General features: G+C 40.0%; 1 protein-coding gene and 1 pseudogene across 3 annotated transcripts; one reads left to right on the top strand and one right to left on the bottom strand.

Annotated features, from left to right (window-relative positions):
- Positions 1–14,879: 14,879 nt before the first annotated feature.
- On the bottom strand, positions 14,880–48,614 carry LOC309818934 (cytochrome c oxidase assembly protein COX16 homolog, mitochondrial). 2 transcript variants are annotated; one of them, XM_082648950.1, is made up of 4 exons: positions 48,405–48,614; positions 41,304–41,375; positions 18,477–18,539; positions 14,880–15,245 (listed from the first exon to the last, which is right to left on the bottom strand). In XM_082648950.1, exons 1-4 carry the CDS (start codon positions 48,471–48,473, stop codon positions 15,129–15,131), a joined length of 321 nt encoding a protein of 106 aa, XP_082505076.1. In that variant the 5' UTR covers positions 48,474–48,614; the 3' UTR covers positions 14,880–15,128. The 2 variants fall into 2 exon arrangements, with proteins under 2 accessions (XP_082505076.1, XP_082505077.1); XM_082648951.1 differs by lacking the exon at positions 41,304–41,375.
- Positions 48,472–67,433, top strand: LOC309819216 (UV radiation resistance-associated gene protein-like; annotated as a pseudogene). Its single transcript has 3 exons — positions 48,472–48,561; positions 48,600–48,789; positions 66,381–67,433. The product of its transcript is annotated as a UV radiation resistance-associated gene protein-like (transcript).
- Positions 67,434–70,420: the final 2,987 nt, after the last annotated feature.

The raw sequence follows: 70,420 nt of genomic DNA, 5'->3' as shown, positions 1-70,420 counted from the left end.
TCTGTAATAACCTATATGGGAAAAGAATCTGAAAAAGAATGGATATATGTATATGTATAACTGAATCACCGTGCTGTACACCTGAAACTAACACAACATTGTAAATCAACTATACTCTAATATAAAACAAAAATTAAATTAAAAAAAAAAAGAATCATCTGAAGGTCTTGTTAAAATACTGGTTCCTGGCCCCTTTCCCCAGAGATTCGGATTCAGAAGATATGAGGCGGGACCTAAAATTTGCACTTTTAACAAGTTTGCAAGAGATGCCGTTGATGCAGGTCCAAGGACCACCCTTTGAGACGTACTGCTCTACTTCAGTGCTTCTCAAACTTTCCTGTGGGAATGCCACTGAGAGCAGTGAAGGGGGAACTAGACCCCTGAGAGAAGTGGGGCATGGGATAAATAGACTCATTAAAAACTCAGAATTCCTTTGGGAAAAAAAAAGAAACACAAACAACACAGCTACCACTTTGGGAGTCCCTACCCTTTGGCAGACAGGGTGCTAAACACTGTGTATGTCCTTACAACAACTACGTGAAATACGAACTAGGCCCATTTCACAAGCTAGGAAACTCACTCATGGAGATGCCGAAAATTGTACAATTATTAAGTAACTAGATTTAATCCCAGAGGTCCTGAGAAGAGTCGTGGTGTAGTAAGTAGAAGAATCCAGGCTTTGTAATCACTCAGACTTAGGTTAAAATCTGCCTCTGATACGTTAATTTTGTTGCCTCCGGCAAGCCTCTCACCCTAGAAAAGACTAAAAACTCCCAATCCACGGACTGCCGCGTCCCAGTCTTCTGGCGTCTCGCATTGCAGATTCCCTGCAGTCTCCATCCGGCCAAGCCGGAGGCCCCACCCCTTCCGGAATCCCGCTGGACACTTCTTCCTCCAGACTCTTACTCTCACCTCTTCAATTCCATCACCACCATGGGGACTCTGAAGCGAAGGGGTCTCGTTCTTGAGTAAGGCGCCCATCACCACATGGGCGAACATGATGCCCTGCCAGACAAGCCCTTCGAGGCCTCCCGAATCCCAGAAGTTCAGAGTCCCTCCCAACAAGGACGTCACAGAATCCTGGCCTTAAGGCAGCCTCGTTGTTCGTGGCCCTCATCTGATACGCCTCCATCAGGGAAAAGCAATCAGTCGGTCATCACGTACTCATACATCTGCCCTGAAACTGCAGCGTCCACAGTTCAGTTCCAGCATGTGGGCTTGCAGTTGGGATTTAGAGGCTCATATTAGGTTCGCCCTCAGCATCAAACTCATAGGGAAACTGGTAACTCCCACGTTCCAAGTCTTGACCAACCTCTTCTCAAAACACTCCCTAGCACATAGCTGCTAGATAAAATCAGCCAAGAGAAAAAGCTAGTATGTTAGCCTCTATGACTATGCGTGGGATGGATAGTTTATCAGATTAATTAAAAAAAAAGTGCTATGAGAGTTTAGGTTGCATGGTAATTGGTGTAATGTCTTGGTATCGGTGAACCTTTAATGCTGGTGCTTTTACTGCCAGATAGCCTGTAATCTTCAGTCATTTATAAATGTCTAGTTTCCTCTCATTCAACAACCACCCAGCACACTTTTCTGTGGGTCATTAGAAGGCTCGAGGAACACAGAGATGAAAAGCTGATCCCTGCCTTACAGAGGCAATCTAATGGGCAATGCAAAGGAACGTGTGCCTGGGGTACATCCGTAGCTTGGGAAACAGCCCCACGAGTGCGATTTGCCAGGGTGAGTCAGAGAAAACCTCACCTATCAAGGGCTGTTTGAGATGACATAACAGTAGAGTGCAGGTGACAGGCTCACATTTCCCATGCTATCACTGAAATCCTTCCATCTGTTCCTGCCTCTCTATTGCCACCGAAACATTCCTGGCTTAATCCCTCATCATCTTTCCACCAATTAAAGTCTCCCCTAAGTGGTCTCCAGAGAAGAAACTCCGGATCTCCCTCCTGCCTTTACACTGATCTAATAATAGCCATGTCAACAGAACTACAGTGTCAAATATGGAGGAAAAAAACAAAAGAAACTTATGATTTTCAAGTCTATCTTTGACACTGCCAAAAGTTACCTAAAAGATATAAATGATGATAGGATACTCCTGCTTTTGCCTTCAGTGTTCATTCTGATTTTCTTAGCAGGGGATATCAGGCTTCTTGTAATATGACTTTGACCCGACTTCCTGCCACTACCCACTATTCACTCCATAACTCCATCCTGGAGGAGACACCATTCCTCGAGTATTCCATGAACTTCCGCTACTCCAAAATGCAGTTCCAAGGGAACCAGGATCATGAAGCCTCCCCTTCTTTGCAGGTGGTGTAAGTTAATCCTTCCTCAGAAACCTGGACTCATATATATCACAAGGCACATATCATAGTCTGCTTATTTTTAATGTATAAAGTCGGTGACTTCACGATGCATTGATATAAGCAACATGAAAAGAGGAAAGAGCCTTACTGTTCAATCCCCAGCATCTAGAAAAGTCCCTAGGATACGGCAGGTGCTTAATAAATGTTCACTGAATGAATAATGATGTAGTTGATTTCATTAAGTCTTCTACGTCAGTGCCTTGATCAAGTGGGTGCTGTGAAGGAGCTGTGAGGCACACTTTGTTTGAAGGCAACTTCTTCCCTGTTTTGGAAAAAACACAGCTGGAATGAGCCAGAGTAGGTGAGTTGAGGTTTTAAGGCCTCTGATTCTATACTGCCCATTAGAAGGGCCTGAACTATACCAAGTGGGGCCTGTTTGACATCCTTGGAGTTGCACACTTGGACTAAGCACACTCTCTAGGACACAAAAATGGACGGCCACTGCAAAAAGGCTTAATACATGTTGGGAAATGTTTCTGAAATTTTAGCACAGGATTGTTCAAAACAATCCTCTTCATAGCTGACTCCCTAGCTGCCTTTAATTTTACTTCTTTTGCTGCCCATGTGCCTGTTTCTTTATTTAGATGTGAAATGTAAGAATATCTGCAGGAAGGCTTTGGCTCCAATCAGATGCATGCCTCAGCCCAGCAGGCAGAGAGATACTTGTATGTAAGTCAGATCATGTCATTCTTCTGCTCAGAACCCTCCAACAGCTCACCATTACCTTTAGAGAAAAGCCACAGACTTTAAAATAGCCAGAAAGCCTATGATCTGTCCCTTCTTCCCCCCTTTACCTCTCACTTCATCTCTCCTGGTCCTCTCCCTCTGAATCACTTGGCTTCAGTACTACTTACCTCCTGTGTTTCTCCAATCACACTCCCAATTCAGGACCTTTGCATGGCTGTTTCCTCTGCTTGGAATCCACTTAACCCAGATATGCACATGACCAATTTCCTTACTTACTTCAGATGTTTATTCAAATGTCACGTTCTCAATGAGGCCTACCCTGAGCAGCCTATTTAAAATTTTAACCTGCTGTCCCTCCCCTTACAGATTCCCAAATTCTGTCATCTTTCTTTACTTTTTTCCCTATAACACTCATCAGTTTCTAACATACCACAGAATTTAGTTATTTACATGTTTATTATGTCTACATCTTATCAGGTCCATGAGAGCAGGGATCTTTTTCTGTTGTTAACATTGTTGTATTCGAAATGGGAGATTTTCGAAATGTGGCCTGGCTCATAGTAGTCACTCAGTGAATAGTTGTCACATTAAGTAATCTTTGTCATCTCTTCTCTGCTGGCATTTGTCCGTAGTAGAAGCCCCCGATCTGCCTGACTGGTGACTTCCTAACATTTTATTCAGTCAAGGATCTCTAATGTTTTTGCTGCCAATAAAGCGTTTTGTGCCTTCCCTTAACCTCATACGGTGACACAAAGAAAAACTGATCAGCAATTGCTTTGCAAAATTCCCACAGTTGGGGACCATATTTAAGTCAGCCTCATCCTGACCAGCCTCAGATGAAATATTTCCATTCCTAGCATATTTTTTCTTCATAGAACTTATTTTCACACTGTAACCATTGTGCCTATCAGGAATGTAATCCCTAGTACCCAGGTGTACTTCTGTGCACTGCAATGTACCATAAAACTGATTTGAGCAAAGAGGCTGGAACCTGAATTTAAATCTGATATCCATTAGTGGATGAGATCAAAGTGAACTTAAATGAGCCCATTCCCCGGCAAAAATTCAATGAAAATCATGGTGAGTCAGGGTGTATAACCTTTTAATTCATCTGATTTTTATGTTGCAGAGATTGGAATTAAGCTCAGGCTAATCCTCATTTCTAGAGAAACAAATTATACTTTGGCTCAGCACCAGGGATGCCCTCCAGTCATGGTATTACAGTTCCCTGTGCTAGGGATCACAGACCCAGCTGAAGCAGCTAAGCCTGCTCACAGATGTTGGAGGCAGGCAGCAGAGTTCGCCCAGCAAGCCTTCCGAGACTTCCTCTCCTCTAACTGACTTGTCAAGTGCCAGGAGCTAGTCTCCAAAAGAGAACTGTTCTACGCTGGTACTCTTTTTCCAGCCCCCTCCCCTATGCCTCGCTGTCTACCTGATGCGGCATCACTGGAGCTTTGGGGCAGATATAGCCATGAGTGACGGTGGGTGGTCTGGGAATGGCAGTGTGAGATGTAATTTAAGAAACCAGCTCCATTGGGGCGGGGGTACATTTTCCATAACAGGTAAAAGAATAAATAGTCACAGGACTTTGATTTCACTGGATATGGACTGGAATATGAAATGAAGTAAATGGGGCTTGGGATTTGGAAGTGGAACCAGATGGGTTGGAGGTTGAGAGGTAGAAATGCTCATTTTCTACCCATTACAAGTTCCAGCAAGACACCCACCTACCCACGCACACACACACAAACACACAAAACCGCACAGTGTCACAAGACCACGAGACATGTCAGTGAAATGAAATCCATTCCCTCCTTGAGGTCTGTGATCTGACACAGATCTGGGACAGTCCCTAGAGATCTAATCTAGTCACTTAATGTTCAGGAAGATAATGAAATGGAGCCCAAGGAGGTTAAGGCTAATCCTGGGTCACACACTGGACTCTCTGCACACCTGGTGCTTACAGACATCACTTATACACAGATACGCTCTCCCTCACCCAGGCTTTGTGCCCAGGGGACAAACACACTCCCTAACATTTATGTGTCCCTGACTTGTCTGTTTTTGTGGAGTCATAGATAATATTGTACGTATGGCCACGGCCTGTCTCCTTGTTCACACACATCCATCCATTCATTCGATAAACATTCTTAGCACATGTTCACCTAGCATTGTTACAAATGCCGAAAGCACTGTACCAGCTCTCAGAGGCCTGTTTCCTCACCTACATTCACAAATAGAACATGCAGACTTTATCACCTTTGGGAAAAACATAATGCTTCCCACTCAACCCTTTAAACTGAGGGTGAACAGAAGGACTGTCTTCTACTGGTAGTCAGGGTAACTGAATTTCAGTCCAGAATCTTCCACTAACCAGCTGTGTGACCTTGGGCACGTCGCCTTTCTTCTGTGGCCTCATCTCTCTCTTTTGTAAAGTGAGGATCTGTGTCAAAGATGGGTGATCTTAAGCTTCTTTCTCAATTTCACCTTCTCTAGCTCTCTGACACTTTAATAAATGTAAATGACACTTTAATAAATAAATGTAACAACTGTACCAGTTGTCAGAAAAGCTGAAGTTATTAGCTGGGGGAGATTGATGAAGAACCTGCAATTTTTTTTTTTTCTTTAGTGGACTGTAGGAGGCTGCATCAGAAACAGTGGCCTGAGCCTGTGGGATGGTATAGCTTGGCTATCTGTAAGGCCTCTCTGGTCTTCACATACTGCAACTTCAGAGAAAGTTCACGGTAAAAGCAATTAACAGAGCATAGCAAAGGGAAGAAGGGGAAAAGGGTGACAACTGTGGCGGCTTCTTGTCCTTCTTTGATGGGGAAGGATGAGGGAGGCAGCAGGTAGGGGAGCGAAGGGTGCCCTTGAGGCCTTCACAGTCTTGTAAAATCCAAGGAACTGGTTAAGAGTAGACACCTTTACAAGGGTTTTGTCAAGATTTTTTCCTGTGTGTTTGAAAAGTCTCATACTCCAGTATAAGTAGTCTGCTCACTCAGCCCCCTCCCATAAAAAAATCACCAAATAAGCCTTACAGAACCTCACTGCTGAACCTTTGCTAGTGAAGTGCTGGAATTTCTGCAAGTTGGGCATCTTCTCCCAGACAGTGTCCAATGTAGGGTTTGCAGTTTCTTATCTTATTCTCCCAGTGCCTGAGGAAAACTTTGATTTGCCCAAAAGAGATTCCCCAGGTCAAGGGAAATGCTATATGCAAGGACACTGTCTCTCCAGTGCACAGGAGTGAACACACCACTGGGTCTATGAAACAGACTGGTAACATATACTGAGGGCAGGCCTCAGAGCTAACTCCCAGGGCTGCTGCCCCAGATGGCCTCTTCCCACTCAGGCACCCACTGGGGGGGATTGGCTGGTGTGCTTGTGTGTGCATGTGCCTATATGTGTGTCAGTATGTTTGCGGAGCAGCAGGTTCAAGGACCAGCAGGAAGATTTGATTATGACCTCCTAGAGGCATCTGAGGTAAAGGAGCCCCGGTTTCTTGTGGTTAATTCACCTTGGCAAGGGGAGGGGAGCCAAGAAGGAATAGGAGAAAGGTGAGCACGAAGTGTGAAGGCAGAAGGATATAGATGAAGACAGAGAGTAGAGCCCAACTCAGGCAGAGGTGGTTGGCGCCTCCTAGAAGCACCAGATGTGGAAGACGTTCTCATCTGTAGTTTCGTTGTGGAACCCAGGGTATATGTGGCTCTCCTGGGCTGCAGGCATCAGCCACTCTTTGGAGAGGCAGCTCTACACAGGAGGATGCAGTAGCTGAGGTAGCCAAGGCAATTCACCCAGTCTGGAGTCTCCTAGTCTCACAGTAGGTAAAGGGACAATGCAGAGAGAGAGAACAAGGCAGAACTGATGACTATGGGACCCCTGTGGAGAGTGCACCCTGCACCAGAGCTGGACTTTACTTAAGAGGTGGACCCCCAAATTCAGTGCTGTGCTTAGCACACCCTCCAGTGGTGATGGCAGTGACTCCAAAGCTTTCCCACACCAGGATGATTTCTGTTGGGAACACCACAGACTACTTATGCCTCTCAACACTTTCGCCCTCAAATTCTAGTCTCCACTTTCCCGGTCTAGAGGAAATCGAAAATCCCATTTCAGAAACCTTTTGTCCACCTTCCTTCTATCCTTTGGTGATGCTTCCAGCCGGTTAAATATTGTTTAAGAGTCAAAAGGCAGAAAACAAACCAGAGAACTATTTTAGAAACAATTACCGGAAGCAGTGATTTAGGACAGAATATCTATCATCTGTAAACAGGCTATTTTTCATCCACTGGTCAATAATAATAGCCACTCTTTTATCACCTATGTTCCCTTTCCCGAGTCCCTTACATATCTCACTTAGGTTAACTGACATCGACAACTACAAAACTCCAATTCACAGACAAGGTAACTGAGACTCAAGTGGGTTATGTAATCTGTATAAGATTTGTACACAGTTTGTAATCTGACAAACTGACAAAGCCAAGATTCCAGTTCAGGTCTATCAGTTTGCATGCTTTCCCACTGAACTGCGCTGTCTACAGAAGGGACAAGATTATTAAGGTAGATCTTTCCTTTTTTTCTTTTAAATTTTCCTTCTAAACCTTTATTTCAACAATCAATTTTAATATAAAAAGCATTTATCATATAAAACAAGTTTTGAGAAAAAACACAGAAACATAAGTTTGTTATTAATTTAATAGACTACTGAGCAATGCCGTTAAAATACTATCCTTGATGTGACATTTTGATGAGAATTTTTGTTGTTACTATAATTCCTTCCTAACATCTGTAGAGAGCTTTCTCTATGCATAATTATTGGCATCATTAGCTTGACATCAGTTAGCTCCCATCAACTCTATGATGTCTCTACTGTGATTATTATTCCCATTTTCCACATGAGGAAACTGAGGCACCAAGTAGATCTTCTTTCCAAGATAATACTTGTGTATTTAATTTATAGAATATAACATTCTTCACTATGATTCCTCACTGGTCCCCTGTGGCAGAATTCTGGGGATGGGTGTTCTGGTTTGCAGGAGCTGGGGAAAAGCAAACTTGCTGTGCACGTGAGAGTAATGAGTTTGAAGTGGGATGGGGAGAAGGGAATGAGCTGGGAGGCAGAGCAAAAGAAGATCCAGAAAGAGAAAAGATAGGCTCCATCAAGGCTGGGCCCTACAGAGGGAAATGACTAAGTGAGAAGAGGATATGGTACCCATGACGGACTCTGTGGGAACCAGAAATTTAGTAAGTGTATTTTTTGTTACTCTTTTATTACTCTTTTGTTACTCTTTATTTTATGGTATGCAGTGTAAACATTCTCTTCTTTATGAAATCTTCAGTAAATTTTACATTGGTTACTAATACTTTGTGTCAGAAAGCTGAGTTTTCTTTAGGGTGGAGAACTCAAAGACGATGATAGAACATAACCAATCAACTATAAATTGAAATGCTCCCATGGATTCTCAAAGGCGTACTGTCTTCAATTGGTATATTCATTCCTTACCAGGAGCTTGGCAAGACCTTACAAGGAAAAAGAACTTGCACATCAGGTCAGCTCTGAAAGCACTGTCTTTGGTATTGTGGTGGAGAGAGGAGAGAGAAGAGGAGGTCGGGCAGGACACTTAAATATTCTCTGCTCTTGAGGTTTACAGTCTTACCAAATCCTAATGCCACCCTAGAAGTGTCCTATACTCATATGAGTGCTGAACTCATTTATTAGTTACAATAATTTTTAGTGAATGCCTTAAAATGCTCTATATACAAGATCATGTCATCTGCAAACAGAGATAGCTTTACTTCTTCCTTTCCAATCTGGATGCTTTTTCCTTATTTTTTCCCCTCCTAATTGTCCTGGCTAAAACCTACAGCTCAGTGTTGAATAGCAGTGGTGACAGCATACATTCTTGTCTTCTTTCTGATCTTTGGGGGAAAGCACTCATTCTTTGCTCTTAAACATGTTAGCTGTGAGGGGTTTTTCTGCTTTGTTTTGTTTTTATTTGTTTGGTTTTTTTGTAGATGCCTTTTGTGAGTCTGAAGATGTTTCTTTCTATTCCTAGTTTGCTGAGTATTTTTTTATCATAAAGAGGTGTTGAATTCTGTCAAGGGTTTTTCTGCATCTTGATATGATAATGTGGTTTTTGTCAATTCTATTGATAGTCTCTTACATAATTTAAAAATATTAAATCAATATTGCATTCCTGAGATAAACCTCACTTGATCATGATGTATAATCCTTTCTATACATTACTGGATTCAGTTTGCTAGTATTTTTTTGAGGATTTTTACATCTACAATTCATAAAAGATATTGGAGTGTAACTTTCTTATGATGTCTTTGCCTGCTTTTTGTATCAGGATGATACCAGTTTCATAGAATGAGTTGGGAAGTGTTCTGTCCTCTTCTTTTTTGGAGGTAAAGTTTGTGAATAATTGGTATTAATTCTTCTCTTGAATATTTGGTATTATGTGCCAATGAAGCTATTTGGGTCTGGGCTTCTCTTTGTGGGTATTTTTTAAATACTGATTCAGTTTCTTTATTTGGTATAGGTATATTCAGATTTATATTTCTTCTTGAGTCAGTTTTGATAATTTGCCTCTTTCTAAAATTCATTTATTTAATCTAAATTATTTAACCTATTGGCATAGAATTGTTCATAGCACATTCCCTTATAGTTCTTTTTTAAAAATTTCTGTAAGGTTGCTAGTAATGTCCCCTTTTTCGTTTTTGATGTGAACAATTTGAGTCTTTTTTTAATCTAAAGACTAAAAAATCAAAACTTTTGGTTTCATTGGTTTCTGTTGTTTTTCTATTCTCTTTCATTTACTTCTGTTATAATCTTTATTATTTACTTTCTTCTGCTTTTAGTTTTTTGTTTTGTTGCTCTTCTTTTTCAAATATGTTAAGGTAGAAAGTTAGGTTACTAAATTTGAGATCTCTCTTTTTTTTTTCTTTTGTAATATGGGTGTTTACAGCTATGCATTTCCTTCTAAGTACTGTTTAGATGCATCCCACAGTTTTGGTATGTTGTGTCTTTATTGTAATTCATCTCAAAGTATTTCTCATTTCCCTTGTGACTTCTTCTCAAATGGCCAGTTGGACATTTAATTACATTTAAGTTTCAGATACTTGCAAATTTCCAACATTTCCTTTATGGTTGATTTCTAATTTAGTTCCCAGGATGTTGTATGATTGAAATCCTTTTAAATTTACTGAGGCTTGTTTTACGTCCAGGCATAAGGTCTATCCTGGAGAATGTTCCAGGTACACTTGAGAATATGGATTCTGCTGTTGTCAGGTAGAGCGAGCCATAGATGTCTGTCAAGTTTAGCTGGCTTACAGTGTTCTTCAAGTCTTCTATTTACTTGACCTTCTGCTTAGCTGTTCTATCCATTATTGAAAGTAGGGTATTGAAGTCTCCAACTATTATTGTAGAGTTGCCTTTTCCTAAGTTGCCTTTTCGGCTTCCTGTATTACTGGGCTATGTTATTAGTTGTATATATGTTTTATAATTGTTATATCTTATCTAGATTATCTTTTTTCTTTCTGTGTTTCAGATTTCATAATCAATTTGTCTTCATGTTACTCAAATCTTTCTTCTATACTCAAAACTACTGTTTTGCCTCTCTAGTGAATTTTTCATCTTGGTCATTGAGTTTTTCAACTCTGTAATTTCCATTTGTTTCTATTTTGTAATTTCTAATTCTTTATCAATGTTCTCTATTTGATGAATCATTCTCATCATGTATGATTCTTTCCATGAAACTTTAGAATAAGTTTGTTTATATCCGCAAAATAACTCACTAGAATTTTGAATGGGATTACACTGACCCTATATATCAGATTGTGAAGAACTGGGGTTTTTTTGTTTGTTTTTTGGCTGCATTGGGTCTTCATTGCTGCATGCAGGCTTTCTCTAGTTGCAGTGAGTGGGGGCTGCTCTTCGTTGTGGTGTGCGTGCTTCTCATTGCAGTGGCTTCTCTTGTTCGTTCCCAAGTACAGGCTCTAGGCACATGGGCTTCAGTAGTTGTGGCATGAGGGCTCAGTAGTTGTGGCTCATGGGCTCTAGAGTGCAGGCTCAGTAGTTGTGGAGCATAAGCTTAGTTGCTCCACAGCATGGGGTATCTTCCCGGACCAGGGATCGAACCCATGTCCCCTGCATTGGCAGGAGGATTCTTAACCACTGCACCACCAGGAAGGTCCCAAGAACTGGCATCTTAATATTGAGTCCTCCTAACCATGAACATGGCATATCACTCCATTTATTTAAATCTTCCTGGATCTCTTTCATCAGAGGGTTTGTAGTTTTCTTCATTTAGATCTCATACATGTTTTGTTAGTTATACCAAAGGGGTTTTTTATGCTAATAAATGAAACTGTGCTTTTAATTTCAAATTCCAGTTGTTCATTGCTGGCATATAGGAAAGTGATTGACTTTTGTATATTAACCATGTATTCTGCATCCTTGTTTTAATTTCTTATTTGTTCCAGGTTGTTTTTGTTGATTCTCCAAGATATTCTCCATGTCACCTGTTAACAAAGACATTTACTTCTTCCTTTCTAATCTACATACCTTTTATTTTATTTTCTTGTCTTATTGTATTAGCTAGAACTTTCCATATGATGTTAAATAGGAGTGATGAGAGGGGACATTGTGTATTGTTCCTGATCTTACTGAGAAAGCATCTAGTTTTTCACCATTAAATATAATGTCAGCTGTAGATTTTTTGTAGATGTTCTTTATCAGTTTGAAGAAGCTCCCCTTCATTCTTAGTTTGCTGAGAGTTTTTATCATGAATTGGTGTTGGAGTTTGTCAAATGCTTTTTCTGCATGTATTTATATGATCATATGATTTTTCTTCTTTAGCCCATTGATGTGATGGATTACAGTAATTGATTTTTGAATGTTAAACCAGCCTTCTGTACCACCCCAGGAATACGTGGGATAAATCCCACTTGGTCGTGGTGTATAATTGTTTTTATACATTGTTGGATTTGACTTGCTAATAATTTCTTGAGGCTTTTTGCATCTATCTTCATGAGTGATATTGGTCTATGGTTTTACTTTCTTGCAATGTCTTTCTTTGCTTTTGGTATTATGATAATGCGGACCTCAGAGAATGAGTCAGGAAGTATTTCCTCTGCTTGTATTTCCTGGAAGAGGTTGAAGAGAACTGATATAAGTTCTTTCTTAAATATTTGGTAGAATTCACCACTGAACTCATCTGTGTTTGGTGCCTTCTGTTTTGGGAGGTTAATTATTGATTCAATTTCTTTAAAAGATATGGGCTTATTCAGATTACCTATTTCTTCTTGTGTGAGTTTTGGCAGATTGTGTCTTTCAAGGAATGAAATTTCAAGTAATTGAAAGGTAATGGAATTGATCCATTTTATCTAGGTTATCAAATTTGTGGGCATAAATTTGTTCATAATATTCCTTTATTATCCTTTAATGTTGTTACAGAGTCAATAGTGATGGCCCCTCTTTTATTTCTGGTATTAGTAATTTGTGTCTTCTCTCTTTTTTTTCTTACTCTGGCTAGAGGTTTATCAATTGTATTGATCTTTTTAAAGAACCAGGTTTTGGTTTTGTTGATTTTCTCTAAAGATTTCGGCTCTAATTTATTATTTATTTTCTTCTCCTTGCTTTGAATTTAAGTGGTGCTTTTTTCTTGTTTCCTAAATTAGAAGCTTAGATTAATAATGTTAGAGTTTTTTCCTAATACATGTATTCAATGCTTCTAATTTCCCTCAAAGCACTGCTTTTGCTGCACCCAACAAACTTTGATAAGTTGTATTTTCAACTTCATTTAGCTCAAAATATTTTAAGTTTCTCTATAGACTTCTTGGACATGTGTTATTTAGAAGTGTACTGATTCATCTCCAAGTATTTGGGAATTTCCAAGTAGCTTTCTGTTACTGATTTCTAACTTAATTTCATTGTGGTTTGAGAGTATACTTTGTATAATTTCTGTTCTTTTAAATTTGTTAAGGTGTGTTTTATGACCAAGAATATTGTCTTGAAAAATGTTATGAGTTTGAGAAGAGTGTATTCTGTTGTTGTTGGATGAGGTATTCTAGAGATTTCAATTAGACCAGTTGATTGATGCTACTGTTGAGTTCAACTATGTTCTTACTGATTTTCTGACTGCTGGATATATCCATTTCTGACAGAGGGCAGTTGAAATCTCCAACAGTAATAGTGGATTCATCTATTAGTCTTTGCCTTTTTGTCAGTTTTTGCTTCATGTATTTTGCTGCTCTGTCATTAGGTACAAACACATTAAAGATTGTTGTCTTCTTAGAGAATTGACTCATTTATCACTATGTAATTCTCCCTCTTTATCCCTGATAATTTTCCTTGCTTTAAATTTTAATTTTCCTACTTTGCCTGAATTAAATAGCTACTTCAGCTTTCTTTTGATTAGTGTTAACATGGTATATGTATCCTTCTCCCTCCTTTTTCTCCCTCCCTCAACCATATCTACTCTACTGATGACTACATCATTCTTCATTTCTGTTATATTGATATCCTTATGATTCCTTAGAACTTCCTTCTCTCTGCTGACATTACCCAACTGTCCATGCATGTTGTGTACTTTTTTTCATGAGAGCTCTAAGCATACTGACCATACTTAATTTAAATTCTCAGTATGATGATTCCAATCCCTGCCATTTATGAATCTGATTCTCTTGCTTAGTTTGTCTTTTCAAACTGTGCTTTTTGCCTTTTAGTATGCCTTATAGTTTCTGTTGTTGTGGAAAGTTGGACATGATAACCATTTGGACTGCGTAAAAGAAACTCCAGTGAGTGGGCCTTTGGCGATGTGGCAGTAATGTGGAAAGTGAGGGGAACCTTCTATACTCTTTTGATTAGATCTTAGTCTTTTAGTGATCTATGGGATCCTGGTATGTGACCTGCACAACTGCTTCTCAGTCTTACTCCCCACCCCTCTTCCTCCATTTAGGTGAGACAGAAAGGCTAGAGGGAGGCAGAGTTGGGTATTTCCCTTACGCCAGTTGGTTAGGCTCTGGTAAAACCCAGTATAATTAAGCTCTAACAAAATAGTTTCCTTTGAGACCAGGCTTTTGTTAAGTACAGAATTCGGAGGGCACATTTCAAAATGGTTACCTTCCCCTCCCCTTGTTAGAAGAACAAGATTTTTCTCTGACATTCACTGTGAGAACTTGGTGGGGTTCCAGGAAGTAAAAGTGTGTCCCTGGCCTGGTCTCCAGGAGTTTTTATCTCTCAGGTTAGTCCATGCTCAGTCTCTAATAATTAGTGAATTACCCTTTAGGTATTCCTATCTGATGCTGGGCCCAGAAGTGGTTTCCGGGTGTTTTCTCCTCCAGGTAAACTGTGATTCTTTATATTTCTCTGTGTCTCAAGTTTTCAGGGTGATGGTTTTGTCCTGTACCTCAGTTCTCTCATGGATCAAAGCATACTGTTTTCAGTTTTTCAGCATTTTTCTTTTTTTTTTTTTTTTTTGTATATTAGGATGGAAGTTATGACCTCATGATTTTTGCTTTAACTTGGAGCAATAAAACTATCTTAACGCATTTTAATGGTATCAACACCATCATCAGGTGATGCTTTGGAGACTGATTAGCCTGACATGTGAGGTATTACAAATAAAACCAAGGCTCTTACCAGACTGATCAACATTATTTTCCACATAGGTCTGACATAAAATCCTGCTTGATGTTACTGTGAAAATTTGGATCCAGACCTATTATTCTCATTAGGAATCAGATTGCCCTACTGGCTAGGGGAAAAGAAATATGGGTGGGTACCTGGGAGTAGAATAAATGACACTGTTTAAGTGGCAGTATTCACATTTTTATTGAGCAGTAAAAAATATATGTGGTCAACATTGTTACTTTCATTTGCAAATAAAAGAGTTGGGAAGTATAGAAACCTGTACTTAACTTTTTATCAAGAGTACTTATCATCAAATTACTCCCATCCAGGCTTCTGCAGGTCTGTAATTTTCTTTCCAATGTACAGGAGTATGTGGTGGGAATTCCAGTTGATAACATTTTTATTTAAAAAAAAAAAAAGAATCAGCATAGTCAAGTTGTCTTAGTGTTACGGATTTCTGGATTTTGTCCTTGGAGGAGGTCAGGATCTTCCCAAGGCCTGGGTCCTCGAATATTCTTCCAGTCATCAAAAGTGGAGTCTTTTATTTTCTATAGAGCCACAAATATTAGAGGATAAATATTAGTATAGGAGCCCTGTGGGTTCGATTAGGACCTCAGTGAATGAATGAATAAATGAGTAGAAAGAATTCAATAGGCCCTCACTTATAATTCTAATAAATAACTGCATATCAAGCTTAATAATTAAAGAAATGTCATATTTCTTAGGACTTAAAATTTTTCTTACTTCCTATTGATGTTACTGCCTATCTTTCCCCTCATCAGAATTAAACTATTAAAACAGAAAAACTCTATATTTTTAAAAAATTTATTTTATTAAATTATAGCTTATTTACAATGTTGTGTTAATTTCTGCTATACAGCAAAGTGATTCGGTTATACATATATATGTATATACACACACATACATTCTTTTTCATATTCTTTTCCATTATGATTTATCACAAAATACTATAGCTCCCTGTGCTATACAGTAGGACCTGGTTGTTTATCCATTCTATATATAATAGTTTGCATCTGCTAATCAAAAACTCCCAATCCATCCCTCCCCCATGCTCCCCCTTGGCAGCCACAAGTCTGTTCTCTATGTCTGTGAGTCTGTTTCTGTTTTGTAGATGTGTTCATTTGCATCATATTTTAGATACCATAATAAGTGATATCATATGGTATTTGTCTTCCTCTTTCTGATTTACTTCACTTAGTATGATAATCTCTAGGTCCATCCATGTTGCTGCAAATGGCATTATTTCATTCTTTTTCATGACTGAGTAGTATTCCATTGTATATATTAATATGCACCACATCTTCTTTATCTATTCATCTGTTGATGGACATTTAGGTTGTTTCCATGTCTTGGCTATTGTGAATACTGCTGCTATGACATAGGGGTGCATGTATCTTTTAGAATTATAGTTTTCTCCAGATATATGCTCAGGATTGCTGGATCATATGGCAACTCTATTTTTAGTTTTTTGTGGAACCTCCATACTGTCTTCCATAGTGGCTACACCAATTTACATTCCCACCAACAGTGTACAAGGGTTATCTTTTCCCTAAACCCTCTTCAGCATTTGTTATTTGTAGATTTTTTTAATGATGGCCATTCTGACCTCTGTGAGGTGGTACCTCATTGTAGTTTTAACTTGCGTTTCTTGAATAATGTACATGTTTTATTTTTGAGAGCACAAAGAAAGGGAAGAAGCTGGGAGAACAAAACTCCAGGTCCGAACGCTAATCCAGCATAATAATGACTAGCATGGGTTAACATGGGTGATGGCAGTAAATGAAGAGAACAAAAGTGGAGAATCTAGAGTCTGCTAGAAGGAATAGAGACCAAGATGATTTGTTCTGCACCTAAGAAATGAGCCTGGGCTTAAGAATGAAAAGATATTCCCCATAGCTGCCATAAGCAAAGCTCTTTTGGGGCAATAAAAACTAGCTTCAACCACAGTTTGGATCACCATATCTTTAGTTAGTGTGAAGTGTCTCTCAAGCACAGGAATGAAAATAGGAAAAAAGGGAAGAACATAAACCTTTCTTTACCCTTCTGACACCACTCTGACAGTAACTTTCATATATCTGCTTTGGTTATTCTGGAATAATTAAGTGCACAAGATAGAAAAAGAAACACAGAGAACACAGGACAGCTTTTATTCAGAGACAGGGAAAATGATATCAATTTACCTTGACACTTGGGTACTAAGCACTACTGTTTTACTAACAAGCTATATAACCCTGGGCTAGTGATTTGAGCTATCTGGGCACTAATTCTCTCAAAAGTAATAATGAAAAGGCTAGACCAAATGGTCTATATAATTTCTTCAGCTCTCAAACTCTACGGCTTCTAAAAGAACTTTAAGGAACGTCCACTCCCAGACAAACCCTCCATAGCTATATACTGAGAAGTAGCAAATTAGAGGTTTTGACAAGATAATGGGGAAATAGTAAATGAACCATTCTCTAAATTTCACTTACAGTTTTACCAGGAGTTTACTAAATCTACATAGATGAACAAAATTCTACTAATTTAGTGTCAAGAACAGAGTAAATTATTTTCACGTATAGTTATGAAATGATACAAAGTTATAAAAAGGTTTTAGGAAAGAATAATGGCCTTCACTCAGATAACATAAGACCTATATGCTCAAGAGAATTTGAGAATAATTCTTAAATGGGATGCAAGGTTGGCAGAACAACTTCATGCAAAAGTGGTCCAGTCCCAAACTAAACTAAAAAACAACAACAATAAAACAAAAACAAACAACAACAACAAAAAAGTGGTCTAGTCTTAAGCTCTGACAAGATCCTCTGGGTGAACAATTTGGAGACTGAATGCCACAGTTTGAGGGGTTTAGGAAACATCAAAACCTTTCTACAGATCCTCCCTTATGAAGCATAAAATCAAGCTCAAAATGATCAGCCAATGATTGAAATGCTAAAATGAGAATCAACACTCTACACACGTCTCTTCAATGTATATTGTTCACAATGTCCACCTTTCAATCAAAAATGACCAAACATGAAAAGAAATGGGAAAATATGATCAGAGATGGAGAACACCCTCTCTCTCCACATCCTATAATAAAACATGCTATTAAGCTCTTTGATTTCGTTAATAAGATAGGTGGAAAATGATACCTCGCTATAATTTTAATTAACATTCCTATTATAAGTTGAGCATCTCTTTATCTGTTTAAAAATGATATTTATTTCCTTGTCTCTGAACTCATTACATGCTCTGCCCATGTTCCTACTGATCAAGTGAGTTGTTGAAATTTTCCATACTGATTTGCTCTTCATATTTAAATAAATTAATTCATCGTGTTAAGATAAAAAATATTTTTAGAATTTCACATTTAACTAGTAACTTTATATACACTATTTTTTTTAGGTTGAACTTTTGAACTTTTGAATTTTTATGTATGAATTCTGCAATCTTTACTTTTAAAGCTTCTGGGTTTTCTATATTTAAATAGGGTTTTCTGACTCAAGACCACTAAAAAGAATCTTCATTGTTTACTCCTAGTACTTTTACTTTTTGTTTCTTATTTTTAAATTCTTGATCCATCTAGAATATGGATATGAAACAGTATATGAAATATAGATCCATCTTTATTTTCTTTCCAAACGACTACATAGTTGTTCCAATAACATATATTTAAGGTAAATATTTTTTTCCTGTACTGATAATAATTTGAATTTACCTTAAAGCAGATAGAACCAGTCACTGACTAGGAAGATTGCTACATTAGCATACTGTACCTCATACTCGGACTCCAATGACACTTTATTCATTTTCAGTTTTTTTTCTAACTCAGGATCAATCTGTAGAAAAGAAAGAGCAGCCATAAGTTATTTAAGTCTGTTAGATCCCATTTTCAATTTTAAAAAGTAATATAAGGCATGGCTGGGATGGCATGGCAGATTACAAAAGCATGGGAAAATCTCCACAAAACATACATTTGCATAATGATAACTAATATAGTACTACCACCACTACTACAACTAATAGCAGCTAATATTTACTGAGGGCTTGGTATATGCCACGTATTTTGACATTTATTACCTCCTTTAATCCTCAAAAAATCCTATGACATAAGTATTAGTATTATGATCAAAGTAAGGATAATGGAATACAGGGAGTTTGAATAGCTTGTCAAAGAGGCAGAACTTGGCTTTGAGCCTCAGCCCTCTGCCTCCAGAGTCTATGCTATTAACCACCACAATAAATTATGTTATTACATAGAATCATTACAAAAATACTAATAAATGTAACACTGCTCTTGAAAACAAAAAAGAACATTTTATATACACCAGAAATTAAAAAGTTAGCTATGAAAAAATTAGACAGGATTCCATAGTGGTAAACAGAAACTGATGCCACGTTACCTGTGTGTAGCAAAGTCTTTAGGAAAGAAGAATGTGATTGCTGAAATTAATTAACAACCATCACCATCAACAAAACCCAAATTAAATTCAGTGGAATAGCTGAATAATGACTAACACAGCTTAAGACCAAAGTAGTACACAAGAAACACAGCATGAGGATTCCACTAGAATGATGCACAAACAGATGGGATAAATGAAAGAAAAGGCATATTATGAAAGCTAGATCCAAAACAGGTCTATTAGGGGTTTCAGAATTACAGGATAAAGAGAATGGAGGAAGGGCAATAACTAATCAATAATTAATGAATAATATATAAAAATACATGATTCCTCAGACTGAAAGAGCACAATAAAAAATAACCACAACAGGAATTCCCTGGTGATCCAGTGCTTAAGATTCATTGATTTCACTGTTGTGGGCTGAAGTTCGATCCCTGGTCAGGGACCTAAGACCCTATAAGCCATGAGGCGCAGCCAAAATAAGTAAATAAATAAAATTTAAAAATAACCACAACAAAACAAAGCCAGCCCACTCTTCATCAACTAATAGTAAAGCCTTAGGATATTAAGGATAAAAAGAAAATCTCAAAAGCAAAAAGAGTGAAAAGACAAAGGGATGAGGATTAGAAAAAAGACTTCATCAGCAACTTAAAACGCTAAAATAAAATGAAATTATATCTACAATGTTGATATTAAAAGGATTACTTTGAACCTCAGTTTTTTTGGGGGAGGGTTTGGGTTTTTTTTGCGGTACGCGGGCCTCTCACTGCTGTGGCCTCTCCTGCTGTGGAGCACAGGCTCCAGACGTGCAGGCTCAGCGGCCATGGCTCATGGGCCCAGCCGCTCCGCAGCATGTGGGATCCTCCTGGACTGGGGCATGAACCCATATCCCCTGCATCAGCAGGTGGACTCTCAACCACTGCACCACCAGGGAAGCCCTGAACCTCAGTTTTATTTTGACTATTTTCTCTCTTCTTTCTCAGCTTCTACTCGATTGGGTTTTTCTCAATCAGTGTTTTGAGTGGTGGAAATACATACAAACATATCAACAATCTCAGTAACTGCTGAACTCATCTATTAACTAATAAAGATTTTCTGACTGACATTTTTAGAAATCCAGTTATATATTACTTACAAAAAATGCACTTAAAAAAAAAGAATGAAAACACAAGATTGAAGGCAGAGGTTACAAAAAATGATACACTACACACACACACACACACACAAAACTGGTGGGGGCAGGAGGATCAATACATAACAATATTTTTAATGGACAAAACAGAATTCAAGGCAAACAGCATCAAAAAGGAACATTTAGGACTTCCCTGGCGGTCCAGTGGTTAGGACTCCGCGCAATGCGCGGGTTCAATCCCTGACTGGGGAGCTAGGATCCTGCATGCATGAGGCACGGCCAAAAAAAAAAAAAAAAAAAAAAAATTCAATACTGGAAAATGGAACAATTTTTAAAGAAAATGTTAGAATTATTAAATATTATGTGACTATATTGCTTTGAACTGTATGCAGCAAAATGGATAAAAATTTAAGAAATAAATACACAAAACATCCTAAAGGAGCTTAACATACCTCTCCCAGAAACTAACTGATCAAGCAGATTATAAATAAAATTATTGAAGATGAGTAAAATGATTAAGTTCTTTCTAATAGATATATATAGAATTTTGAGCCCAGCAAATTTGGATTGCTATTTTCTCCTCAAACACACACAAAATATTAATAAAAATTAAACTTATTATAGGGCATAATGGAAAACTAGGCAAATTCACATATAAAAAATCGTCATATATAACATATTCAATGACTACAATCGATAATATTTAAAATCAATAGCAAAGAGATAACTGCAGAAAGAATCCATATATATGGAAGCTGAAAACGTTTTAAAATACATTAACATGTTAGAGAAGAAATCAAAATGAAAATTACAAAGTATTTACAAGTGAAGAGCTATCTGTTGCATGATCTTTTTCATTCTAATAGGTTTAATCTTCTTGTGTATAAAATTTCTTGGTAGAGGACATTTCATCTGCACATAATGACATTTTCACTCCTTTCTATCTAAACCCACTTAGTTCAGATTAGCTCAAGATGGCAGAGTGGAAGGATGTGAGTTCGCCCCCTTCTTACAAAAATACCAAAATCACTACTGTAGAATAACCATCAACAAAAAAACACAGGAATCTACTAAAAATGATACCCTACATCCAAAGACAAAGAAGCCACAATAAGATGGGAGGAGGGGGCGCAATCGTGATAAAATCAAACCCCATACCCACCAGATGGGTGACCCACAAACTGGAAAATAATTATACCACAGAAGTTATCCCACAGGAGTGAAAATTCTGAGCCCCAAGTCAGGCTTTCCAGCCTGGGCGTCCAGCAATGGGAGGAGTCCCCAGAGAATCTGGCTTTGAAGGCCAATGGGGTTGATCACAGGACTTCCACAGGTCTGGGGAAAACAGAACTCCACTCTTGGAGGGCATGCATAAAGTCTTGAGGGTACCAGGACCCAGAGGAAAAAAGCAGTGACCCCAGAATAGACTGGGTCAGACCTACCTGCTAGCATTGGAGGGTCTCCTGGGGAGGCAGGGGGTGTCTGTGGCTCAGTGTGGGGACAAAGACACTAGCAGCAGCAGTTCTTGGAACTACTCATTGGCATGAGCCCTCCCAAAGGCCACCATTACCACCAAACAGCCTGTAGGCTCCAGTGCTGGATCACCTCAGGCCAAATAACCAATGGCACGGGAACACAGCCCTTCCCATCAGCACACAAGTGGCTTAAAGTCTCCCTGAGCACAGCCCTGCCCACCAGAGGGACAAGATCCAGCTCCCCACCACTGGGAACCAGTCCCTCCCATCAGGAACCCTGCACAGGCCTCTTAGACAGCCTCATCCACCAGAGGGCAGGCAACGGAAGCAAGAACTACAATCCTGCAGCCTGTGGATGGAAACTGCATTCACAGAAATTTAGTCAAAACGAGATGGCAGAGGAATATGTCCCAGATGAAGGAACAAAATGAAACCCCAGAAGAAAAATTAAGTGGAGTGGAGATAGCCAAGCTACTAGAAAAAGAATTCAGAATAACGACAGTGAAGATGATCCAAGATCTTGGAAAAAGAATAGAGGCAAGGATTAAGAAGATGCAAGAAATGTTTCACAAAGACCTAGAAGAATTAAGAACAAACAGAGATGAACAATACGATAACTGAAATGAAAAATACATTTGAAGGAATCAATAGTACAATAAGTGAGTCAGAAGAACAGATAAGTGACCTGAAAGACAGAATGGTGGAAATCATTGCCACAGAACAGAATAAAGAAAATAGAATGAAAAGAAATGTAGACAGTCTAAGAGATCTTTTAAATGCACCAACATTCCCATTATAGGGGTCCCAAAAGGAGAAGAGAGAAAGGACCTGAGAAAATATTTGAGGAGATAATAGCTGAAAACTTCACACAGTCATCCAAGTCCAGGAAGCACAAAGAGTCCCAGGCACATAAACCCAAGGAGGAACACGCCAAGACTCCTAGTAATGAAACTGACAAATACTAAAGACAAAGAAAAAATATTAAAAGTAACAAGTGAAAAACAACAAATAACATACAAGGGAACTCCCATAAGGTTATCAGCTGATTTCTCAGCAGAAACTCTGCAGGCCAGAAGGAAGTAGCACAATATACTGTATTTAGAGTGATGAAAGGGAAGAACCTACGACCAAGAATACTCTACCCAGCAAGCCTCTCATTCAGATTTGATGGAGAAATCAAAGGCTTTACACACCCCAATATGTTCACTGCAGCACTATTTACAACAGCCAGGTCATGGAAGCAACCTAAATATTCATTGACAGATGAATGGATAAAGAAGATGTGGTACATATATACAATGGAATATTACTCAGCCATAAAAATGAATGAAATTGGGTCATCTGTAGAGACGTGGACGGACCTAGACACTGTCATACAGAGTGAAGTAAGTCAGAAGGAGAAAAACACACATTGTAAATTAATGTATATTTGTGGAATCTACAAAAATGTCACAGATGAACCAGTTTGTAAGGCAGAAACAGAAACACAGAGGTAGAGAACAAACATATGGACATCAAGAGGGGAAAGGGCAGGTGGGATGAATTGGGAGATTGGGACTAACATATATACACTAATGTATAAAATAGATAACTAATGAGAACCTGTTGTATAGCACAGGAAACTCCACTTCACTGTAGAGAAGAAACAAACAACCCTGTAAAACAACTATATCCCAATTTAAAAAAAAAAAAAGAAACTTTACAGACAAGCAAAAGCTAAGAGAACTCAGCACCACCAGACCAGCTCTGCAACAAATGCTAAAGGAACTTCTCTAGATGGGAAAGAAACTAGAAAGTTAAAACAACCTTGTACCTATACAGACTGCTATATCAAAACCTCACAGGAGGGATTTCGCTGGTGGCAGAGTGATTAAAAATCCACCTGCCAATGCAGACGACATGGGTTCAAACCCTGGTCTGGGAAGATCCCACATGCCACAGAGCAACTAAGCCCATGTGCCACAATTACTGAGCCTGTGCTCTAGAGCCCATGAGCCACAGCTACTGAAGCCTGTGCACCTAGAGCCTGTGCTCCGCAACAAGAGAAGCCATCGCAATGAAAAGCCTGCACACCACAACAAAGAGTAGCCTCCGCTGGCCACAACTAGACAAAGCCCGTGCACAGCAACAAAGAACCAATGCAGCCAAAAATAAATAAATAAATAAATTAATTAATTAAAAACAAAAAAACCTCATGGGAACAGCAAACCCCAAAACTATAAATATACACACACAAAAAAGAAAAAGCAACACAAACAGAACAATAAAGATGGCCATCAAACCACAGAGAACAAAAGAGAAAGGGAAGAAAAAAGACCTACAAAAACAAACCCCAAACAATTAAGAAAATGGCAATAGCAATTTACATACCAATAATTACCTTAGTACAGTGGAGAAAGGACAGCCTCTTCAATAAGTGGTGCTGGGAAAACTGGACAGGTACATGTAAAAGTATGAGATTAGATCACTCCCTAACACCATACACAAAAATAAGTTCAAAATGGATTAAAGACCTAAATGTAAGGCCAGAAACTATCAAACTCTTAGAGGTAAACATAGGCAGAACACTCTATGACATAAATCACAGCAAGATCTTTTTTGACCCACTTCCTAGAGAAATGGAAATAAAAATAAACAAATGGGACCTAATGAAACTTCAAATCTTTTGCACAGCAAAGGAAACCATAAACAAGACCAAAAGACAACCCTCAGAATGGGAGAAAATATTTGCAAACGAAGCAACTGACAAAGGATTAATCTCCAAAATTTATAAGCAGCTCATGCAGCTCAAACAACCCAATCCAAAACTGGGCAGAAGACTTAAACAGACATTTCTCCAAAGAAGATATACAGACTGCCAACAAACACATGAAAGAATGCTCAACATCATTAATCATTAGAGAAATGCAAATCGAAACTACAATGAGATATCATCTCACACCAGTCAGAATGGCCATCATCAAAAAATCTAGAAACAATAAATGCTGGAGAGGGTGTGGAGAAAAGGGAACACTCTTGCACTGCTGGTGGGAATGTGAATTGGTACAGCCACTATGCAGAACAGTACGGAGGTTCCTTAAAAAACTACAAATAGAACTACCATATGACCCAGCAATCCCACTACTGGGCATATACCCTGAGAAAACCAAAATTCAAAAAGAGTCATGTACCAAAATGTTCATTGCAGCTCTATTTACAATAGCCCGGAGATGGAAACAACCTAAGTGCCCATCATCAGATGAACGGATAAAGAAGATGTGACACATATATACAATGGAATATTACTCAGCCATAAAAAGAAACGAAATTGAGCTATTTGTAATGAGGTGGATAGACCTAGAGTCTGTCATACAGAGGGAAGTAAGTCAGAAAGAAAAAGACAAATACCGTATGCTAACACGTATATATGGAATTTAAGAAAAAAAATGTCATGAAGAACCTAGAGGTAAGGCAGGAATAAAGATGCAGACCTACTAGAGAATGGACGTGAGGATATGGGGAGGGGGAAGGGTGAGCTGTGACAGGGCGAGAGAGAGTCATGGACATATACACGCTAACAAACGTAGTAAGGTAGATAGCTAGTGGGAAGCAGCCGCATGGCACAGGGATATTGGCTCGGTGCTTTGTGACAGCCTGGAGGGGTGAGATAGGGAGGGTGGGAGGGAGGGAGACGCAAGAGGGAAGACATATGGGAACATATGTATATGTATAACTGATTCACTTTGTTATAAAGCAGAAACTAACACACCATTGTAAAGCAATTATACCCCAATAAAGATGTTAAAAAAAAAGCAGCAGACTACACATTCTTTTCATGTGCACATGGAACATTCTCCAGGATTGACCACATGCTGGGCCACAAAGCGAGCCTCGGTAAATTTAAGAAAACTGAAATCATATCAAGCATCTTTTCCAACCACGCTATGAGATTAGAAATCAACTACAAGAAAAAAAAACTGTAAAAAACACAAATGTGGAGGCTAAACAATATGCTACTAAACCACCAATGGATCACTGAAGAAATGAAAGAGGAAATCAAATAATACCTAGCGACAGATGGAAACAAAAGCACAATGAATCAAAACCTATGGGATGCAGCAAAAGCAGTCTAATAACCAATGGGGTGGGAACACAGCCCCACCCATCAGCACACAAGTGGCTTAAAGTCTCCCTGAGCACAGTCCTGCCCACCAGAAGGACAAGACCCAGCTCCACCCACCACTGGACGGGAACAGGCTCCTCCCATCAGGAAGCCTGCACAAGCCTCCTAGACAGTTTAGAGCAATACAATCTTACCTCAGGAAACAAGAAAAATTTCAAACAACTTAACCTTACAGCTAGAGCAACTAGAGAAAGAAGAACATAAAGATCAGAGAAGGAAAGAAATCATAAAGATCAGAGCAGAAATAAATGAAATAGAGATGAAAAAAACAACAGCAAAGATCAATGAAACTAAAAGCTGGTTCTTTGACAAGATAACAAAATTGATAAACCTTTAGCCAGACTCATCAAGAAAAAAATGGAGAGGACTCCAATCAGTAAAATTAGAAATGAAAAAGAAGTTAAGATGGACACCACAGAAATGTAAGGATCATAAGAGACTACTACAAGCGACTATATGCCAATAAAATGGACAACCTGGAAGAAACAGATAAATTCTTAGAAAGGTACAAGCTCCCAAGACTGAACCAGAAAAAAACAGAAAACATGAACAGCCCAATCACAAGTATGGTAAGTACCCTACATACGAGCCTTCAAGTTGCCATCTTTCAAAGATGCGAACTTATGTTCACATGTCTAATCACATAAGTTACTTCACGTGCCTGGTGTACATTGTCACATGAATGCATCCTCTACAAGTGGTTGTGCTTTTGTGTACCTTACTATACAGTACTGTATAGAGTACAGTAGTACAGTATCTTTATTTCAAGCCCAGGATGTCTGGAAGCAAGTGTAAAAGGAGCGGGTGATGTAGCTGGCACTGCTAAGAAGTGCCAAGAGATAACAATGGAAGCAAAAGTGAAAAAAATTGAGAGTGAAGCGAGGAGAAAAGATGGTAGACGTCACTTGTTCTTATAACATGAATCATTCAACCATCAGCACAATTCTAATGAACAAAGACAAGATCGTGGAATATGAGCAGTGTGCTGTGCCGATGATGTCGACAATAATATCAAAGAAGTGTGGAAGAATGATGGAAGAGATGGAGAAACTTCTCAGTGTATGGATGCAGGATCAGCAACAGTGTTGAGCCCCACTCAGCTTTATGCTGATTCAAGACAAAGCTAAAAGCCTTTACAAAGACTTAAAGAAGAAACTCAGCAAAAAATCAGAGGGCACATCTTTTAATGTCAGCAATGGCTGGTTTCACGGGTTCAAGGTTAGAGCCAAACTTCACAACGTAAAAGTAAGTGGCAAGGCAGTGAGTGCAGATACGGTAGCTGCCCGGGAATTTCCTGAAACTCTTTGAGAAATTACTGATGAAGGCGTGTATTCAACAGAGCAAGTTTTTAATGTGGATGAGATAGTACTGTACTGGAAGAGGGTGGCAGACCAAAGTTACATCAGTAAGGAGGAAAAGTTAATGCCAGGCTATAGAGCAGCAAAGGGCAGACTAACTCTGTCGATTGGTGGCAGTGCTTCCTGCAATATGAAGCTGAAGGCTCTCTTAGTTTATCACTCAGAGACCCAAGAGCCCGTAAAAACAAAGCCAAGGGCTCTCTTCCTGTTGTGTGGAAGAGTAACCCCAAAGCCTGGGTTACACAGGCCATTTTCTAGGACTGGTTTTTCCACCACTTTATCCCGGAGGTAGGGAAATATTGCTTGGAGAAGGACATCCCATTCGACATTCCTTTGCTGCTTGACAGTGCTCGGGGCCAACCCCCATTCATGGATGACTTTCATCCCAACGTCAAAGTAGTGCATCTGCCACCAAATACTATATTGTTCATTCAACCTATGGACCAGGGCGTTATAGTGACTTTCAAGAAATATTATTTACATCACACTTTTCGCAGTAAAGGCGAGTGACAGGAATCAGAAACCACCTTTTGACAATTTGGGAAGGACTACAAAGCCATAAAAACACTGACTTTGCATGGCGTGAAGTTACGGCCATCACCACGAATAGGGTTTGGAAGAACCTTTGCCTGCAGTTTGTTCACGATTTTCGTGGATTTGAGAAGGTGGATGAGGAGCCCAAAGAGGTCTTCAGCAACTCAGTGACCCTAAGCAAGAAGCTGGAGCTAGATCTGCAACAGGATGGCTTCACTGAATTCCTTGCTGTGCAACACAAGGAGGTTACAGTACTAATTGAAGACCTGATGGAACTGGAGGCCCAGAGAAAGGACAAAGAGAGACAAGAGGAAGAAGTAACTGAAAAACCGAAGAGATTCACAACAAGGGAAATGGCAAGGGGATTTTCTTTATTTGAGGAAGCACTGTTAGGTTTTGAGGCACAGGACCCAAACATAGAATGGGGCACAAAGGTTGCAGCAGACGTTCAGAATTCAGTCCAGTGCTACCATATCATCTATGACAAGAAAAAAAGAGCTACTACCCAGACATCAATGGATCATTTTTTCAAGAGGGTGGATAGAACTGAACCCAGCAAGGAACCAGAGCCTGCGCCATCAACATCAGGCGTGAGTGAAACTGCACCTTGCCCTCCACCTCCTACTGCTGGCGATCCTTCCTCCTATTGCTCTGCCATCGCCCCCCTCCTCTCCCTCCTCCGGTCAGTAACTCTTCTTGCCTGTTCACTTGATGCCAGCCCCTGTATGTCAGCTGTTGTACTGTACTACTGTACTTTTCAAGGTACGGTACTGTAAGATTAAAAATGCTTTAGTTTTTTGAGATGTTTGATTTTTACGTATTCTTTGTGTGAAAAGTAGTATAAACCTATCACAGAACAGCACTACACAGCCGACTGTGTTAGTTGGGTACCTAGGCTGACTTTGTTGGATTTACGAACAAAGTGGACTTACGAATGCACTCCGGGAACAAAACTCATTCATGTGTAGGGGACTTACTGTACTGAAATTGAAACTGTGATTGAAAAACTCCCAACAAACAAAAACCCAGGACCAGATGGCTTCACAGGCAAATTCTATCAAACATCTAGAGAAGAGTTAACACCTATCCTTCTGAAACTGTTCCAAAAAAATTGCACAGGAAGGAAAACTCCCAAACTCATTCTATGAGTCCACCATAGCCCTAATACCAAAACCAGACAAACATATCACAAAAAAAGAAAATTACAGGCCAATATCACTGATGAACACAGACACAAAAATCCTCAACCAACTACTAGCAATCTGAATCCAACAATACATTAAAGGATTACACACCATGATCAAGTGGGATTTATCACAGGGATGCAAGGATTTTTCAGTATGCACAAATCAATCAGTGTGATACACCACATCAACAAACTGAAGAATAAAAACCATATGATCATCTCAATAGATGAAGAAAAAGCTTTTGACAAAATTCAGCACCCATTTATGAAAAACACTCTCCAGAAAGTGGGCATAGAGGGAACCATACCTCAACATAATAAAGGCCGTATACTACAAACCTACAGCTATTCAGTGTTCAAAAGCTAAAAGCAGGGACTTCCTTGGTGGTCCAGTGGGTAAAACTCCACACTCCCAATGTAGGGGGCCCGGGTTCAATCCCTGGTCAGGGAACTAGATCCCGCATGCATGCCGCAACTAAGAGTCCGCATGCCACATCTAAAAAGTCCGCATGCCGCAATGCGGAGCCCACGTGCCTCAATGAAGACCCAGCACAGCCAAAATAATAATTTAAAAATAAATAAATATTTCAAAAAAAGCTGAAAGTATTTCCTCTAAGATCAGGAAGAAGACAAGGATGTCCACTCTCATCACTTTCATTCAACACAGTTTTGGAAGTCCTAGCTGTGGCAATCAGAGAATAAAAAGAAATAAAAGGAATCCAAATTAGAAAAGAAGTAAACTGTCACTGTTTGCAGATGACATGATTCTGTACACAGAAAATCCTAAAAACGCTACCAGAAAACTACTACAGCTCATCAATGAATCTGGTAAAGTTGCAGGTTACAAAATTAATACACAAAAATCTGTTGCATTTCTATACACTAACAACGAAAGATCAGAAACAGAAATTAAAGAAAAAATCCCATTTACCACCACATCAAAAAGAATAAAATACCTAGGAATAAACATACCTAAGGAGACAAAAGACCTGTACTCTGAAAACTATAAGACGCTGATGAAAGAAATCGAAGACGACACAATAGAGGGAAAGATATACCATATACTTGGATTGGAAGAATCAATGTTGTCAAAATAAGTATACTAACCAACGCAATCTAGATTCAATGCAAACCCTATCAAATTACCAATGGCATTTTTCACAGAACTAGAACAAAAAATCTTAAAATTTGTATGGAAACACAAAAGACCCTGAATAGTGAAAGCAATCTTGAGAAAGAAAAATGGAGCTGGAAAATTCAGGCTCCCCAACTTCAGACTAAACTACAAAGCTACAGTCATCAAAACAGTCTGGTACTGGCACAAAAATAGAAATATAGATCAATGGAACAGGATAGAAAGCCCAGAAATAAACCCACGCACCTATGGTCAATTAATCTATGACAAAGGAGGTAAGACTATACAATGGAGGAAAGACAGTCTCTTCAAGAAATGGTGCTGGGAAAACTGGACAGCTACCTGTAAAAAAATGAAATTAGAATGCTCTTTAACACCATACACAAAAATAAACTTAAAATGGATTAAAGACCTAAATATAAGACTGGACACACACAGTGTATTACAGGAAAACATAGGCAGAACACTCTCTGACATAAATCACAGCAATATCCTTTTCAATCCATCTCCCAGAGTAATGGAAATAAAAACAAAAATAAACAAATGGGACCTAATGAAATTTAAAAGCTTTAGCACAGCAAAGGAAACCATAAACAAAACAAAAAGACAACCCACAGAATGGGTGCAAATATTTTCAAACAATGCAACAACAAAGAATTAGTCTCCAAAATTTATGAACATCACATGCAGCTTAATATCATAAACACAAATAACCCAATCAAAAAATAGGCAGAAGACCTAAATAGACATTTCTCCAAAGAAGACATACAAATGGCAAGAGGTGCATGAAAAGATGTTCAGCATCACTGATTATTAGAGAAATGCAAATCAAAACTACAGTGAGATATTACCTCACATAAGTCAGAATGGCTATCATCAAAAAATCCACAAACAACAAATGCTAGAGAGGGTGTGGAGAGAAGGGAACCCTCCTACACTGTTTGTTGGAATGTAAATTGGTGCAGCCACTGTGGAGAACAGTATGGAGATTCCTTAAAAAACTAAAAATAGAGGTACCATATGATCCTGCAATCCCACTCCTGGGTATCTATCTGTAGAAAAACATGGTCCAAAAGGATACACGCACCCAAATGTTCATTGCAGCACTGTTTACAATAGCCAAAACATGGAAGAAACCTAAATCTCCAACGACAGATGAATGGATAAAGAAGATGTGGTACATATATACAATGGGATATTACTCTGACATTAAAAAGAATGAAATAATGCCATTTGCAACAACAGGGATGGACCTAGAGATCACCATACTGAGTGAAGTAAGTCAGACAAAGACAAATATTGTATAATACTGCTTATATGCAGAATCTTAAAAACAAATGATACAAATGAACTTATTTACAAAACAGAAACAGACTCATGACTTAGAGAATGAATTTATGGTTGGGGGGGTGGGGAGGCTGGGGGGTGGAAAGGATAGTTAGGGAGTTTGAGATTGACATGTACACACTGCTATATTTAAAATGGATAACCAACAAGGACCTACTGTATAGCACAGGGAACTCTGCTCAATATTACGTAACAACCTAAATGGGAAAAGAATTTGAAAAAGAACAGCTACATATATATGTATAACTGAATCACTTTGCTGTACACCTGAAACTAACACAATATTGCTAACCAACTACAGTCCAATATAAAATAAAATTTAAAAAAACAGTGTGCTGTTCAATTTTATAGGCTACGCTGTCCAAAATATTACTTAAAAAGTAGCTACAATTACATATATTCCTTTATTGTTCCTAGCTTTAATAGGAAGGCTTTTAATGTTTCTCTATTAAGAATATTTACTATGATTACTGCTTGTTAAAGAGAATTCAACAAGGTAGTTAGATCAACATCCACAAATCAAAGGGCATGGATCCACATACAAAATCAATATAGTTTCTTTATGCAAGTAAAAACCAATTAGAAAATGTAAGAGAAAGAAGAATACATAGCCAGAATAGTCTCATCTATTTAGAAAATTAAATTCATAGCTAAAAACATTTTGAAAAAGAAAACGAGATGCCCAGATGGTTTCACTGGCAAACTTCTATAAAATATTTAAGGAAGAAGTAACACCAGTTCTACATAATCACTTCCAGAAAATAAAAAAGAGGAAACACTTCCCAACTCATGTTATGAAGTCAACATTATCCCAATACCAAAACCAGACTGTTGGGGAGGAACAATTTTCCCTTCTTCCCTTCTAGGGTCGTTGGCTGGTTTAATAATTAAACTGGCATAAAACAGATTTAACAGGAGAAAAACGTTTAATTATGTATGTATGGGAGCCCCACAAACACATAAGACTCACAGGTAGTCAGCTTAGACTTATATGCCATCCTGAGCTAAGGGGGTAGGGGTCTGGGGCTTCAAAGAGGAAGAAGCAGGAAGATGAGAAGACCAAATGTTTGGTAAACAAACGTTTCCATGCCATGCAGATAAGTCCTTCTGATATAAAAAGTTCTCTCTCATAATAGCTATCTTCCTGTACAGGCTTCCTACCTAAATCCTTTTGGGCAGTTAAGGAAGAGATAAAAAGCTTTTCCTGAGTCTGTTGGGTCATAATTGCCTTCAGCTTAAAACAATCCACATGCGAAAGTGGCACATTGTGGGGTGGTGTATTCTGCTCCCCATCAAGACCAAAACAGTAGAAGGAAAAAAAAAAATCTGTAGATCACAACAGTCTCTAGTGAAACTTCTAGTGGAAGAGTAAGACTACAGCTCCCAAACTAATGGAACAACAGCAAAATAATATAATGTTATTAATCCAAAAGAGAACAACAAGACAGAAATAATTATAACAATAGCACATAAAAGGAAGGCATATTTAAACCCAAATATATTTTAAAATTACATTAAATGGAAATATATTTAATGAGCCAATTATAAAACAAAACTATTAAAACATATTTTCTGTTTATAAGAGATATATCTAAAACTTAAGTTTACAGAAAGGTTGAGATTAAAAAGAAAGCTGGTGAAGCCATATTAATATCCAACAAAATAGGTTGTAAGGGGAAAAAGCATTATTACCACGCAAAGTTTCATTACAATGAAAATTCAATTCACCAGAAGACATAATAATTCTGAAATTATATGTACCTAAAAGCACGGTGAAATAGGCAAACAGTCATAATGAGAGATGTTAACACAATTCTCTTGGTAGGAGAACAGATATAAAAAGTCAAAAACACAGAAATTTGAAAAAACACAAATAACAAACTTGACCAAATGAATGTATAAATTTTTAGTAGGTACCCAACAACATACTTTTATTATGTACCCAACAAGCATACATCATTCATACAAACTGATCATGTGTTAGCTCATAAAGCCAGTCTCAACAAATATCAAAAGAAAGAACTCAATGAAAATTTTCTTTGATTACAACACACTCAAGTTAGAAATCAATAAAAAATAGTAACTAGAAAATTCCCTATGTTTATAAGTTAAGGAAAACCACTTCGAAATAGCTCACGGATAAATAAAAACAAATTTAATTTGATTGATTATGAATATATTACATATTAAAACTTTCATGACATACCCATGGCCATGCTTAAAAGGAAATTCATCACATTACAAGCATATATTACAAAAGAAGATGGAATTAATCATCTTCTTAATTGCAGTTTTGAGAGTCAAGATGTCTTTTGTTTATGATTCTCTGCCCAGGCAGTCCATGGTTCAGGGGTCTGTGAGCTAGTCTTGCCCTAGAGAAACAACCTGAGTTTCTACATTAATGATGATATCTATAATAGCAATTTTAGTACATTAATAATGTTACTAACAACGGCAATTTTTTAGTCATCTGACTCTGGTTGATTAGTGTTCAGTTAGCTCAAGATTGAGGTCAGATGGGACAAGAAAGGGAATAGAGTTCTGGATAGAGAGATTAATCAAACTCAATACAGGAACTTTTAGGGGGACTCAGTTTCATCATCACGAAAATTTCAAATTCATCACATAATTAGGTAACAATTCATAACACACCCACCAAAACAGCTTTAAAAAACAAAATGAGGAAAACTACCCCAACCTATAATAGCAAGTACTGGCAAGTATTTGGAGCCTGGGGTACAAAAAACTGTTAGCAGTGTTGACTGAAAGAAAAACGCACACTATAAGAGCTCTCGGTTGAGTATCCAGTGTCTCACTGAGGACTATAGCCCAGGAGACAACCTCCCAGATAAATCTGAAGAATTGCTCTGAAGAGGTAGGGGAAGAGGCTAGTATATAGAGAGTATATATATGGCTAAGGAATACGTGCAATCAAGCATACAGCTCGGTAGAAGGTTATTGCTAGTCGTGAGGAAGAGCCATCTCACTTAATGATTTTAGTGCTCTTCTGAGTATGGGAAGATGCAAGAATCCAGGTTCATAAAAAATTTTTTCCAAAATATATCTAACTAAGGGTCTGTTTTGCCAAAGCAGAGTGTCTCATCCTGTTCTTTGTCTTGAATTCCTTTCAGGGTGTATGGTAAGGTCAGTGATTGTAGTGGCTAATTACCTGATTCCTATGAGGCAGGAGACAGATGGGCCCCAGGCTGAGCAGCTCGAGACTGTCCCGTTGGGGGACAGAAGCAAGGAGGAGCCGAGCCCTGCCCAGGTAAAAGATAAAGAGACCACATATTTCTCATTCTCGAGGTCAAGGAGACCTTCCTGACTATGCATGTGCAGAAAGGCTCCTCGGGGGTCAAAAAGGGAGGGGGCGTCACCCCACAGTAAGTGATGTCAGCCTACCCATAGCCCTCTTCGCTAGAATCCATCTTGGCTAAGAGATGCGTGTGCACACAGGGGAGGACCCTGACATAAACAAATATGGACTCAGAGCCAGGCAAAGGCAAGATGACTGGCCAGAGGAAACCCAGAAGAAATGCCCCGTGTAAGTGATTCCAACTACCACGAGGGTGCGACTCTTTCTCTGAGTCCACCTGTGTTAAGTTTTTTCACACATACTCTTTTTCCTCCTAATAAACACTTTATTTGTTTCACTACTTTCCACCTCTTTGTGGAAATTCACTTCTACAAACCCGACTGGCCACTGGCCTAGTGGCTAGGATTCACCACTCTCACTGCCACAGCCTGAGTTCAGTCTCTGGCCAGGGAACCGAAATCCTGCTTCAAGCCACTGCAGTCCAAGGCCACCCAAGATCACCTACAGAACTGGACGGAGGACGACATTCTTTGTTTTAAAGCAGCAGTGCAGAATGTGAAGGGAAGCAGAATATGACACCCCAAAATATGTCTCTTTGGCATAAAGATTATCTTGAGCTGATTGTTTTTAGGAAACACCAGACGCGCAAGCTCTGAAAACCAGTACAAGTTACACTTTTGTGAGGGACACATACATTTACAAAGGAAATCTCCATTTATAAGTATCTCCCTTTTAGTACCAGGAAGAGAAGGATGATTCTAAATCACAAGAAACTTCTACCAGTCGAGAAGGTACCCACTTCAATCTGTGTAACAACCTTACCCTTTTACTGTGCTTTTCTCAGTAACCTCTCATAACTGCCCTCCCCCTCCAACATCCTTCTTCTGTCTTAAGATAGTATTTAAGGTGGTGGTAGGGAAAGTTTTACTCACTTTTCCTGGGTATCTCCCATGTATACAAGAGGTATACATGTTATTAAACTTCTGTTTGTTTTTCTCTTATTAATCTGTATTTTATTACAGAAGGATCTCAGACAAGAATGTAGAAGGGTAAAGGGAAAATTATTTTTTCTTCCCTACAACTGATTCAATCACTCTGAAAAACAGTTTGGAAATTATCAAATGAAGGTGATAATCCAGCAATGCCTTTTTTGCACACATGCAGCAAGAAAAATATACAAGAATGTTCACAGCAACATTATTTTCAGTAACCAAAACTGCCAAGCAACTCAAATGTCTAAGAGTAAAATGGATAAATAAATTATGGTATAATTAGTGGAATACCATACAGCAATGAAAAAATCATGGGGTCAGCAACTATGGTCCATGGACCAAATCTAGTCTAATATCCATTTTTGTCAGTAAAGTTTTATTTGAACACAGCCATGCTCATTTGTTTTTGTCCATGGCTGCTTTTATGATACAACACCAGATTTCAATAGTTGTGGAAGAGTGTAGCTCACAAGCCTAAAACACTTACTACCTGGCTCCTTACAGGAAAAGCTTGCTGACCCTGAATTTAGAGCTAAAATAGAGATGAATTTCACATACATAATACTGGGGGGAGGAAAAGGCAATCAACACAATGATAAGGCAACCTACTGAATGAAAGAAAATAAGCGCAAATCATATAACTCATAAAAGGTTAATATCCAAAATATATAAAGAACTCATACAACTCAGTAGCACCCCCTCCAAAAAAAAAATCTGCTTAAAAAATGGGCAGAGGATCAGAACATTTTTCCAAAGACAACATACAGATGACCAACAGGTACATGAAAAGATGCTCAACATGACTAATCATCAGGAAAATGCAAATCAAAACCACAATGAGATATCACCTCATACTTGTTGGAATGGCTATTATCAAAAGGACAAGAAATGACAACTGATGGAGAGGATGTGGAAAAAGGGAGTCCTTGTGCACTGTTGGTGGGAATATAAATTTGTACAGCTATTGTGGAAAACACTATGGAGATTCCTGCAAAAAATGGAAAATAGAGCTACCATATGGCCCAGGAATTTCACCTCTGGGTATTTATCTGAAGGAAATGAAATCACTATCTTGAAGAGGTATCTGCACCCCATGTTCACTACAGCATTGTTCATAATAGCCAAGACATGGAAACAACTTAAGTTGTTTAAAAGGGAAAAAATTAAACAAGCACTATTTCTTTACAAACTACAACAGTCAAGCAAAGGTTTAAAAAAAAAAGACTGTTAATGCTCAGGATTACAGTGCACTTAATTGTACACTTAAATCATATTACTTGGAATGATGCAAAAGCAGATAATCTATTACTGTGGAGCCACAGTTGTTAGCATTAGGAGTCAGGAGAAAACAAGAGCAACAGCCATAATGAAGGCAGACGAGCTATGTCACGTCTATTTCACACTAATTGAAAGCTATTGCTTTCAGCTTATTTGTTTAAGCCCGCCTCATGGGTTCTGTACTTTCCTTTCAACCTTCCATATCCACAACTGAAGAGCAGGAATTTTTACATCCTGGGACACTGGATTTTCAGTCCTAAAATCAGGACAGCTCCAGGCAACCTAAAACGGCTGGTCACTCTGAATCAATACAGTCTTTTTCCACCCTCCTCAAAACTTCTCAGCTGTACTTATCCTTGATCTTTCTTAACTGAATTTGTCCTCTCAACCACAGTCTTGACCCCCAGCCCTTGACCTCAGCAATCTTTCCCTCGACTCCTCCTTAATCTCAACCTCTCAACCCTTGTAAGAGCTGTCAGCCTCAACCAATCTTACCTTCTCAATTCCTCTCAAATTTAATCCACCTTACCCTCTCAACTTTATTTGAACTCAACCTCACCTAAACACTGACTCTTGACTTCACCTGAGTCTGACTTCTCAACATCAACCAACCTGGACATCTCAGTCTCAGTAGGTCTTGTTCTCTGATCCTTCTCACCTCAACTTTGTCCTCTCAGCCTCCTTCCATAGACCTTGACCAATCTCATCCTCTTAATTTCAATCAGCCTCATTTCTCCCACCTTTGTTCTCTTTACTTCGACCCCCTCGTCTAGACCTCTTCTGTTATTGCAATCTCCCTCACTCTCTCTTGCTACGAAAATTTACCCAGTCCTCAAAAGCAAAGCCTCAAGTCATCTGATATTTATTCAGATTTTAATATTATATCACTATCAATTTGCTGCTAAAAATTTTTCTGGAACCCGTTCATTTCTATCTTCATTGCAAATGTTTTATTTCAGATTCCATTATTGTTCATCTATACTCTACTGCCGAAGTGTCTTAACAGGTCTCTGCATCTCCACTTGAAACAATCTCCTCCCTCCTATCTTGCTCTCCCAATCTCCCCTCTATGTTAGCCACTCTATGTTATATAATACTAATCATTTCCATCATTTAGCTAACTCTTACTCATTCTTAACCTTAATTCAAAGGTTGATACCTCTAGCAGACCTTCTCTGATACCCCTTTGCCAAGTCTAAACCGTATGCTTCTCCTTGAAGTTCTAGTAATGTTTTATGCAGAGTTCTAATACAGCATTTCACTGGGCATTGTTATATTGTATGTTTGGATACATTTTTATATTAGATGTCTCCCAGCCTTGATGATGCTATAAACTTTATAAGAACCAGTTTCTTGAATCTTTATCTGTAGGATCTAACATATGATAAACACATGACAAATATTCAATTATTTTTCAAATATGTACATGCCATCCCATTTCTAAAAGTCAGATTATTATAACTTTCATCTTAAAGCAAAAGGGAAAAAATTCCTTAATAAAATAATTGGAATGCTAACAGAAACTTTAAAACTCAGTTATAATTGCTCTATTCCCTCATAGAAAGTATATATTCCTTCTAAATTTACTATTTTTTCTAATACCTACTGTCTTTAAGACTAGCTAGGGCTTCCCCAGTGGTGCAGTGTTGGGGGTCCGCCTGCCGGTGCAGGGGACGCAGGTTCGTGCCCCGGTCCGGGGGGATCCCACATGCCGCGGAGCGGCTGGGTGCATGAGCCATGGCCGCTGGGCCTTTGCGTCCGGAGCCTGTGCTCCACGGCGGGAGGGGCCGCAGCGGTGAGAGGCCCGCGTACCGCAAAAAATAATAAGAAGAAGAAGACTAGCTAGCGTTGGTATTTCTCTTAAACCATAAAATTAACTGAAAAAATTGAATAGGCCTTTAATACTCTCCCACCAACGTTACTGAGGTCTGCTAATGAAATACACCTGACCCTTGAAAACACGAGTTTGAACCTCGAGGGTCCACTTATACAAGGATTTTCCTCAATAAATAACAGTTGGCCCGCCATGCCATATCTGCAAGTTCTGCATCCGTGGATTCAACCAACCGCAGATCGTGTAGTACTGTAGTATTTATTGAAAAAAATCTGAGTATCAGTGGACCAGCACAGTTCAAACCCCTGTTGTTCAAGGGTCACCCGTACTCAGGAAAAAACCCTCAAATATCAGAGGTGTGCCACAAACAAAAGCTACATACTTCTGAATGAATGAACCAGAATTGGTCTGTAACAACAGACCTGAATTTGACAGTAATTGTGTAATCATAGAGGTGGGAATCCTAGTTCTAGCCCTAAACAGCCACATGGCCTTAAGCAAGTTACTTAAGCTCTCTGAGACTCAGATTCCTCACCTGTAAAAATAAAGACAGTCACATATCTACGCAGGAACCACTACAGTCCTACCACAAATGCATACGCGTTAAAAGGATCGCTATGAAAAGACAGGTATCACTATAATGAAAGATAATTTTCCTTTCTTTTAGTATTAGTTACTAAAGATACCCATCAATATAACTTATAATTTACTGGTATTAATACAAAATAGCTAATTTACAATTAGAATAATAAAATGGAGTGAAATTATTGTCCCCTGTTCTTTAGTCCCTTCTAGATCCTAAAAATGGCTACACCAGAGCATATTTTATGGGAAAAAGCTAACAGAACTGCAAAGTTTCTAGTGAGTGAGGAGAAAGATAACTAAATTCTATACATTTCATGATTCACTTCCATGTGATCATTAATGTTATTTTAAAGAGTAAGAAAGAGCCCAAAGATCATATATCAGCCTTGAAAAGCAAGATAAAACTCAGACTGCTTAGTATATTGAGTATACATGATATCATCTCACACCTGTCAGGATGGCTACCATCAAAACAACACAACAAATGTTGGTGAGGATGTGGAGAAAAGGGAACCCCCCTACACGGTTGGTGGGAATGTAAATCGGTGCAACCACTGTGGAAAACAGTATGGAGGGTTCTCAAAAAACTAAAAATAGAACTACAGTATGACCCCAAAATTCCACTCCTGTGTATATATCAAAAAAAAACCCCAAAAACACTGATTCAAAAAGATACATGCACCCCAATGTTCATAGCAGCATCACTTACAGTTGCCAAGATATGGGAGCAACCTAAGTGTCCATCAACAGATGAATGGATAAAGAAGATGTGTGTCAGACCTACTAGAGCATGGACTTGAGGATCTGGGGAGGGGAAAGGGTAAGCTGTGACAAAGTGAGAGAGTGGCATGGACATATATACACTACCAAACGTAAAATAGATAGCTAGTGGGAAGCAGCCACACAGGGAGATCAGCTCGGTGCTTTGTGACCACCTAGAGGGGTGGGATAGGGAGGGTGGGAGGGAGACGCAAGAGGGAGGAGATATGGGGATATGTGTATATGTATAGATGATTCACTTTGTTACACAGCAGAAACTAACACACCATTGTAAAGCAATTATACTCCAATAAAGATCTTAAAAAAAAAACCATAATTTGCAAAAAAAAAAAAATGCGTGTGTGTGTGTATATAGATATATATACACACACACACACACACACACACACGTATGTTTTACTTAGCCATAAAAAAAAGAATGAAATTTTGCCATTTGCAGCAACATGGATGGACTTGGAGGGCATTATGCTAAGTGAAATAAATCAGAGAAAGATAAATACTGTATGATAACGTATATGTGGATTCTAAAAAATATCACAAACTAGTGAATACAACAAAAAAGGAAGCAGACTCACAATATAAAAAACAAACTAGAGGTTACCAGTGGGGAGGGGGGAGGGGCAACAGGGGTGAAGGCATGGGCAGTACACACTGTTGGGTGTAAGACAGGCTCAAGGATATAATGTGCGACATAGGGAATATAGCCAATATTTTGTAATAACTGTAAATGGAAAGTAACCTTTAGAAATTGTATAAAAAAATTTTTTTAAAGAGTCCAAAGATCATATATCAGTCTTTTTGTTTAAACAGCTGTTTGTATTATTTTTATTATATTTAGTTAGTTAGTTATTTTATTTTTTGGCATCACCATGCAGCATGTGGGATCTTAGTTCCCTGACCAGGGATCGAACCCATGTCCCCTGCATTGGAAGAGCAGAGTCTTAACCACTGCACCACCAGGGAAGTCCCCATGTATCAGTCATAAAAAACAAGATAAAACTCAAGACAGCTTAGTTTACTGAATATTCATGTCTCATAAACCAGAACATACATGTACACATGTCAAACACCAATGACAGTTCTTACTTTAATCTTTACAGCATCATAACGGATTTGTGAAAACTCACGAAGACCAAAAGAACCTCCAACAATCAGCAACTGAAACAAGACAGGGAAACGATTAAACAAAATAGAAGGGCAGAATTCAGTCTATCTATACATTACTTATCTGAACACCAACCGTGGCAGATTATACAAAATCTTATAGATTATTTTCCCTGGTGAGTTACCATTCATCTTCTCAGAGTAGATATAGTACACACTATCACTGGGAAACATTTTAGCACATGAGCAAATACCAAAATCATTACCCCCATCTGTACTTGACCTTATTTAAATATCACCATCAGAAGCATTATATTAGTTGATTCTTACAAAAGACCTATGAGCTAGGGGAAAAAATATACACTTAATAGATGAGGAAATAAAAGTACAGTGAACTAAATGACTTGCCCATGATTGTAATGGGTAAATCCAGGAATAAAATCCTGGCCTTGCTTCTTCAAGACTAGAATTCTTTCAATTTTATGATTTTGCAAAATAGGCCAATTAGAGAGCATTTTTCTCCATTTTCTAACCAAGTGATAAAACAATCTCATGAAGTATGTTTCCCTTCTCAGTATGTGGTACACCTTAAAAGAGCCCATGAATGGCCATTGCTGCTTTAGCATCTCCTCCGATAATCTAACGGGCTTCACTCTCATCCTCAAGCTGTAAGTTTAGCAATTTGGAAAAAAATTAAGTTTGATCCCTACCATCAATATTTTAATATTACCAATTAAAGTAATACAAACAGATAAAAACACTGTAAAATATAAAATTCTATAATTTTGAAGTTGGAATACCAACAAAACCTTGAGGCTATGAATTTAAAAACCCAATAAACCTGACCACATAAAAATTTAGTCTCTTATCTGCAAATAAATAAAACAAAAATGACATCAAATCAAAAGACAAGAAACCAGGAAAAATATCTGTTATATATAACCAGCTAATACTTCCAATGTCAATATGTAATCATTCTTTGTATAAGTAAAGTAACTTTTTTGTCTCTTGGTTTCAATGAAAATGGGACACGCTGGGACCTGGGACCTGGGACCCTTTGCTGCAGTGCTTGCACCTGGACAAACTTCTCCTCCAGCAACAAAATGCAAAGAAAGTATTAGGGACTAAAAATTACTGCAAGCATGCACAGTTGGGACAAATTATGCACAACAAGATACAAAAAGACCAAAAACCCAACTGCCACTTCTGAAGAGCCGGGAGCAAAAACACGGTGTCAGGAGTAAAAGCAGGGTACTGCACATGCCCCCTACACTCAACACCACACAGGGGTGGGCAGACCACCTAAGCCACCCCTTTAGCCCCACCCATGGACACATCCCTACGCTCTCCCCATATAAGGAATCAGCTGGCCCCCACCCTAGGGGTTCAAGCGAGCGAGGGAACCTGTTACCTGTTTTCGCTCCCCCCTGCTAATAAAGTCTTGCCTGAATTTCTTGTCTGGCCTCTTATCAATATCTGTTGATTAAGGAAGGCCAAGAACCCTGGTTGGTGACCAAAAAAACACACCTGTGATTTTCCTAACTCCTCTCAGCCTCCCTTTATTCATTCTTCCTCACCTTCCCATCTCAAATTGTTGGAGTATTTCAAAAGGCTCAGTCTTCACACCTTTTTTACCTATTCACAACCAAAACAGTCCCTAGGTGATGCCATCCAGTTCCACGGATTTAAATAGCTTCTATAACCTAACAACTTCCACATGTACATTTTCAGTGGGAAACATCCCACTGAAGTGAAGACCTGCCCTCCTACCTGACATCTCCACTTGAAAGTTTAACAGGTATATATAAATTAACATGAAAAAATTCTTGATTTTTTACCCCAACACTCTTTCTGCCCCAATCTGCTGCTAATCAATCTTCCACATCCCAATTAAGTCAAATACTTTCATCCAATTACTCAAGCCAGCTTCTCTGGAGTCATCTTTAGCTCCTCTAATTCCTATCTCACATCTAATCCATCACTGAGTTCTGTCAAAATATTTCTTAAATCTGACAATTTCGGACTATATCTTCTTCTAATATTCTAGTCTAGGCCCCCATCATCTCTTTTCTGCACAACTGCCATCGCAATACCCACGTGTTACATAATAAAGAATTTGTCTGGTCTTGGTCCTGGGTTCTTGGGAGGGAGCTACTCACTTGGAATTTCCTGAGTGACAGGAGCATCTTTATTATTGGGACCACATCTGAGTTTATACCAATGAGGTGACTCATTGTGGGTCCCTACATAATCACAGCATAGAGGTTGACCATGCTGGAATGATCAACCATGTGACTAGAGGGTGGGGGCCTTGAGCCATGTGATAGCAACCTGATCTCCTGACCTCCAAGGAGGAAAGAGTGGGGCTGGAGATTGAGTTCAGTCACACAGCCAATGATCCAATCAACCATAGATGATGAAAATCCCAATGAAAACCTCTTGATGAGCTTCCTGGTTGGTGAACACATCAGTGTGCTGAGATGGTGGCATACCCTGATTCCACAGGGAGAAAACAAGGAAACTCTGCCTTTGGGACCCTCCCCAGACCTTGCCCTAAGGGCCTGTTCTTTCAGCTGTTCCCAATTCATAACCATTATGATAAAACACTAATCCTAACTATAGTGCTTTCCTGAGTTCTGAGTCATTCTACTGAATTACTGAACCTGTTTTCGCTCAGGAACTACCTGTTTTCGCTCAGGGCTATCAGGAACCACTGAATTTGTAACCAGTTGATCAGAAGCACAGGTGGCCTAATATCGCACAGCTTTCAGCTGGTGTCTGATGAGGGGAGTTTTATGGAGAACTGTGCACTTAATCTATGAAGTCTGTACTAACGCTACATAGTTAGTGTCAACATGGCACTGTACTACCGACCACTCATTACCATGGTATCTACACTCCTAGCTAAATATCTTCATTTCTGCACTAGATCCCAACCATCTTATATACTGAAGGGCAGTGATTCATCAAAAATCTTGCTCACCACACTGCATGATTCATCATAAAAAATGCTATCATTTCTCCCATCTTATTACCAGATTTCTCTAGACCTTACTTCCCCATGTTCTTAGCCCGTTTCTTTGTTCTCACCTGCAGTAAAATTTCTCAAACAAGTTGTCTGTGCTTGCTGCTCTTTCCACTTTCTCTCAGATCCATTCCAACCATCACTGACATCATGTTACTAAATGCAACGTTTAGCTCTCTGTTCTCATCTTATTTCATGAGCAAAATTGGACACCGTTGATCACATTTTCCTTCTCTTCCCTTAAACCTGGTTTTCCTTTTACCTCACTGAGAACCCTTCTCAGTCTCCTGTATTGGTCCCTCCTGTACACCCCAACTCTCTGAACTTGGAGTACCCCCAGGGCACAGTGATCTACTCTACCTACATTAACTTCTATCCACAAGCTTAATGCAAGCATGGTGACCGCTGCTAAAGTAGAAGACCTAAAGAGAATATAAAGTTTCCTAACATACTATACAGAATGTCCAAGATAAAATAAACATTCACTTGTTACAAGAATCAGGAAACAGCAACTTGAATTAGGAAAGACTATCAAGTGACATTAGCAAAGATTTTAAAGGAACCATCATAAAAGTGCCTCAAAGAGCAATAAACAAGTGAAAAATTAGAAAATTTCAGCAAAGACAAAAAAAAAAAAAACAACAAAAAAGGTGACATCAGTGAAACAGAGTAAGAATCTCCAAAAACCCTCTCCATTAAAGCAATGAGAACACTGGCAAAAGTTGTCAAATCTACTTTTTCAGAACTTTGGAAATTAAAAAAGGCCTGCAGTGATGTTGGGAACATTTATGTAAGGAGAATGACTGAATCTCGGTTAAAGCAGAAAGCTTGGTGGCATTTTTAGCCTACCTGTTCCCACGACTCGACCCACACTCCTTGGTAAACATGAAAACCAGCAGTCTAAAATCATGATATAAAGCAGTAACCGCTGGAAGGAGCATAATGGGGTGGAGCTCCTTGAAGTCTTATTCCCTGAGAATTTTCATTATTTGACCAGTCTGGTGGTTCCCTGGAAGACCCACTCGCAAGGCTGTCTTTAGTTTTCCTGACTTGGAGCTCAACTAGTGCAAACAGACTTCTCCCTGGAAGTGTTTGCTGAAAAAATTCAGAGGCCATTGTTTAACATCATACTGCCTGTGGTGGTAGATAACAGGGCAAGGAATAGTCTAACCAAAAAACTCAAAGGAAAATATGAGGCATAAGGTGTCCATAGCGGACTCTGAAAAGCTCAAACATATTCCTGACACTCTGGAAGGACATGCACATGAGCAGAACTGTCCACGTGCCCAGAGCAGCGCGTAAGCTCAGGAGAGATCTGAGAAGGCCCTAAACACTCACCTGTGGCTAACCTTGAGGCTCTGAGCAAGCAAGAAGTAACAGCTTAAGGCGAAGTGTAACCTGCCTGGGTACTGAAGGCATACCCAATCAAGCACACAGAGCCCCTTGACAAACACTGGGAAACTTACTGCTTCCAGGTGTTTAAGAAAACCTCTGCCCAATAAAAACAAAAACAGCCCCATTTAAAAATGGGCAAAGGACTTGAATAGACATTTCCCCAAAGAAGATATACAGATAAACAATAATCCACTGTATGAACGAATGTCCTGCATCATTAGTCATTAGGGAAATGCAAATCAAAACCACAGTGAGATACCACTTCACACCCACTAGTAAGGGTTTAATTTAAAAAAAAAAGTGGACAATGAAAACTGTTGGCAAGAATGGAAAAATCAGAAGCCTCATATATTGCTGGTGGGAACGTAAAATGACGTAGTTTTTGGGAAATAGCTTGGCAGTTCCTCAAAATGTTAAACATGGAGTTACCATATGACCCAGCATTTCTACTACTAGGTATTTACTCAACAGAAATGAAAACACATCCATACAAAAATCCGTACATGAATGTTCATAGCAGCATCATTCATAATAGCCAAGAAATGAAAACAACCTAAATGTTCATCAATGAAAAATAAATATTCCAACTGATGGAATATTAGCCATTAAAAGGAATGAAGTTTTGATACGTTACATGAATGAACCCTGAAAACATTATGCTAAGTGAACAAAGTCAGTCACAAAAGACCATAAGTTATATTATCTATGAAATCTATAGACAGAAGTAGATTAGTGGTTAACTAGGATGGGAGAAGGGTAGAGGACAACACGAAGTGGCCACTAGTGAGTATGGTGTTTCTCTTAGGGTGATGAAAATGTTCTAAAATTAGACTGTGGTGATAGCTGCATAACACTGAATAAACTAAAAACAACTGAACAGAAAACATTAAATGGGCTCATTTTTTAGAATGTAGAAACCAGTAGTCACTGGTCAGATTAGAAAGGTAAATTCTGCCGACTAAATGCACAGTGTGGAAACTGAAACAACAAATATACTCTCTTTTTCAAGTGGTTTGGGAGACAACAAATATATTCTCTTTTTCAAGTGGTTTGGGAGAGCAGGGAAGGACAGTATTATTGGCCTATACCTGGTACTCTAAGTCCTCTTCTGTATGTTGCTGAATAAAGATTCTTATGAAGCAAGCATTAACATTTATCTAAGAGAGGAAATAATTTCAACTTGAAGTATAGTAGTATACTATAGTAATTACGGAATATTTGACTGATACATGATGAAGACGATGTATCTTTTGAGGTCTTTCTAGTAGTGTTGGGTTTTAGAGTACTGAATTCAACATTTTCCTCTACAAAAGTAGTTATATGTCTAGGACCCATATTTTGAAACAGCACAGACCTAGGTCCAGTATAGTACAGGTCCAATATAGACACACAGATCAGTATAGAGAAATACACTTGGGAAGAAGTCTACTGTGGTAGTCTCCACTCCATGAAATAAAACAAATGAGGGAAACCTTAGAAGGTACTTTAATACTACTGGTTTTAAGAGCTTAGCTTTGATGATTTTGAAAGATAAGAAACAAAATCAAACTGTCTTCCAGTGGGACATGCAGGTGACCTCAAGGTAGTGACTACAATCACAGTATTTTTGAATGGATCTCTATTTTGTGGCAGGGGAATCTACAGGGAGGATAGTTTTTACACATTCCCCACCAGCTACATTGTCTTATAGCTTTCTTTAAACTTTTAGAAAGATAGATAAAAAGGAGTTTCCGAAGATGAGCAAGAAATCCGCATTCATCAAAGATGAGTAAAAAAACTCATTACTTTTCTAAGGTCACTTCTTTCCTTTAGTCCTGCTTAAATGCAAAAGCTAGTAACTTCACCTGTACCAAATCCATACCAAAGTAATAAACTATTTAAAAGAAAGTGGACTTTGTCCACATGCTTTTCATTTAAATTGTTTCATTTACTATGACATCAAGGCTTGCTGAAGCAAAGTAACTTGCCAAGGTCAAACTGAAAAGAAACGGAGTGGTCTCGCTGGATTCCCACTCCGGCTGGTGTTGTGTTAAGCCAACAACAATCTAAATTTCAAGACGAACGCAACCTACTGTGAACTCCGCGTAGGAACAGATGCAAAGAAACAGACACCAAAACTACTTTCAACGTGCTTTAAAAATATCAACTATAATTCAGCGACCACCTTTTGAGGGCTGCTACAACGTGCTTCATTCAATTCACAAGGATTTATTTAACTCATCACAACCCTGGAAGAATTAAGCCAGTTCACAAACTAATAAGCTGACACCTGAAGATGCCCGAAATTATACAGTTAAATTAAGTAAATACAACTAGTTCCAATGCTGCAGAGTGTCGTCAAGCTGTAGCTGGGGGCGGGCGGGCGCGGAGCGGGGTAGGATGGAAGGTTAGTAATCACCCAGACTTGGGTTAACATCTGGTTCTCACATCACTCCAGAAGCACATCCAGGTAACTACCAAAGAGGTAAAAGGGGGACTCGAGATCCCACTACCAGCGCGGGGAGAGACTAGGAGACTAGGACCGCCTAAACGCCAGCCCCTTCCTAGCCCAGACTGCGGCTCCCGGTCGCACGCGCTACACTTTCACAGAACTCTCCTTCCAGCCAGACTTGTGGTCCCACCGCTTCCGGAATCCCTCCCCCACTTTTTCTCACGGCGCTCACCAACATGGGAACTCCGTAGCGAAGAGTCTTATTCTTGCGCAGGGCGCGCATCACCGCGGGGGCGAACATGACTGAACTCTCCGACCCGCTTGGATGCCCAGCCAAACAGGCCAGCGTGGCCTTCCGAATCTCAGTGGCTCTGGGTCCCTCCCGAGGAGTACGTCCTTTACTAACCTCCTTTCCTTTGCCTCCCAGTGCAGGGCCCTTCCAGATAGGTCTCCGCCAGGCAAAAGCAATCGATCCGTAGTAACATACTCACGCTTCCCCCCGGAAATTCGAGCGTCAGAGGTTTGGTCCGGCAAGCCGGTTTGCAATCGGGACTTAGGGACTTACGTCGTGTGTGTAGTAACCGTCAAAGGATATAGAAACCTGTACCTCCTGTGTTGTGGGTCTCTTCTTAGAACACTCCCTGGCACATAAAATCCGCTCAATAAAATCTGTTTAAAAAAAGTTACTTTGAAGCCAGTACTTTAGCCTCTATAGTTACGTGTGGGATGGGTAGTTTACCAGCTTAAAAAAGATGGGGGGAAAAAGTGCTGTGAAAGTTTAGGTTTAACGTTAATTGGTGTAGTGTCTTGCTATCCGTGAATTTTTAATGTTAGTGCTTTTATTGCCAGGTTGCGTGTAATCTTCAGTCATTTATGAATGTCTAGTTTCCACTCATTCATCAACCATCCAGCACACATTTCTGTGGGACACAGAGAAGAAGAGATATGATCCCTGCCTTAAAGAGACTGGCAATCTACTGGGCACACGAATGAACCATAGGTAGCTTGGGAAACAGACCTCCCTGCAATGTGTGCCATTTGCCAGGATGAGTCAGAGGAAGCCTCAACTGTCAAGTGTTTGAGGTTACATAATAGTATAGAGTGCAGGTGACATGACTCACATTTCCCATGCTATCCCTGAAATCTTTCCATCTATCCCTGCCTCTTTATTGCCACTGAAATATTCCTGGTTTAATCCCTTATCATCTTTCCATCTATTAAATTCACCCCTAAGTGTCTGTAGAAAAGAAATTCCTGATCTCCTTCCTGCCTTTAGGCTGATCTAGTTAACACTCATATCTAGACCCCAAAACAACAACAGAAACAAACAAAAAAACCTTAATTATAGGGACTTCCCCAGCAGACCAGTGGTTAAGACTCTGCACTTCCAATGCAGAGGGTGCTGGTTCTATCCCTGGTGGGGGGAACTGAGATCCCACATGCCATGGGTGCGGCCAAAAAACTTAAAAAACAAAAACAAAACCTTAATTATGAACTCAAGTCTATCTCCCACACTGCTGACAGTTATCTAAGAGACATAGATAATGATGAGATTCTCCTCTTTTTTTCTGCCTACAATAGTCACTCCAATTTTCTTAGCAAGTAATTGAAGGGCGTTTGTAATATGACTTTGGCCTGCCTTTACTACCACTGTTCTTCATTCACTCCATGCTCCATCCTGGAGGAGATATTAACTCCGTGAGTATTGCATGAACTTCCACATCTTCCAGATGCAGCTTTAGGGACACCAGGTTCTTGAAGCCTCCCTTACTCCACAGGCAATGTAAATTATTTCCTCTTCAGAGCTCCACTAGGCTTTGACTCAAATATATCACAGAGCTCTATCACACTGTATTGTCGGTTTTGGTGTACAAAGTCATTGTAAGTCCAAACAGTATATAAGAAAGATGAAAAAAAGGAGAGTGGAAAGAATAGTTCAGGGTTTGAATTTGAACTTTGGGGTTTTGTTTTGGGTTCTGGGGCTGAGCAGATGTATCAACACCCTCCCCCAGAGCATCACCTGAACTGAACCAGGAAGATTTTAAAGTGATCAGGGTAAGGTTTATTAAAGTAAGACTGCTAATCCCTTCTCTTACCCCTATTTCTCCAATCTTCCCCAACCCCAATCTCTCCAAAAAAGAGACACCTTGCAAACCTGGGGACTGGAGCAGTAAGAAAGGTGGGAAGACTTAGCCTGAGAGGTTAAGTCACACTACATAGTTGCTGGGAGAAAATTATTTAGATTCATGGGAAAGAGTCTGGAGCAGTTGTAGAATACAGGAGAATTTAGGATTGCAGAGATGGTCTTGTGAACAGGGTTGGTAAGGTTTATGAATAGTCTCCTTCAGTGCTGTGATTCCTTTGTATTTTATTTTGAATTGTCTGGCTTACACTTTTTGTTGTATGTTTGTTTGTTTAACTTATCTCTGTGCAGAGACAGAAACATATAGGGCCATAGGATTTATTAGAGAATGTATTGTGAAGTGTGCAAGAATTTGTATATGGCATTGCCTCTCGCCTTATTCACTTCTTTTGATACTTCAGAACTCATACAGCATCCAGGTTAGTCAAGTGTATTAATTCTCCAACTTTTCCTCATATCTTAAATGCCGAGGGAACTGTTCTAAAAGTCCAGACCTTTTCCTACCTTTTCACTACATAAAATGTCACCTTATGGATCTGACTCCAATAAAGGCTGGCACTCAACGAATAGTTAATAATGGATTAAACCATATACATATATTCTAGGTAATGCCATAGCTAATAATCTGTTACCCTTATCAGATAAAGCATATATTCAATTTAAGTGAATATAGGTCTTCAGTCTTCCATTTATTCCATCATCCAAATAAGCCCTTATTAAGAACCTTGAAATGATCTCGAAGGAGCAACTAAATAGTAGATATTACAAGTATGCTGGAAAGTTTTCATGAGATAAAATTGGGGGCAGTGTGGCATTTAAGCACTTAAGAAATGTTTTGCCGAAAGCCTGCTTTCAGTTTTAAGGTTCGTTGGATTCGCTGGCAAAATTACCACTCATTTGACACAAATAAACAGCTTTAATCCACTCTTTAATGAAAGCTGATTTAACTTAATTTTAATATACAATCATTAGAAGGAAAGGAATATTAGAGAAATACAATAGGGCATATGCATCACTGGATTGGGCCAACACCTACTTCCAGATCCAAACAGAAGCTGGGAGGTTCTGAGTAACAGCAATCTGGACCCCCAGTAGGGAAGGGTCCCGGGTGGTGCGTCCACCCCACGGGTGAGACTTTAGATTAGAGTTCTGGGGGCTTCCGTTTGTAATTCCAGGCCACAAACTGATATCAGTTTGCGTGCAAAAATGCAGCTCGGGGGCTTCCTTGGTGGCGCAGTGGTTGAGAGTCTGCCTGCCAATGCAGGGGACACGGGTTCGTGCCCCGGTCCGGGAAGATCCCACATGCCGCGGAGGGGCTAGGCCCGTGAGCCATGGCCGCTGAGCCTGCGCGTCCGGAGCCTGTGCTCCGCAGCGGGAGAGGCCACAACAGTGAGAGGCCCGCGTACCGCAAAAAAAAAAAAAAAAAAAAAAATTGCAGCTCGGGATTCACTTTAACAATGCTGTTGATTTCACCATGTGAGTCACAAGATTTTCCAGACTCCAGGGGACTGGCCAGGTCCTCAGGGCTCAAGACATTGCAAGACCCACTCCCTTTCTTATTGTAAGCACCATTTGACTTGCTAGCAGTAATTGTTAGGTGTGCAAGCAGGCGTGCAGTCCAGGCAAGGTCACAGGTCGCTCAGAGGCCTGCTTCTGCCTCTGAAGGCTGAACAAGATTATTTTACTAGTTTTCCCAACAACAAATAACACGTATCCTCACCTTAAGCATCACTACTGTATACCTCACTTTACCTATTTGTTAAATCAAAGTGATATTTGTTGTCACTTTTACAATTCTCACAAAAAACACAAAATAGCTCATCAGTATGGCTTCTGTTGCTTTCCCATAAATATGACTCAAATCTCAACTGTGTGTTTCTAGTGTTAATAAACAGAAAAATAGTTGACCCAGCCATCTTAACTGTCACGCTTCCACGTGGCAGTTTATAAAAATTTACATCCAGAAAACAAGGCATCTCCACCGTCCATGCCAGTCCCTCAGCACTAGTATGTTCTTGATATCTAGCCAAGTTACATAATCCTCCAGTATCTGCTCTACCATCACTTAACTCATGCAAGTATATGGCAGTGTTGTTATCAAAATCACCAATTCAAGGGGCTTCCCTGGTGGTGCAATGGTTGAGAGTCCGCCTGCCGATGCAGCGGACGCGTGTTCGTGCCCCGGTCCGGGAAGATCCCACATGCCGCGGAGCGGCTGGGCCCGTGAGCCATGGCCGCTGAGCCTGCGCGTCTGGAGCCTGTGCTCCGCAACGGGAGAGGCCACAACAGCGAGAGGCCCGCGTACCGCAAAACAAACAAACAAAAAAAATCACCAATCTTGAGAGCTTTAATACCAAAGTTAGGTTTTAGAACTATGGCCAAATTTAATGGCTATGGTACAGAAAGATTACTTCATGAATCATCTGGTTTCATAATTGACATCTAGTATATAATTTAATTCACTAAAAATCTTAAAATTTTGGAAGAGCATGATTCCAGACTCATTTTACAGGTGCACAAATTGAGGCTCAGAAAGGTTAAGAAGCTTGCACAACAGTTCACATCTGTACTATTTGTGAACTAGTACAAATGCCCCAACTTGAACTAAACTTCCTATAACATTTCACAATACTATCTCCTTCTTGAACTTCTCTCCTCCCATGGCTTCCATGAATGTTTGGCTCCCATGGATCCTCTCCAACTTTGAGACTTCCTTTTGTCTTCTGCAGCCTTATAAACCTTCAACTGGGGTCTTTAGCTCTCTTCCATTTTTTTTATTTGTCCCAGTGACTCTCAAACTGTAGTGTGCACAGGATCCCCTGGAGACTTTATCAAAACACAGATTGCTGTGTTCCATCCCCAAGATTTCTGATTCAGTAGATCTGGAATGGGACCTGAAAAACTGGGTTTTCTAACAAGCATCCAGATGCTGCTGGTGGTGGTGGTGGTCCAGGGACTACACTATGAGAACTATTGCTGTATCCTCTTTTGCTAGGTAAACTCAACTTTCACCTTGGCTTCAAATTTTATCACAGTGTGGATGACTTCCGGTACATTTTCAGTAACCTAAATGGTTTTCTAACACCTCAAAGTCAACATTCCACAAAGATCTCCTTCTGGACGGGGTAGGGAGTCTTTCCCTCCATTCTATCTAACTTCTATGGCTAGAACTAGAGAGTTGGCTACTCAGTTTCCAATTCAGTCCAATTTCAAACCACTTAAAATTAGTACTTTACATTATTCAACTAGGAAATTCACTGTTTTGCCCTTTATTGTATATTTCTCCTATGGTAGTGATCATTAACATCTAGTTTTAGAATAATTCATGTTTTGTCCTATTATTTTTTAAGTATTTAAATATTTATTTATCTGTGCTGGGTCTTAGTTGTGGCATGTGAGATATGCGTTGTGGCGTGCAGGGCTCTTAGTTGCAGCATGCAGGATCTAGTTCCGTTATCAAGGATTGAACCCAGGCCCCCTGCATTGGGAGTGCTGAGTCTTAACCCCTAGACCACTAGGGAAGTACCGTATCTTATTACTTTTTATAGAGTATAGGCTACGGGATGAATGGGACTGTGCCTAATACATTTCTGTCCTCCATGACTTTTTTCATAGTCCTAAACCATAATTCACACTTTTTGGAAAAACAAATGAAATGGCAACTGGAAAGGTGGCAAGAGTTTCCCATACCATGCTATACAGTGAAGAATCCCCCATTACTGATTCCTAAACCAAACAAAAATCTGCTGCATAACACTTTGCAGAGAATCAAAGGTAACTCTTCTATACAAAAGTGCTAGAGATCTCTTCTGTACAGATTAGTGAAAGCAAAAGGAATTCAAAGTTAAATGAATTGTCTTGAAGTACACTTACTACCTTGGTTAAAATTAAGTTTCGGGCTTCCCTGGTGGTGCAGTGGTTAAGAATCCGCCTGCCAATGCAGGGGACACAGGTTCGAGCCCTGGTCCAGGAAGATCCCACATGCCACGGAGAAACTAAGTCCATGCGCCACAACTACTGAGCCTGTGCTCTAGAGCCCGTGAGCCACAAATACTGAAGTCTGTGCACCTAGAGCCCGTGCTCTGCAACAAGAGAAGCCACTGCAATGAGAAGCCCGCGCACCACAACAAAGAGTAGCACCTGCTCGCCGCGACTACAGAAAGCCCACGTGCAGCGACAAAGACCCAATGCAGCCATAAATAAATAAATAAATAAATAAATAAAATAAATTTTTAAAAATTCAAAAAAAAAAAGTTTCATGAGGTAGAGCAAATCAGGAAACTTCTAACTTTCCAATTGCCATGGGACTAAAGCCCATCTGAAAGCTTTCTGAATACTGTCAGTTAAGCTAACTAGGGCTTCCTTTTTGGGCAGGTGAATGTGTGCTTTTGTGATATAAGTCAATGGTGAAACAGGATCTTATCTATTGAAATTTATGTTAAAAAACCTTTGCAGGAAAACATATTTAGAAATGTAAAGACAAATCTTTGAATTCAGGGCAAGTAAAGTGTACTTTAATCTGAAGACAAATTTTTTGGAAAGGAAACCATTAAAAAATGGCCTGACTGTATGTGTGTTTTAAGTGCTTGAGTAACATCAGTTGCCCTGGTTTAAGAAAAAAGTCAAATATCATTGTACTATAAAGTTTCCTATACACCAAAACACAATGCCCATCCAATAAAAGTAGAATTTAAGGGCTTCCCTGGTGGCACAGTGGTTGAGAATCTGCCTGCCAATGCAGGGGATACGGGTTCGAGCCCTGGTCTGGGAAGATCCCACATGCCGTGCAGCAATTAGGCCAGTGAGCCACAACTACTGAGCCTGCGCATCCGGAGCCTGTGCTCGGCAACAAGAGAGGCCGCGATAGTGAGAGGCCCACACACTGCGATGAAGAGTAGCCCCCGCTTGCCACAACTAGAGAAAACCCTCGCACAGAAACAAAGACCCAACACAGCCATAAATAAATAAATAAATAAATAAATAAATAAATAAAACTTGACACCTCGAAAGTAAATTGGCTTCCTAAAGTACCACTTCAAAATCATATAACACTATTTTTAAAATTTAAATTTTTTTCAATTTTATGGAGATAAATTGACACATAACATTATATAAGATTAATGTGAACAACATAACAACTAGATATACATATATATTGTGAAATGTTTACCATGATAAATTTGGTTAACATTCATCACCTCATATAGGTACAATATTTTTCCTTGTGTTGAGAACTTTTAAGATCTATAACACTATTAGTAATACTACTTTGCATAACCCCCCAAATCAAAAAGGGTATCAAAATAGAAATTATAAGTTATATGGCAAGTAAAAGGAAAAAATTTCATATGAAATACTATTATTTAAGATGACAGAAAATAAATAAATGACTTACAAAAAAAATGAACTAAGAGAAAGTATAAAGAGAGAATTAGTCAAAAGAAAAGCTAAAATAAAAGAAATGGAAAACAAACAAAACCAGAAGAATAAATCAATAAAACAAAAAGCTGGTTATTACAAAGAATCAATTAATAGATTAAGGGAAAAAATTTAATGTTAGGGATGAGACAGAAAATAAAAACGTGTAAAAGAAAATAAAAGGGATTACATGAGAATTTCAAGTTATCTTCTATTACAGTAAATAAATTGAACAGCTAGAGAAATTGATGTTTTAGTGATAAAACATAAAGGATCATTTAAAAGTCGAAAATCGGGACTTCCCTGGTGGTGCAGTGGTTAAGAATCCACCTGCCAATGCAGGGGACACGGGTTCGAGCCCTGGTCCGGGAAGATCCCACATGTGCCCTACAGCTACTGAGCCCGAGTGCCACAACGACTGAAGCCCACGTGCTGAGCCGGTGCTCTGCAACAAGAGAAGCCACCACAATGAGAAGCCCATGCACCACAACAAACAACGAAGAGTAGCCCCTGCTCACCACAACTAGAGAAAGCCCATGCGCAGCAATGAAGACCCAACACAGCCAAAAATAAATAAATAAATTTATTTTTTTTTAAAAAGGTCGAACATAACAAGTACTATGGAAATTGCAAATTTACCATTAAGAAGAACTAGGCAGTTGGCTGTGACACAGGAAGAAGCATTCATGCTAATTGAGCCAAACCATATCTTGCAAAAGTCTAGTGCAAAATTTTATTCTTCCTCTATTAAGATCTTCTTGGGAACTATTATATAGGTACTTTTACTGGTTCCTTAAAGGAATTTACCATTTCATGGTTTCAAGAGCCTTTTCCCCAACACTGTATGATCACAGACCTGATATCAACTTCCTTTGTCAGTTGTTTGCAGGTTTCTGGAAGAATTTGAGTTCTTATGCCTTGTCCTTTATGTCCTCCCTAGGCGCAAAGTTCTTTACTGTCTACATATGTTGGGTATCCCTCAAACAAAAAAGTATCACTTTTTGTGGAGCCCCAGAGTGGATGCCCAGGGAAAATTTAGAAACCCAAGAGGAAGGATTGGAGTCTAGAGTGACAATGAGAAAATAAGACAAATTTGAAAACAAAAGTAAATGAGTAGTTGGTATTAGAATGGACTGATGGGTGGAGAATCTAGATGTAAAAGGTTTAATCCTTGGAGGTTTCTGCAGAGGTGCAGGTTGGGCTATGGGGAGAAGGTCTCTGAGGGGCATTGTGGCCTCCAGGAGGCGGTGCGGAGAATGCATCTAGGGAACCAGCTCTAAGGTGCCCCCCGGGACCAAACAAGCTTGAAAATACAGAAGGCATCTGGGGAAATAACACTAAGTTGAGAATTTAGCCCGAAAATCAGTGGGGGAGGAAATACACAAACTTTAAAGTTTGTAGGAAGACCCTAAGGTAAAGAATCTGGTATTTTTGAGTAACTGAAAGGCCAGGGAGGAGAGGGATCAGAGAGAAAGCATGGAGTGTGGAGTGAAATGAGTTTGGAGAAAGTAGGCAGGAATTAGATCATGCAGTGCATTATAAGTGGTGATGAGTATTTTGGACTGAATCCTACGGGCAGCTGGAAACTTCTAGGGGATTTCTAAGCAGGGGAGAGATGGGAATACAAGCCACCCCACCCCCTCACTGTCCCCCAGAGCCAGGTGAACAAGGGGTGTCCCATGGGTGGCAGCTGCAAAAACCAGGCCACCAGACATAAAAAACTAAGTCACCAGCCGTATGGTGGAGTAAAACTCCCCTCCAGGAGACACTGGTGCACTGGAGTGTAGCAGAGGGACAGCTTTAAGACAGTGCCCGCCCTCCAAGGTCTCTGAAAAGGATTAGAGTCAGCCCTTAGATGAATGTTTAGTTAGAGGCCTGCCCCTCAGATCGCAGTCATGATGGTTAGCTAATAGGCTTCCTTCACAGAAAGACCAAGCATTTGGGTCTGTTGCCTTTTGCTGTGTCCTGGGGGCGGTAGCTGTTTAAGAACTCTTTCTCTCTTGGCTACAATCCTGTGGGACCCAAGATCATAGGCCCCACTGTCCTCCAGAGCCAGGCAATGTAGAGGTGTCTCCTGGCAGCAGCCACAAATATCTGGGTGCCAGACAGAGGGGTATGAACTCCTTTCTAGGTGACATCAGTTATTACAGTCCCACGGGACAGGAACGCAAACTCCCCTGGCCTCCAGAGCCAGGCAGTTAAGATGCACGCCTTTGGCAGCAGCGGCAAAGATCTGGGCAGCAGATGCATGGAAAAGGTCCCTTCCAGGAGAAACGGGTGCTCTGGAGCATGGCAAAGGGAGAGTGCAAAGACAGCACCCGCCAGTCTCTGTCGCTGGAGAGTATTCCAGCAGGCTCCCGGATGTATGTGTTAAATTAGATGCCTGCCCCTCAGGCTGATGCTTTAATATAAGCAGGTGAGCCTCCTTCACTTTATTTTTAATTTTTTTAAAGTTTTATCTATACAATTTTTATTTTATATTTTTTAATTACAATGTTTTCCTCCAAGTTTATTGAGATGTAATTGACATACAGCACTGTATAAGTGTACAGCATAATGATGTAACTTACATCATGAAATGATTACCACAATAAGTTTAGTAAACATCCATCTCATAAAGATACAATATTAAGCAATTAGAAAAAATTATATTTTCCTTGTGATGAGACCTCGGGATTTACTCTCTTAACGACTTTCATATATAAGACACAGCAGTGTTAATTATATTTATCCTGTGGTACACTACAATCCTGGATTTACTTATTGTAAAACTGGAAGTTTGTACTTTGTGACTACCTTCATCCCTACCCGCAACCCTGCCTGCGGTAAGCACAAATCTGATCTCGTGTTCTGTGAGTTTGTTTCTTTGTTTGTCTGTTTTGAGGTATAATTGACCAACAACGCTATATTAGTTCCTGGTATATAGCACAGTGATTCCATATTTCTATACATTTCAAAATGATCACCATGGTAAGTCTACTTACCTTCTGTCACCATACAAAGACATTACATGATTATTGACTATATACTCCACAGAGTACATGTCACACCCATGACTCATTAATTCTGTAACTGGAAGTTTCTACCTCTCAATCTCTCCTCCCCTGCCTCCCCTCTGGCAACCATCTGTTCTCTGTATCTATGACTATGTTTCTATTTTGTTATGTTTGTTCATTTGTCTTGATTTTTATTTTTTAAATAAATTTATTTATTGTATTTATTTTTATTTTTGGCTGCATTGGGTCTTCATTGCTGTGCACGGGCTTTCTCTAGTTGCAGCGGGCAGGGGCTACTCTTCATTGCAGTGCGTGGGCTTCTCATTGTGATGGCTTTTCTTTGTTGCAGAGCATAGGATCTAGACACGCAGGCTTTAGTAGCTGTGGCATGTGGGCTTCAGTAGTTGTGGCTTGTGGGCTCTGGAGCGCAGGCTCAGTAGTTGTGACACACGGTATTAGTTGCTCTGCGACATGTTGGATCTTCCCAGACCAAGGCTCGAATCCATGTCCCCTGCATTGGCAGACGGATTCTTAACCACTGTGCCAACAGGGAAGCCCTGTCTTGATTTTTAGATTTCACATAAAAGTGAAATCATATAATATTTGTCTTTCTCTGGTTGACTTATTTCACTGAGCATAATACCCCCTAAGCCCATTCATGTTGCCACAAATGACAATATTTCATTCTTTTTTATGGCTGAGTAATATTTTACTTTATAGATATATTGTATTGTGTGTATATATATATAAAATACATACCACATATATATATATAAATACCTATACATAAATACCAATATATATATAAATACACACATATACACACACACACACACACACATATATATATATATATATATATATACACACACACACATATATATCACATCGTCTTTTTCTATTCATCTATGGATGGACCCTTAGGTTGCTCCCATATCTTGGCTGTTGTAAATAATGCTGCAATGAATATTGGGGTATATATATCTTTTCAAATTAGTATTTTCATTTTCTTTGGAAAAGTAACCAGGAAGGGAACTGCTGGATTGTATGGTAGTCCTATTTTTCATTTTTTGAAGAACCTCCATACTCTTTTCCATAGTGGCTGCACCAATTTACACTCCCACCAACAGGACGTGAGGGTTCCCTTTTCTCCACATCTTGCCAACACTTGTTATTTGTTGTCTTTTTGATGATAGCCATTCTGACAAGTGTGGAATATCCCTAATGATTAGTGATGTACACCTAAAACTAATAGAATGTTATATGTCAATCATACATCAATACAAATTATTTAAAATGTACTGGTGCAAGGGGCAACATCATCTTTAAGGAGTTCAGTTGAGTCCCTCATCTGTAGAACAGTCTGATGATACATTGTCACAGACCAGTGTTTGTTAAGAGCTCTGAGGATAATGAGTTCTCCCAAGTAACAGAGGTCAGGGGCTGCACTTAAGAGCCTGAAACTACAGGACCAGAATTAGCATCAAAATTGCCAATATTGGAGGGGCTGCTGAAGTGATTTACCTTTCACCTAAGGACTTCTGAGGTGCTAACAGACAATGTCATTCTAAGACAAACAGATGAGTAGCCAAAGAGAGTGCTGCTTAACATCTATAATCAGAGGAAGGCAAAGTGGGAGGAGCAGGAGACTGAGAATGGTTGCACCAAGAAAAAAAAAAAATAGTGATGCCTGCTCAGTTCATGTGGCAAAGCTAATTTTCAAATACAGAATCTGTTAACTAAAGAGATCGCTGTGCTCCTAGGAGGAAGGACATATCAACATCATGACAAATAGATTATGTAGTGATTCTCCCAGTCCTTTCCCCAAGAAACCTACAACCATTTCCTTGGGAGACAATATGGTAGGGATAGAGAAACAACTAGAATTGAGAAGATTATTGGACACAGTGTCTTCACTGATATTGCTGCTCAGACTCCAAAGCATTTTCATGGACCCTGAAATAGTGGGAGCTTATGACATCAGGAAATAAGTGGAGTCCTAGCTGGCATACATTTTACAATGTGTTCAGTGGTCTGCAGTCCAACCCAGTGGTCATTGCCTCTAAGTCCCCAGGTATATAATTGGGATTGGTATCTTAGGCAGTGGGGATAATGTCCTTCTAAGGTCCTTGGCATGTGGAATAAGAGCTATCATTGTCACTGTGCGGGTGGAAGCCTCTTAAACATCCTTCTGGTCCTGGCCAAGATAGTGAATCGAAGTCAATATTGTGTTCACGGTGGGAAGATGGACACAAGGGTCACCATTAAAGACAAAAAGAGGCAGCAGTGGTTGTACATATCATATCTCCATTGAAATCACCAGTCTGGCCCTAACAGAAACCTAATCAATCCTAATGAGTGATTGTAGACAACCAACTCTCCCAAAGAGAATGTCTCATTGTGGCTGCTGGATCAGAAATACTATCATTCCTAGAGGATATTTAAATGACCTCAGGTGCCTGGCATGCAGCCATTGATTTGGTAAACTTGTTAATTTCTATTTTGAACAGAAAAGAGTATTAAAAAAAAGGTAGCATTCATGTGGCATGGATAATCATATTTGTGTACTTGCCTCCAGGGCCATGTTCACCTTCTTGCATCTGGCATAATATTATCTGAACAGATCTAGAGTCTCAGAACCTGCAGAAGACATCGTACTGATTCATTATATCAAGAGCATCATGCTGATGGGACCAGGCGAACATGAGTTGGTTAGTTCATTAGAGGTCTTATAAGGAGATACACACTCCAAGCTTAAGAGATAAACCTTACAAAGATTCAGGGACAGTTCACATTACTGGAGTATTTAGGGTTACAGTGGTGTAGGTCATGTTCAGGCATACCCCGAGTTTAAGGGAAATTGCTTCATGGTGCCTTCCCTACCACAAGGAATGTGATGGCTGATATATATGTCGCTTTGGGTTATTGAAGCAAACATTTCACACCTATGAATACGAGTTGGATGATAATGAAGTGGGAACACAAGGCAAGAAAGGGCCTTGCTTTCTTGCTAGCCTGTGTAAGCAGAAGCCATAATTTGGGCCATAAAGTCTGGCACGGCTGATGTCTTTGACCCTGTGGGAAACTGGTGGTAGGGGTAAAGATGTGGTGTGGAATCTGTGGCAGTCCCCAAAGGAGAATCACAACGTAGGCCATAGGGTTTTGAAACAAGGCCATGCCATCTATGTCATGGAGACTATGGAGAAACAGCTCTCAGTGAGTTAGGGGAACCTGAGCAAAGTGAGCTTTTAGTCCATGTGGCCCCATATGAGCACGTGTCCTGAATCATTGTGTATCAGCTAGGTTTCTCTGGGCCTGGCAATCCATAAAATCAGATGGATCTGGCAGCAATTCACAGAAAACTCAAAATAGAACATCCAATACCAAGCTCATACAAGAGGAGAAGACATGTGTACGTTGTATGAGCAGGTATTTGAAGTCATCATATCACTCACCATGGTTTCACCAGTCACTTCACTCACCTTCCATATATGCCCACATGGGGGTTTTGTTCAGTCAGCTAAATGAGGAATAAAATGCCTGACTTTGGTGTATGGATGGGTAGGCTTGGTACGTGGGTTCAAACCAAACATGGAAGATGACTGCATAACATTCCTCTTCAAGGATGACTCTAAAAAGAGAGAAATAAAAAATCATATTATTGGGCAGTTTTATGCCTAGTACCTTGATCGTCTACCCTACGTGGAAGGTTTCTAATTAGACTACTTCAGGTGGCGAAGAGCCTGATGAGCTGGTCAGGGCCTGGAATAAAAAGGACTAGAGCATCAGAGAAAAGGTGTTCTGCGATAGAGCTCTGTGGCTGCTCATATAGCTTTAGTCAGGAAGTGTGAAGATTTTCTTTTTTAAGTATAGTTGATTTACAATATTGTATTAGTTTCATTTGTATAGCAAAATGATTCAGATATATATCTCCCTATAACTGTATCTCTCTATCGCTATACAGTGCAGATTATTTTCCATTATAGGTTTTTAGAAGATATTGAATAGATTTCCCTGTGCTATACAATAAATCCTTTTTGTTTATCTATTTTGTGTACAGCAGTTTGTATCTCTTAATCCCAAACTCCTAATTTATCCCCCTATTCCCACCCTTCCCCCTTTGGTAACCGTACATTTGTTTTCTATGTCTGTGAGTCTGTTTCTGTTTTGTATATAGATTCATTTGTATTATTTTTTAGACTCCACGTATAAGTGATATCATATAACATTTGTCTTTCTCTGTCTGATGTACTTAGTGTGATATTCTTTAGTTCCATCCATGTTGTTGCAAATGGCAGTATTTCATTTTTTATGGCTGACTACGATTCCAGTGTGTGCACGTGTGTGTGTGTGTGTGTGTGTGTATATATATATATATATATATTACATCTTCTTAAACCAATTATCTGTAGATGGGCACATGGGTTGTTTCCATGTCTTGGCTATTGTAAATAGTGCTGCTATGAACATCGGGTTGAGTGTATATTTTTGACTTAGTGTTTTTGGTTTTTGCGGGTATATACCCAGGAGTGGAATTGCTGAATCTTATGGTAGTTCTATTTTTTTTTTTTTTTTCCAGTACGCAGGCCTCTCACTGTTGTGGCCTCTCCCGTTGTGGAGCAACAGGCTCCGGATGCGCAGGCTCAGAGGCCATGGCTCATGGGCCCAGCTGCTCTGCGGCATGTGGGATATTCCCAGACTGGGGCACAAACCCGTGTCCCCTGCATCGGCAGGCGGACTCTCAACAACTGCGCCACCAGGGAAGCCCTATTTTTAGATCTTTAAGGAACATCCATACTGCTTTCCAGGGTGACTGCACCAATTTACATTCCCATTAATAGTGTACGAGAGTTCTGTTTCTCCCACATCTTCTCCAGCATTTATAATGTGCAGATTTTTGATATAGCTATTCTGACATTTGTGAGGTGATACCTCACTGTGGTTTTGACTTGCATTTCTCTAATAATTAGTGATGTTGAGCATCTTTTCATGTGCCTGTTGGCCATCTGCATGTCTTCTATGGAGAAATGTCCATGTTGGTCTTCTGCCCATTTTTGATTGGATTTTTGTAACACAGGTTCATGCCTATCAAGAAGCATCCATCCTGGAAAAGGTCTTGAACAACCAGGCAGAGAAAATGACTCGGCCAATCAACATTAGACAATCTTCACCGTTGACCCACCATGGAACTGGCACAATGGGCACATGAACAGAGTGGCCATGGTGGCAGAGGTAGTGGCTACACTGAGCTCAATAGCATAGACTCCCACTTGCCAAGAAAGTCAGTCCAGGTACTACCGTCTCTAAATGTCCAACTTGCCAACAACAAAGATCATTGCTGAAGTCCTGAGAAGTCATTATTTCTCAAGAAGACCTAGCAGTTAATTGGTGGGAAGTCAACTACCGTGGGCCCCTTCCAATCTGGAAGGGCCAGCATTTGGTCCTCGCAAGAATAGATAGCAATTCTAGATGTGATAAGTAGCCTTTTGTGCCTGCAGAGCCACAGCCAGCATCAGTATTGGGGGCTTGCTTATGAAATGTGTGATCTTTAACCATGGAATCCCACGTGGCTTAGGATGTGAACAGAGACCTCAGCCTTCAGTGAATGAGGTAAAGGAATGGGCCCATCCCAATGGAATCCATTGTTTGCACCACATCAAATATTCACTGGCAACCACCCACACACTGCACTGCAATGAGCTACTGAAGGCACGGCCGAAACATCAGCTCAGAAACAATATCCTGGAAGGATAGAGTGCCATCCTTCAGGGTACAGTGTGTATGTTCAATCAAAGACTGCTACATGGTACTGTATATCCATCATGAGGAATATATGGGACCGGGAAGCAAGGAGTAGAAGTTGGGTGGCCCTACTTACCATGACTCTTAATGATCCACTGGTGGTTTTTCTGCTTGTCCTCCCAGCAACTGTGTATTCTCCAGGGCTGTAGGTAGGTCTTGGTCTACAGAGAATGCACTTTTGTCAGGGATACAGCATGAATGCCATGGAACTGCAAGGTACAGTGGCCATCAAGGCCCCTCAGTCATCATATGTCCAAAGACTAGCTTGTGAGAGCAGGAGTCACCATTATGGATGGAGTCATTGACCTGGAGTAGCAGGGGAGTTAAGGCTGCTATTCCTCAGTAGAGGCTTGGAGGATTACCTTTGGAACCCAGGTGATACTCTTGCCAGACTCCTGGAACTCCCTTGCTTGGGCAATGGTAACTGGAATGGACTTGTGCAACAATCTTGGCCTGAGAGGTCTCAGACTCCTTGAGGATAAAGATGCAAAATTTTTTAACAAACAATATAGAGAGTCTCCTGTTTTTCCTGTATGTTGTACTCTTCCCCATCTACTTTCTCCTTTCTTATACTCATACCCCATGAGTATCTAAAACTACCACAAGGCTTGCAGAAACAGTTCTCAGCAATAGTGTTCTGTTGGTTATCGGGACTCCTTCAAGGGGCAGGATAACAGGAAAGAGCCTCATGCACTCGTCTTGGTTAAAGGTGAAACTGCTGCTAAAGTTAAAATATAGGACAGTTCCTCCGATTCTTCCTCTTACAGAAACCCTGAGCCTGCTTCAGCTGTGAAGCCACCTGGTTTGCCATTGTTCTCTGATACGCCTCAATTCAATGAAGATTTACCCTCTATTGGAGTCACATAAATCTTAAAAAAAAATAATGTGGTGCCATTGCTTGGGGAGAGGGTAGAAAAATTTCCAACACTGCCTGATGGGGTCAAAAACAGAACCGATCAAAGAACCCTAATTTTCTTTGGTGTGGAGGTAAGTCCTCCTCCTGTTCTCATTTTGTTTTTGTTTGTTTGTTTATTTGTTTTTTCATAGTTTGGAGTTGCAGGGCTGTGGATCTCTTGAAGGTCAAACTTTTGTCAGACTGAGGTCAGTATTCTTCTTTTGCTTTCTGGAGATCTTTGGACGAGCAGAAACTTAGGCATTTTTCCTGAGGTAGGTCATGTCCCTCTTTCTACCTCAGACTTCTTTTACCCGGGAAAACTCCTATTTTACCCAAACTGCTGGTCAGATTTGCTCTAGAAATGCGGTCTGCCAGAAAGACCTTTACTCTGTCAATTTCTTCTCAAAGTAGCATGTGTTCATTGAGTACCATCTCAAATTTAGTGGCCCTATAGTTTCTTGGGTGTGTCAGACTTGTGAGTGTGGCACCTTAGAAGAAAGGGCATTAGAATAGCCATCGCACCATGGGCAGCCTACCTCAGTTGGTACAAAGAAGACAAGAAAGGAAATACATTAAACAGATTCCAATATTTTGAGGCCTCTTTAAACGTCAACCTTCTTCTCCTCTCAAAGCCTTTGACCTTCTCTCTACCTCTGTTTATGTTTCTCATAACCCCACTCCTTCCTAACATCGTTACTAGCCTGATCTCTCCTTTCTTTTAAGCTCCCTTGCTTTTCTGCCCTTGTTGGATTGGGAGTAATCCAACCATGTTAACTAGGCTATACTTAATCTATCTCACAGGTCTGGCACCAGTTAGAAACTGCTTTTTAGGAATATTCATCTTAGGCCTTAACATGAGATAGCCACCTTTCCAAAAAGTGTGGCCTAAACCTGAAACATCAAATGTTATTTAGAAGTACAAAATGGACTGACAGACCACATGCATCCTCACAGTGCCCAATTCTGAGGACTTCCAAGCAAAAGATGCTGGAAGCATTGCTGTTGCCCTTGTTTACACTGCACATTTGGTATCCATGATTTCCTTTTTCCTACAAGTGCCCCTCAGATATCCTATAACTTTAAGGGATCTATCAACAGTCAAAGATAATATTAATGACAAGTTGAAAAGGAGAGAGAGTTTCCATTACACCCAAAAGGAGGGGAGAAGTGGCTGTTTGATTACAGTGTCTATCTTCTGAACAAAAATATAGCACAGCTAAGATATCAACATGGACTAGGGACTCCAGACTTGAGGCAAACCCTCCCCAACCTGAAAAACTTCATGGAGCACGGACTAGTGGTCAGGTGCGACAGACATCACACCTCCAGTGCAACCCCTGTTCCAAAGATACAAAGCTCCATATTTGGGGGTGCAGATGTAGGCTTTTCTGGGGGATCCCTTCACCGGACAAAGGACACCGGAAACGGGCTAGCTCAGGGAATGAGAGAAGCGAGTACAAAACCCCTCCCCCCAGTTAGAACTCGGTATTTGCCCAGCCTGTGACCACCATCCCCTCCATGGGAGAATCTGAAAGACAATGTCTCTGTCTTCCTCCTTAGACATCTCCAAAGAAAACAAGAAAAAAGGGGTAGATCTGGGAGACAGATTACATGGAGGCCAAGTGAGTGTGAACACTAGCCAGGAACAGGGACAAGCCCTCTCGGGGTCTCCAGCCAGTCAGTGGCACCCTCCTGCCCAGCGAGCAGGCCGGCTCCTCCAGCACCCTGCTTCCGGAGACGGGGGTGGGAGGGGATTTCCACCCTGGGTCTGAAGCCGAGCTCTGCTGTGCCATGGAGCAAGGGGAAGAGTTCATCGGTATGAAAGCCACAGGCTTCACCTCAGGCAACCAGCTGAAAGCATTTAACTGCATCCCCGTGGACAGTGCCGGGGCAGTGGAGTGTGATGAACAAGTTCTGGGAGAATTTGAAGAGTTCTCCCCAAGGATCTATGCACTGAATGAAAACATATCCAGCTTCCACTGGCCATGCAGGAGTTCTGATAAGTGAAGCGAGAGGACAGACAGTAGGACCAAGGTAGAGTCACTGCTTGAAATGAGGATAAAGCTGCACTGGTCACCCTTTGTAATAATTATGACACAAAATGAATATTAATGAAGGGTATTCCTCAGAAAAATAGACTTTGTGAATCGAGGAGGAACTCAGGATCACTGTGTATCAGTGGGCCAAAGTTAGATTTTGCTTGCAAGATTTGCTTTTCAGGCCTGACAATTGTTTAAAGGCAAAAGTCACTCTCTAGCTCGAGTCACTTTATAGGCATTTGTCTGCTTTCATATTTACACTTCTATGTTATCCTCAGAGGGAAGATGATAATATATAAATAATATAGTGAACTCGCTTTTAGTTTCTCATGAGCATTTGCCCTCACCACAGTTTAGGAAACTTTGGGGAAATCAAATATTCAGTAAAGGTCTCCAGGATCTTTGGCCATCCATTAAGTTGATGAATAAGAAGAACAATGTTCTTCTTATACACAGGCCCACCTGCCCCCGCTCCTGCCCCCAGGCTCCACAGTCAACCTAGCTGTCGTCCCATCTGCACAGTAGATGCTTGTGCATCCTGAGCGACTGAGAACGCCACATTCACTTGTTCTTTAATGCCCTCACCATGAACTTTCAGCTCTTCCAGTCAGCCATACCCTTGATGCAGCCCTCAGATTAGATGAAAAACCTCACCTCTGGTGGATCCCAGGGGACCCCCAAGGACCACAAGGTTACTATAGTCAGATGGCATCCAGTTCCACCTGGGAGTCAAAGTTTTATGTGTGCAGATGCTGTTGTCAAAAGCTGGGTGTGTTTTCTGGCAATGCACTCATCATATAGAAATCCCTATATGTAAATCCCATGTTAATTTATCACATTTCAGTTGGAAAGGAAGGCATTGTATATGATGAAATATATGTGGAGAGTCAGGCTGTCCAATGTGCAAACCGCAAGGCAGTTGGATTAAGAGACTAGATGAGGCATAGAATACTACTGGTATGTGTGCAATGGAAGAAATATTAAGTTATGTTTTTGAGGTCCATTTTCATTCCTGGAGCTCAGATTTCATTTGCTATTGCTATGTACTTTATATACCCAAGGACATTGCCTCAGGCTTCCAAGCTCTTTAAGGAAATTTTGTGCTTATATCCATGTATTGTATAGAAGAACACAAATTGAGTTTTCCTCAAAAAAAAAAAGCAGTCCAAGATTTTAGAGATAGCATAATAACCAAAGAGAAAATCACATACACTCAAATGTATGAGACTATAAATTACATAGCTTGAGGGAAAAGAAAGTCCTTCACAAATACAAACAGATCCATAATGATACCAGCAGTTAATGGAAAAATGGAAGAGAGAAAAAAGGCTACAGGGACCACAGTTATCTTGCTTTGGCAAATGGACTGCTCAATTCGAAACCAAAGTGCTCTACTTCTGGGAAGACACAGTTTAGTTTCAACAAGTCCCTTTGGATCAGCAAGAAATAACAGTGTTGGAGATTGGTTCAAGATGGTAGAGAAGGATGTGCACTCATTTCCTCTTGTGAGAGCAATGGAATCACAACTAACTGTTGAACGATCATCGACAGGAAGACACTGAAACTCACCAAAAAAGATACCCCACATCCAAAGACAAAGGAGAAGCCACAATGACACATTAGGAGGGGTGCAATCACAATAAAATCAAATCCCATAACTGCTGGATGGGTGACTCACAAACTGGAGAACACTTATACCACAGAAGTCCACCAACTGGAGTGAAGGTTCTGGGCCCCACGTTAGGCCTCCCAACCTGGGGGTCCGGCAACGGGAGGAGGAATTCCTAGAGAATCAGACGTTGAAGGCTAGTGGGATTTGATAGCAGGACTTTGACAGGACTGGGGGAAACAGAGACTCCACTCGTGGAGGGCACACACAAAGTAGTGTGCACATCGGGACCCAGGGGAAGGAGCAGTGACCACATAGGAGACTGAACCAGACCTACCTGCTAGTGTTGGAGGGTCTCCTGCAGCGGTGTGTGGTGGCTGTGGCTCACTATGAGGACAAGGACACTGGCAGCAGAAGTTCTGGGAAGTACTCCTTGGCTTGAGCCCTACGAGAGTCCACCATTAGCCCCACCAAAGAGCCTGGTAGGCTCCAGTGTTGGGTCACCTCAAGCCAAACAACCAACAGGGAGGGAACCCAGCCCAATCCATCAGCAGACAAGCAGATTAAAGTTTTACTGAGCTCTGCCCACCAGAGCAACAGCCAGCTCTACCCACCACCCGTCCCTCCCATCAGGAAGCCTACACAAGCCTCTTAGATAGCCTCATCCACCAGAGGGCAGAAGCAGAAGCAAGAACTAGAATCCTGCAGCCTGCAGAACAAAAACCACATTTCACAGAAAGATAGACAAGATGAAAAGGCACAGGGCTATGTACCAGATGAAGGAACAAGATAAAACCCCAGAAAAAGAACTAAATGAAGTGGAGATAGGCAAAATTCCAGAAAAAGAATTCAGAATAATGATAGTGAAGGTGAGCCAGGTTCTCGGAAAAAGAATGGAGATAAAGATCGAGAAGATGCAAAAAATGTTTAACAAAGACCTAGAAGAATTAAAGAACAAAAAAACTGATGAACAATACAATAACTGAAATGAAAAATACACCAGAAGGAATCAATAGCAGAATAACTGAGGTAGAAGAACGGAGAAGTGACCTGGAAGACAGAATGGTGGAATTCTCTGCTGTGGAATAGAATAAAGAAAAAAGAATGAAAAGAAATGAAGACAGCCTAAGAGACTTCTGGGACAACAGTAAACACAACAATATTCGCATTATAGGGGTCCCAGAAGGAGAAGAGAGAGAGAAAGGACATGAGAAAATATTTGAAGAGATTATAGTGGAAAATTTCCCTAACATGGGAAAGGAAATAGCCACCCAAGTCCAGGAAGTGCAGAGTCCCAGGTAGGATAAACCCAAGGAGGAACACACTGAGACACATAGTAATCAAAG

Source organism: Grampus griseus (assembly GCF_964374135.1).
Source record: "Grampus griseus genome assembly, chromosome: 2".
NCBI lineage: Eukaryota > Metazoa > Chordata > Mammalia > Artiodactyla > Delphinidae > Grampus > Grampus griseus.
Note: the sequence above shows the minus strand (reverse complement) of the source record. Positions and strands in the feature narration are given on the sequence as shown.

What these genes read in the sequence shown, in the direction of transcription:
- LOC309818934 (XM_082648950.1), bottom strand. Translation starts at nt 48,473, where the DNA reads ATGTTCGCCCCCGCGGTGATGCGCGCCCTGCGCAAGAATAAGACTCTT. An exon ending in GCTACGGAGTTCCCATGTTG is followed by an intron (nt 41,376 to 48,404) that starts GTGAGCGCCGTG and finishes GTCTTGTTTCAG; the next exon opens with TTGCTGATTGTTGGAGGTTC. An exon ending in CATTGGAGTCCGAGTATGAG is followed by an intron (nt 15,246 to 18,476) that starts GTACAGTATGCT and finishes GTGGCTCTATAG; the next exon opens with AAAATAAAAGACTCCACTTT.